At 39.3% G+C, this 72089-nt stretch overlaps 1 protein-coding gene across 3 annotated transcripts; it reads left to right on the top strand.

The window, feature by feature from the left end:
- Positions 1-15340: 15340 nt before the first annotated feature.
- LOC131248892 (probable ubiquitin-conjugating enzyme E2 16) lies at positions 15341-67699 on the top strand. Of its 3 annotated transcripts, none has more exons than XR_009172529.1 (7): positions 15341-15464; positions 15589-15692; positions 15783-15885; positions 16103-16166; positions 65814-65902; positions 66372-66642; positions 67424-67699. XR_009172529.1 is itself a non-coding variant. In XM_058249396.1 (6 exons), the coding sequence occupies exons 1-6, from the start codon at positions 15435-15437 to the stop codon at positions 66465-66467; spliced, it is 486 nt and encodes a 161-aa protein (XP_058105379.1). In that variant the 5' UTR covers positions 15341-15434; the 3' UTR covers positions 66468-66685. The 3 variants fall into 3 exon arrangements, 1 of the variants encoding a protein (XP_058105379.1); XR_009172528.1 differs by lacking the exon at positions 67424-67699 and adding an exon at positions 67203-67366; XM_058249396.1 differs by lacking the exon at positions 67424-67699 and having other exon boundaries at positions 66372-66685.
- Positions 67700-72089: the final 4390 nt, after the last annotated feature.

Raw genomic sequence — 72089 nt, 5'->3', positions numbered from 1 at the left:
TCATCGAAATTTAAATTTTGATGTTATCGAAAGAGCTTCGATGTCATCGAAGATAACTTGATTTTTCTTGAAAGTTCGCTGGGCCAATTATGCTCAATTGTTATGTCATTGAAGCTAGCTTTGATGTCATCGAAACTTAAGTTTTGATGTCATCGATGGGGCTTTGATTACTTTGAAAACTTGTTGGAGTGATTTGAGCCATTTATGATGGCATCAAAATAGGTTCAATGTCATCAAGATTTTTTAGGAAATGTGAGTTTGATTGCTGGACTATTGCGGCTTTTTCTCGATGTCATCAAGCTGTCTTCGATGACATTGAAGACAGTTCGATGTCACTCCGATGACATCGAAAGTAGCTGATTTTTTATACCCTCTTTCAATTTAATAAGCTACTAACTTAACCTTTTACCATACTTAAGAAGGTATATTTCTAGAAGTTTTTTGTCAAGAATGGTCTATGTTTTAGAGGTTTTTAGTGAGGGTTTTTGCTAGGTTTGTGAGGCTTAGTTTTACCTTAGCTTTGCACTTTGAAGCTTCTAATTTGTTGAGTCTTCGGTCTTATATTTTCATTGGGGCTCACTTGACTCTATGACTCAGGCGTCATGCTAATTGACAAATAAGGGCACTTTTAGTTGCCTCCTCATGTCTAAACGTATTGAAAATCTAAAGAAATGATAAGGCAACAAAATGGGATGAGTTTGGGGATTTTAAATCTAATTTTGAAAAATCCCATAATGATGGAGAGCCTAAATCAATGCGCACCTTAATGGCCTCTAACACCTCTACTCTCCCCATAACTAAAAACATGGAAGAAGTATCTGACCATAATATGTCAGATGAAGAAAAAACATCCTCCTCCCATAGGGAAGATGTAACGTCTCGGAAAAATCCGTAAAAAGACCCGAGTACCACCTCAAGCAGAAATCACTAAGGACCGAATCCTTTAGAAATTAGACAAAAATTAATTAAGTACTAAACTAAATAATCAGTGGAATTAGCTCGAACCACTTTCTATATGAACTGCAAGACCCAAAACCATTAGGATTGTTAACCCAACATTACCTAGAAACTTAGGATCAGTCTCAAAACCCAGTTACTCTCGGGAGCACATTGAAACTCCGTATTGGATCTAGACCGCGCGTCGAAAGTCCGATGACTGCGAAACTATAAGGTTATGACCATCTTACTGGGCTTGACAACCATCGCGGGAATCGAGTCTAAATAGTATCCAGAAATGCACAACTTGAACCTAGAGCGAAGTGTGTGAGAAACGCGAATATCTTTAGAAAATGAACTCAAACTTAAGTGACTTGGGCCGTTCGATTGTAGGCCAAATTTAAGATTTCAGACCGTCAGATTCTTACCCAACTACACCCTTGGATCAGGGAAATTTTCCTACACATGTTAGTATACTTGAGGCCCTGATCGAGTGATGATGACCGTTGAACTGAAACTGGTCCTTCACGGTTGATCCACTAATCCGATCGGACCGAAATCTTAACCTGATATAGATCCATTGTCAGGAAACTTTCTCTGGACCGTATGCAGGTAATGGACCTCCAGATAAGCTCTGTTGGCCCGAAACAGATGCTTTGTGGCTATTACCTAAGTATACCATGGCCCTGGGGCCAATTGAACCAGTTATGGGCCTATATAAAGCCCTAAACCCACCCCTCTCTCATTCCATACGAATTTCCTAAAACCCTAAGAGAGAGAAGAGAGTAAAGAGTGAGGAGAAGAGAGGGAGAGAGAGAGAGAGATAGTTGCTGGGATTCATTCCCACCACTCCACGTGCCGAATCATCTCTCCCGTATCGCTACACCGATGAATCCAAATCCATTTTGGGTAAGAAATCCTTAACCCTAATCTGTTTTAGGAATCCAAATAGAGGAATCGATGAAATAGCTAACCTATTTCAATGATTAGGTAGCCGTTGTGCTGTAGACAAAGACGTAGTGTACGAACCGAGTTCGTAACGAGCAAACCGATGAAAGGTGCGGACTATAAATATTTAGGTTATGGTTTTTAAGGCTTTCAATGTCAGTTAATGATTTATGACTGACTTAATTGTTGTCCTAAGTGTTTGATAAAATGTCTGAATGAGAAGTTGTTTGTTGAAATGTATTTAATAAGGGCATTGAGATAGGATTCTCAATTATCGTATCTATAGTTACAGTTTCCTTCATGTAACCTATCTCACTACTACATGATTTATGGATGAAATACCTATGTATGATAACATGTACACTATGTGTTTCTTAAGATGCTTAAATGAGATTTATATTTGAATTGATTGTCACATGCTGTTTTGACTATCACATATGAATGCCTATTGTATTTGAGTATGATTGGGAATACTATGTAGTCCAGGCAATCGGTAACAATTCCTATTTGAGTAGCTGAATTAGTCTCGCTACATTTGATGTGTTCGGTGAATCCGAGTATACAATAATTATCGACAGTGATTAGGCCACATGGAGTGCTCATACGCTCCATGTCGATTAATTCAGCGTACGCTTGTACCAGTCGAACTTGTCTAATAAACCGATTGGCCTATTGTGTGTTTATCATGTATGGATGCTACTCCTTGAATCTAAGGTACCACTTACCAATGTAAAGCCCGTTCAACCATGTTACCACGATCCGCTAAGACTCATGAGCAGGGCATGGTGGTATGAGACACTGTGGTCGAGCTGTCAGCCTACGTTGGGGTGACGAGCCTCCCCGTAGTGACCAGTGAGCAACCCAAACTCGTGAGCCGAATACGGTGGTATGGGACATTGTATTCGAGATGTCGGCCTATCCCGGCGTAGCCCGGCTACGTCCCAGTATGGGTTGGGGTGTACCGCCTAATCCGGACCCGCTTCGAAAATAACACTCCAGTTGGTAGGGCGATGGTGGAGTAACCTCGAGTATAATCCATTGAACTTGCCTATCCACTGCTTTCATTAGGGGTGATGACCTACAACTTGCCTATCGTATGTGATTAACTAGGATTGACGACCCTAGATGGATCCCTGTTGGGTTAATGATATAAAGGGAGGTACCTTAGCTTCCCAAATCTGCTATACGAATAAGCCTAATTAACTACTTGGCTAACACGACCATGCACCGCATTGCATGTGCTTTGGCGAGGAAGCACATGTTTAGGGAGTTTGTCATGCGTGACTGTGAGATGAAGTCACTGAGGGAGTGCAGGCGAGGGCATGCATCATTTTCACATATCATCCCTGCATTAATAAAAGTAGCTAGGATTGTTTGATGTATTGCTTTATCATTACTGCTTGACTGAATTGATAACATGTTAATCTTTACTTTATAGTTCCACTAAATTAGCTACTCATTTCCACCTGGGATGGTGTTTTAAAACACTAACCAGACTCTATTGTAGATGCATGGCAGAGTTTATGCAGCTAAAGTGGACTTCATGGATAAGGAGGAATTCTCCTATGTTCAGCTATCAGGCGGGTCTTCGTAGACCTTGTTCTGATTCGACGGGATTATAGGGTTGCATGGATTAGTTGGACAGTTACGCCTTGATATTTGTAAATTTTGGAACAATACATGTATATATTTAGCTTGGAATCATACTCATACTCTGGGGATTGAGAAACACTTTATATACCTATCTCAGTCTTCCGCTCGCTTAATTTGATTATCTCTAGAGTATGATATGTTATTTTAGTGTAATCCCACTCATGTATAATGCGCTAATATGGACAAAATTTAAACATCATTATCTATGTTGCATAAGTAATGCATTGGAACTCGGGAGTTGAGCTTTGCTCGACCCCCAATTTTAGGGCGTTATAGAAGAAGATGGTGAGGATAGAGATGATGAATTATAAGATGCATATGACCAAATTTATAAGAAAATCATGAAATTGATAAAAATGTTGGGGTTGGTAAAGGACAAAAAGGTTCAATTGGCTAATTGATTAAAATAGGTTGAATTTGAAAATTCCCCCCTCACTCAAGAAATTGAAAATCTTAAGCCTAACCTTGATAAGGATTTATGGATGTGCTCGGGTCTTGAATTAGAACTTGATACATTTAAATCTGAAAATTAAGACCTAAAACTTCGAGTTAACCAATTTAAATCTTATCTTGTCAATGCCAAGGTTGCCCAAAATGAGTATATAGGTAGATTGTTTTATGCTGGTAAACCTTGTGGGACAATAGAGATCTTAAAAACAATATAATTATCCATGTTACAACCTCTGTCCCGGTGGTGATCCAAAAGGACTCTAGAGGTTCAGGGAGCAAATCTAAACCCTCTCCCACGTGTCACTCTTGTGGAGACATAGGGCACCTAAGATTTAAATGTCGGATCTGAAAGTGCCCTGGTTTGTCAGATTACGTGAGTATTGAGTCAGTTTTCAAGTGAGCCCCAAGATGAAGATTATAAAATCAAGACCTTAACCAAGAAAAAGCTCGAGTGCTCCAAACAGGTAAATGAAGTCTCACTTCCCTAACCAAATCCTGGAGGTATATGACCCCATTTAACTTAATCTTACCTCCAATACATCTTAAATCATCTTTGGTAAGCTTAAGTTTTGAACACAGAATATTAGAAGAGTAAACATGAATTATACAGGTAAAATCGATTGCATCGATTTGCAATCAAAGACATTTTCAATTCTATCGAACATGGTTCGATTGCATCGAGAAATAGTCCCATTTTGTCCAGCAACAAAATAACCATCTACTGAGAAATGTCAATGGTTCGATTGTATCGAATAGAGTTCGATGATATCAAAATTCAAATTTTGATAGCATCAAACTCGATTCGATGGCATTGACTTAGGGCACTCCCTCTACACAGAAAATATTCTCTAAGTGTTTATTGATATAATCGAGTCACCTTCGATCACATCGAGAGTAAGTTCTCGATGGAATTTAAGATTGTTTAATTACATCGAAAATCAGGAACATTTTGTCTAGCAAGCCATCCAGGTATATACATCTTTTCGATTACATTAAAGACCATTCGATGTCATCGAACTTCAAAATTCGATAGCATCGAATGATGATCGATAATATCAAAAATTTGGACAAAATCTTCTAACAACCAAAAGTAATTTTTCTAAAGAGAATCCAATAGGATCGAACCAACTTTCGATTACATCGAAGTGCACGTTGATAGAATCAAAGGGTGCTCTATAAAATTGAGCAGAATTTGTTCTACACAAAATAAATATATGTGTGTAGGAAGTTGATGCAATCGAATAAGGCTCGATAATATCGAAGTTCAAATTTCGATGTAATCGAAGACTACTCGATAACATTGACAATGACAACTTTCTGCCCATTTTTTTACCATTAAGATTCTTCTTTATATATACCAAGGGTTGCTTCTTAGAAAAGAGAGCAAGAATTGAAAGAATCTTTAGAGAGTTATTGTAAGCTTTCATACTCTCATCCTCAAGGCTTCTCTTCACATAAGAATTCATCATTCAATCCATAGCACGGGCATTTACTATCATCTTCTTTACTTGGATTGAATTATAAACTCTAGCATTCATTGAGTTTCCAGTAGCACCTTTTATAGGAAAATCATTGTACCGGAACTCTTGAATGCATACTCATGGGAATCTTCTCTAAGTATTTATCTCATATCTTTTAATAGAGAAAATAGCTCCAAAAACCCTAAACCTCACAACCTTAGGGTATTGATCGAAGCATTAGAAGCGGTTGTGGTTCAAGAGAGTTAAAGACTCTTCATCAACATAGAAGATCTTCAGATTGTGCGAGAAATGAGCTTACTCACTTATTTGTAAGTATAAGGAGTCCATTGAGTCTGAAGCCTTTTCCTTGTATAGGATTGGAATTCAGAGTTTGAGTGACAAACTCGCCAAGACCTTTTCATAAGGCCTCCGACGGGAGAATACGTTGTCCTTATGTAAGATGTATTTGTCTTGTGTAGGCATGGGTTGTCTTGTGTAAGCTCCCAAAAGAGTTCTTGGGTAGAACTTATTGCCTTTGTGTAGGCATAGATTACCTTATGTAGGCTCCTAAGTGTGTCCTTGTGTAGGACTCGTCACTTTGTGTAGACCTAAGGTTGCCTTACGTAGGCTCCCTAGTTAACCTTGTGTAGGTTCATGGTAAACCTGATTTTAAAACTATTGGATAGTGAAATTCGGTACACTCTTGGAGCGAGTGCGTCCACCGGGAGTAAAGTAGACAAGTAGCTGAACTACTATATATGATTATGTTTGGGATTATTTTTTGTGTATTGATTTAACTATGCTTATGTCTATCAAATGATTATTATGATGTATGATTTAGTAAATGTCTAAGTATTGATAGGAATCACATCCCACACACTATCATATACATTATCTTTATAGGCTAATTTCTTTACATATAAATATTGTGTAAGCCTATGTATTTTGAACCCTCTATTAGCCTGAATGTCATAGAGTTACTTTGCCTTACTCATCTTGATTAAAGTTGACACTGTTTGTTGTTATAGGAAAATAATATTTGAAAAGTCCTATTCACCATTCTTTAGGACACTTGGACATACTTCCATAATTCAGTAATAGCGGTTCTATCGTAATTTCAGGATGTATAAAAATTGACAATCTACCTTAGTCCTGAACCATATAGGTAAATTCATTTGGACTAAGAAAATGACACACTCTAAGAAGAGTCCTCTTAGACAATCACTAAAAAAGGAGAAGAAGCTCACATTCCCTCAAAAAATGTACAACCATATGAAGGAGTTGATGAGACATGTTGCCCTATTGACCAAATGAACTAAGAAAATCCTTAATCAGGGCAACAACCATAAGGGTAAGAAACAAAGAAGAAAGCCCTCTACCAAGCATAGATCCCTTAGTAAAGATGTACATAGGAGAGTATAATTCAGGAAAAGAAACTTTTCTCTCGAAATTAATCCAGGTCTTGGAAAATTCATACCCATGTAGGTGATGAAGAGGGATAGGTGATACATAGAGACCTATGTGGGCTTATAGTTAAATTTGATGAATTGAGCCTCTTTTTCTTTTTCTTTTTCTTTTTTTTTTTTGTAGAAACTATAGTTAAATCTAAGGATATATAGCCTCATTTGTTTTATTAGTATAAGCTTTAAAGTTGCTTAATTTTAGCATTATATGTTTTAGCTGAGACTATCATTGGTCATTCATATTTTGATAAAAATATTTTTTGAATGATCATAATTAATATGCTGCGTATTTTAATATTTACATGCACCATATTTCTTTTTTCGTATGTGCTTATAGTAACACGTATGACTTAAAGAGTTCTTCCAGATTATATTTTTATTGGTAAATCTATATAACTAATTCTTTGTTTGTTTTGTGCATGGATTGATGAAGATAAGGGGAGCGTTTATTTGAGAGCATTGCCAGTGTTACATGTCTTGCTTGTATCGAGTTATAAATCATTTGTATTTGACATGTAATATTTTGTGCTGTTTTGGTATGTCATTGGTATGGATCATAACATTGTCTAGGTTAGGTTTTTGTCATGTAATTGACAAAAGGAAAGATTATTATTGCACTGATTTGTGCACCTTTTTTGTCAATCATGTAAGTTCATGTGTCATGTAGTCAATTAAGCCCTTGGAAGCTAAAAATCGAAGATACGAGAGGACATAGAGCATCAAGGAGCAAAGAACAGGTAAATGAGGTGCCTCGGTGAACCCTTGACTTAAAACAACCCTTAGCTTCTAGATGATCATAACATTATAGGTAAACCTTGAAAAGCTTAACTGAAACATGATAACGCTAGAAGATGTACTAAGCCGTTGTGAAAACATATGCCCAAAACAACAGTTTTTGAGTGGTCCTTGATCCCATCGAAAGGCTATCGATGAGACTCAATCCAATCGAAGGTCCACTCAATCTAATTGAAGAATGCGTCCAACAATAAAAAAGAAATAATTCTAGATTTTCTCAATAGAATAGAGGGCTCGATCCTATCGAATGACCTTCAATCCCATCGAAGATTATTTCGATCATATCAACAGAGCCATTAATTAGTCATTTTATAGTCATTACAAAATGATTTCTTATAAAAGGGCATTTGGTTCTTTGGTAAAATGATAAGTTTTTAGTGCAATAGAAGCTTAGGAGATTCCCTACTCCCCTCCCACATTCCAAGAGTCTAAAACCATGAGATCTAAGTCATCTTTCTTGTGATTTATCACTTAAAAGAGGATTACAACCTCAATAAAGAAGATGAACTTAGTCTCCACTTACACACACACACACACACACACACACACACACACACACACATATAGGGAAAAGGGACTATGCGCTCGACCTCATGATAAGCTCCCGTGAGGTCGAGCTGTGTGGGCCCCATTGTGATGCGTGTCGACCATCAACACCATGCATTTGATGGGTGCCCTTTAAATTATGGGATATCCTAAAAATCAGCCGTATACGGAACTCAGGTGGGCCATACCATCTAAAATCATGTGAAGACATGCCAAAAACATATAAAAGCACTTGGTGGGGCCCACCTAAGTTTTGAATGCTGCCGAAACTTGGTCTGAACCCTCATCCAAGTGGGACACACATAATGGATGGGCTGGATTTGCAAACCACATCTTGGTGGACCCAAAAAATGATTATGAATGTTTTAATGGTGCACGGCCCCTCCCCACTTCTGTATGTGGTGTGGCCCACACAAGTCACGGATTGACTTAATTTTTGAGACCTAGGCCCACGATGGAATGGTGCATCTGACTGATGGGGTAGATGTTCGAAACGCATCATGGTGGGGCCCACACAACTCGACCTCATGGGATGTTCACATCAGCTCGAGCGCATAGTACCTTTTCCCGTGTATATATATATATATATATATATATAAAAGACTTGAACCAATAATTAAATTCTTGTCCAAACCCTTTAAAACACCCATTTAGGTGAATCCCATAGGAAATTACAACATTCTCATATATTGTAGAAGATTCACCCAACCTCCTATCACCTTGGTCGCCTCAGCAGAGCATTACATGCAAGGTATTTGATCTTGAAGTCAAAGCATTGACATAAATGATTAAGAAAGAAAAGGGAAGATGGTTAAAAGCACGAGAGAGCATCAATCAAACAACACGAGATGGCGTATCAATGTGGCTCAATCTAACAGGTGTCATTTAGTGAGTTCACACTCTCTTTCCTTGTGTAGGACTGAGGGTAAGAGTTTGTAACCCAAACTCGATAGGTTATTATATAGGACTTAAGCTCTTGTATAGAGCCAAATTCACCTGACATGAGTATGTACGTGTTAGTCTCCGTGGGAGCCTCCAACAGGAGTAAACATAGGTCCTTAGACTAGGATAAATGTTGTTGGTTAGTTGATAGAAAACCAACTAAAGTCTTTTACGAGAGCTTTCGACGAGAGTGTATGTTAAGTCCTTGTGTATGGATTTAAGGTTAGAGGTGAACCTAATTTAAGACCTCTGATAGTAAATCAGTCTTCCCATCACTATCTTTTCAGAAGGTGACCCTGGTTCGACTAAAACAATCGTTTTTTTCCCCTCAAAATTAATGGAACCATGTTGTATAATTATGGGAGGACCAGGTTCCTCCACATCTCCTTCCATTTTGTTTGGCTATGATGGTTTAGTTTGGAAACTCAATGGCAATGTAAGAACCATGTTGCAATCCAAGACCATTAGTGGAAATGAGCCAAACTATATTACCGAATTTAGACATTTCACCCTACGTGTTTCTAAATTCTGTTGCTCATGCGGCTTCAAGTTTCATTTCCTCATCTTGTTTAGATGAGGCTTGTTCTAGTGATTTTACTTTTGCCAGCAATTATTCAATTAGAATATCATCTAAAAAATATTCGTCACTAATATATTTGATCGATCCTTCAACATCCATATCTTCATTTTTAGAATTTTGGTCATTTTTTATTAACTCAAATCCTATTGAAGTTTGATCATATTAACTGATATTTGTTCCTCTTCAAGTTTTGGAATTACCAGCCTTGATTGTATTTGTGGGAACTACATACGAGGTTCACCCATACATGCTTCACAGCCTATTGCCTTCGGCAATACCATTTTTATATATGTGTCATCCATTCTAGTACTGTTGAAAACTTTGAATGACTCAACATTTTCCAAACTCCTCTTTGACTAGGCTAAGGTTAACCATTCTTTGCTCTAAGAAGGGCCTAGGGTGATTGCTGGCATGCTTGACCCTTTGTTGGTAAAAATAATTACCCTCTTCCATGTTTCGAATGACCGATTATTCTGCATTTTGATTATGTTGAAAAAATTGCTTGTTTGGCTGAGTTAGCCTTGCACGTCACTTACATAAGTGTTGGCAATTGGAATTTATCACATTTGAATGTGCTTTGGTATGTGATTGTATGCATGGACCTCATAATCCTCTTACCAAAATCCCGTTCTTTAGCCCGCTCCTTTTTAGTTTCAACTCGATTTTTTGTTGTGGTCGAACTAACATTTTGTGGAATAATGGTGGCCATGTTGATTTCCATATTGGTAAGAAATGGATCAGTATTACTTCTTTTTCTTTATTGGAAAACTTTCCCAACCTTGGTCAATATTATCTTGAATAACATTCCTGAAAACAACACATTTATTAATCGAATGTAATTGGATTCCATGCCATTTGTTATAATTAATTTTCTTTAACTTTTTTGCTGTTGGAATCTCATGATAACAGGAACCTTGATAAATTTCATGGCTAACATAATATAAAAAACTCATCGGCCCAAGTAAAATCAAAGGTATATGTCCGTTGCACCTTTTGATTAGGTAGTGTGGTCGCCTTTATTTTAACTAATGCTGAGCAAACAAATGGTTAGTAATCGTTATTAGCCAACTCTCCACACTGTATGGTGAAAGGATGTATGCGTTCTATGGTCAATTGGTTGTATTGATCTAATCAGGATAAGGTTTATGATAAATTGGAGTAGCAATTCGGCCAAAAACCTCGCCTGCTACTACATGGACCAATTATACAATTTGATTCCGGTTATAATGTTGTTGTGCAACAACTTGAGGTGGTTTCAAATACACATTATAAGGTTAATTCTTGGGCAAAGGCTACCCCTAGGCATCCCCTTGATTTTTGACTTCAGAGACTAAGTTCCTATTTTCACATTTAGGACGCCTGAAATTCACAAGTGGAGGTGAATTTCACACGTTTTGTGTTGGAATAAGGATGGGAAAAGGTGGTGTGTTTCACCATTGAGAGATAGCCTATGGCATTAGCTGTACTGAAGGTATTGGGGCCAAATTCCCAACAGAACTAGCATTGACCTATTACTGAGGTGCGATCAGTGCTCTCCTTGCAAACATAGCCTCTAACCGATTCATGATTTCGCTATAACTAACCATCCACCTATTAAATGCTTCTGCCTGAGCCTATGATTACTTAGCCTGAACCCTTGACATTTTTCGCGGCATGCTGAATTTCCCTTTACATATCAACTATCATGACTGACAAAATTTCAAGAGGTTGAACCCGAGATGACTAAGCTCTATCTAGATTTGGCAGTATAGGCACTGAAACAAGTGATTGATTCACTTGCTCGGATACCTGTGGCACTTACACCTCTTCCTCTTAAGTAGGAGGTTTGTTAGCTACGATAGCGCTAGTAGCTGCATAAGCATTACAATTACCTCTTTGACTCATGATTTCTCATAATTATTGCATTGGCAAGTATTTTTGTAATAAAATTCTCATTGGATATTATATATATATATATATATATATATATATATATATATATTTGCACAATTGATGTAAAAAATGAAAATTTCTAATAGCCAAGTAGCTATTTGTAAGGTTCCACTGGGCGTGCCAAAAACTATTGACACTTTCGTCCAGTTTTTTTTTTTTTTAGCACGTGTGTGTGTGCGGGCACGCCAGAATCGATAAAACAGCTCGATTTAAATTGAATCAAATTTTGACTCCCAAGTGCAAAAATAAGCAGATATGTCCGATGTAAACATATATGACTAAATTCTGAGAAGATCATTTACTTATTTAATCACTCACAGAATTTTGTGATGATTAGGCAATTGTTGGAGGGTGGGGTTCTTCCTTTGAAGATTGGTTGTGCTTTGCCTTTCACAATAAATGACTTTTCATAATACCAGTACAATCAAACAAAAGAAAAAACTCACAATTTGTCGCTAGGAGCGACTGCAAAGTTGCGTCTCTTGAAAGAATTACTTGATATTAGATAATGATCAATTCAACGTATGAGCATAAACTTGGATTACAACTAAAAACTAAGAATTACCACTATTGGATTATCACTATTCTTAGGATAAATGAGATAAAGATAAATTTTGATTGTTTTTTGTTTTGTTGTTTTTTTTTTTTGTGAAAGATTTCCTCTTATATTTATAGTTTTCTACTGCACAACTTATTCTTCTAAATATTTCTATCATTACTTCTGCGGTTGTGGTAGTCGAGGAGTCATTCTTTGGATCTTTCTTCTAATACGTTTTTTCCTATTTGTTCCTATTCTCTTGACCAAACTCTGCTTTTCTTGGTCAGTACTCATTAATCGGCCACACATTGGCTACATTGCTCTTGTTGGTCATCTAGTGATGTATAGTATTAATCCTCTGTTAGTTAGGATTTCATAAAAAACACTTCAAATATCTTAAAGATCTTCTCATTCACTTCCTTTCTCTTATAAAGTGCCACATGTCGCTCTCTCATTAGCTACAACAGGGACTACTGAAAACAAAGCACAACAGAAATGTCATAATAAAATAAAGAAACTATAACCATGAGTCGCTGCACATACATGTTTAAGTAGATGGGATGAATGCCTGAAATCTTGCATTCCACAATACACGTGGAAGTGATTAGTGTCTACCCCCAGCCAGGACAGACTTGATTGCGGCTGGGGGTCTATGGGCTCAACATGATGTGTGCATTTTATCCAAGCCATATATACATTTTAACACATCATTCATGTGCTTTAAAAAAAAGGTAAATCCAAGGCTCAAGTGAGCCACAATACGGTAAGTAATAATAACAATGTTGCCCATATAACCTGTCCATAAGGTCACCAGACCGGAATGAAGGGAGAACACAAATATTAGCTTGAAAAAAGTGGCCCCAGTGCGTTTTCAATTGTAGGTATTCAATCCCTACTGCTTCTAGTGGCGTTGCCCGAACCGATTTGAGCCTTGGATTTACCTCTTTTTTGAGCTAATGTCTTAAAATAACACATTAACTACACGCATCACGGAGACTACGTGGGACGCAATCCTCGTCAACTCCACATAAGCTCTTTTGTATCTTTGAAAAAGCGGGGAATGGCTGAGCCGCCTCAGAAAAGAACAGAAGGAATGCTGCCACCTTGAAACGGCGGAAAGGGACACCTCCCAGCACGTGGGGACCATCGTTCTGTGACCCAAACTGTTGATACGAAGGGGCAGAAAATTGACGGTAGGCATCCTGAGAAGCATCATATATCAGAAGATGATTCAACCATATTTGGTTGGTAGCCTACAAACATACGGTGAAAATATGAAAATGGTCAAAGGTAAAAACAATCGATGGACTAGATTCAATCTGGAAGATCTCTGGAGCCTGACCTGTCCATGGACCACCGGCTTGATGGTCTAGATGGGCCCCACACTTCAAAATTGGAACCGGAGTATACTGTGCAAAATCTCAGGTCGAAAATCCGATAATTACATCCCACCCGAAACGGCAAAAAACGGGTGCATGCAAAATCAAGCAGGTTGGGGATGGATATTATTTGAAGGGGAGTTATTTGATACTCCAGCAGAGCGTGATAGTTTATACACACTCACTCAAAATGTACATGCCAGATGCATATAATTCCAATCAAGCCGTCCAAATTGTGGGAACACTTTAGTAGTTCATTGTAAAAAAGTTATATTGATCAGGTCGACCTAATCTTTAACTAATGGATCACTGTTTATTGATTAAGAACAGTGTGCGTATTGGTAAATGGACACATTCGTGGAAGGTTTTGATTTTATTTGTAGATGCACCACACGTGGTTTTTGAGTCCACCGTGCGTATGAAGCATCATACTTTCCAGAGTAGTGATAATATCTTTGATACTGTTGCAGCCCCCAGTGGCTTACTCGAATTTAATTATCTCTCTAAATGAAAGGGATGCTGACTGCACACGGGACACAGCACGCTTTCTATGGGTCCCACTGACATATGTGTCTTATCCATGCCGTCCATTTGGCTTACCCTTCATTTCAGGGCAATAGCCCAAAATTGAAGTATATCTAAAGCTCAAGTAAACCATACCACAGGGCCTTGCTCTTGCTCGGGTGGTAGACTACAGGAGTTTCAACTCTCGGTCAAGAGTTCGGGTACCCATAGGTGGTGAAATTCCACTAGCGTGAGTGTGTCGGGGGTTGTGTGCGCGCATGTATTGAAAAAAGAAAAAGAAAAAGTAAACCCTACCACAGGAAACCTTTTCAAGGGCTATGTCGTCAAATTTATTCATAAAGTTACAAAAAACATAGACAAAAGGAAAATACAAATATTAACATTTATTTTCCACCATATCCTATCATGTGGTCCATTTTACTTTATATATATATATTTATTAATTCCAACCTCATGCTCTAAAATGAACTGTAAACAGATAAACAATAATGATAAAACATGATAAATTATGGTGGGCCCATAGAGCTTACTCAGTACGCACTCTATATCCAACTGATAGGTAGGCTTTAACTGAATCGCTGAGACAAAAAATATCTAACTTCCGCAGTTCAGCAAAAATGTGTTCATAAACTGTAGGTCAGGATCGGTCAAAAATATGATTATGAAATGATAACCTAAGCACATATGGGTCTCAAAATTTAGAAGTTTCAATAATGTTTTGCACGTGTAATATATATCGTAGGACAAGCCTATCAAATGCAACGTTGTACCAGAGTAACAGGTAGAGAATGTGACGATTGATGAGCAGGCACTAACAAGCTTCAGACATGCCGTACAATAAGAAATAAATTAAACCATACAAATAGTGAAACTACAATGGAATTTTATATTGTAATAAGTTGATTCATATTATTTAATTGACGGTCAGTATGAAACCCAATCAATGATCCAAATTCAATAAAAAATGGTCATCAATCATAAGTCAGCGTTATTTGATCAGTATGATTTTTTGGTTTATAACCTATGTATAATGTTTCCAAAGATTTGGATGGTTTAATTTGAGTTAGCATACACTAAATATATAGTTTCCGAGTGCCCGTGTATCGATCATGATAGTCCGCCACAGTATCAAATAGTTCCCTTAGAAAATGACCCAAGGAAAGGGCAATTACGTAAATTCACAAGAAGAGAATTCTAATAAAAAACGCGGACGGTGCTTCCAATCCCAACCTCGCATTTTCATTTCCCAAATCTCTCTCTCTCTCTCTCTCTCACAGTAGAAGCAGCATGACCAGCTCCTCCGCCCCTTCTCGGAAGGTATTTTTCATCTTCTTTCTCTCTCTTCTTGCTCTCTCTCTCTCTCTCTCTCTCTCTCTCTCTCTCTCTCTCTCTCTGTCCGTCTGTCTGTCTCATTTTTTAAATCTCATCCATTTGATTGCAGGCTCTGAGCAAGATCGCCTGCAACAGACTCCAGAAAGAACTGGTGGAATGGCAGGTGAACCCTCCCTCCGGTTTCAAGCACAAGGTCACCGATAACCTCCAAAGGTTTCTCCTCTAAATCCCTCCTTCTCTCGACACTTCCCCATCCCGATAGTTTCTCCCTTCTAATTGGATTTTTATTTTTGTTATTTCAAGATGGATTATCGAAGTCATTGGCGCTCCTGGGACTCTCTACACCAACGAAACGTACCAGCTTCAAGTTGATTTCCCTGAGCATTACCCCATGGAAGCACCTCAGGTCAGAAAAAGAATCTCAGTTTTCTTTCCTTTTTTGTAGAAATTGATTTCTACAACTACCCTGATTGGTTTTGCATACGCCCATTTTCCATTTTGGGATTTGAGGTAGTACGAATGGGGTTTATGCAAATCGGTAATGGTTAAAATGCCGATTTGCATATACCCATTTTTGTTTCTTTGTTTTGAATAATTTTAATTTTTATTTGTTTTCGGAAAAGGTTATATTTCTGCAACCGGCACCTCTGCATCCTCACATTTACAGCAACGGCCACATCTGTTTAGGTAATTTCCCCTATCTGTAAGGTTTCGAGTTTGGTATTGTGGGGTTATTTACAGCCTCCTTTGGAAGCTGTTCTTGACCATTGCAACAGTATTAATGCTGTAACTGTGAAAAATGTGTTTTTGGTTGTAGTTTGTTTGATCTTTGAAATAGGGTATTGTAGAATTTTTTATTTTTTATTTTTCTTTCAATTTTGTTATTTTTATAGCCGGGGAGTTATTTGATATGCTGGTAGAGTATGTCAGCCACACGCACGCAGTTATATGTGGTATGCATGCAGCTCAAATCAAACGGCACCAACTTGTATGACCCACTGTAGATATATGTCCAGTGTTTTAAATAGTGCATAGCATATTGCGTAGCTTTCAGCCCTTTATAGCATGTAGCGGAAGCTATATGGATACTTTAAAAAAATTTAAAATTACAGGAAAAATATGATAAATAGCAAAGGCAAATACAGAAAACAGCAGGAAAATTAGAAAAAATGCTTCATTTTTTCAAAACAAGTTATTAATTATCACTTATCAAAAGCCAATTCATTTATATTTGAACCAATTGTAGTGTGGTGGCTCACATGATGCTTCAATCAACCATAGAAAACAATGGAGAACTGCAACATAGAAAACAATGGATAGCTTCAACATAAAAAAGAAACCACCACCATCATCACCCAGATGGTACATACTACACTACAGAGGACAACCGCTACACTATACACAAATGGTTTTATTACAAGCTTATTCTACATATTGCATGGTACTGGGCCCCCAACAATGAAAAAAATGGAAAATAAAATCAAAATACACCCTAAATCAATATTAAGTCAATCACAATAAAATAAAAGTTATTAGTTGAAATAAAATAGTAAAAGAAATACCTCTATTTAGCTTTAAATGAATTAAAAAAAATGCAAATCTTTAGTTCCACAGTTGTATGGACTTCTAATGGGGAATCTTGAAGTTCTTTGTTTGGGCTCCAATGCTTGTGAAACTTCAGCCGTAGGACCATCTCATAGGGCTGATCAATGTCTTAAAATTTCGTCTCTAACAGTTCCTTGGATTAGGAGAATCAAAGATAGGAAGTTCGGTGGAAAGAGGGCTTGCCATCGTGACTATTAAAGTTTTTGAAAGAGGGCTTTCAAAACTCATTTCTTTGAAAACATTCTGAATAAATGTGGCTATGTGAGTTTCACACCATTTAGAAAACTCATAAATCTTCAACTGTACATGCGTAGGCCCTTGTATAGATGGTTAAGACTGTCAGATATGGATAAATGTAGAAATATTTTTCATCAACAATAGGACCCATCATTTGGATGGTCTAGATCGCTCTGAATTATTGTCACGTGTGAGAAGGATTGATCACCACTATTTCACATCAACAACTAAACTAACATAAAAGGAGAGCTTAAAAAAAACTAGTAGTATGGTCTTGTGTATGCTACGCACACTACACGCTATGTAGCTTGTAGCGTATGCTACATTGGCAACATGCTATTTACGCATGTTACACTACGTAGTGTACGCTAGCAGCTATTTAAAACACTGGATATGTCATAATTCCAAATTGGCATTTTTGTTTGCTGAATTTGGGCCATTCACCCCTCTTAGCCGTCTGGTGGTCTGTGTGGGAAGAGAGAAATGGTAGATGTTTTATGGATACCTCAAACTCGGCGGAGTATCTAGTTCAAAGGGTGAAATATCTGATTGTAGAATGGGCTTCTAAGGTTGGATCCTTGAAGGGTTGTAATTTATCTTTTCTTGGTGAAGAATCGGTCTGCAATCTCAGCGGGTCGATTATCCCTGTTTCTGTAATCCTTTTTTCATTTATAAATAGAAATCGTTACCGTTAAAATAAAAAAAAAAATTTGGGCCATTCATTAGTTTTAATTTAAACATCCATCAGATGTCCACCAATTAGCTAGTTAGGTCATTGGTTCAGTGTAACTTTTTGGTTTCTGACCCATCTAAGGTGGAGCTCGTGGTTTTTATGGTTAAATTTGAAGTTGAAAGCATGCCAAATGTACACTGTCTGAGTTTATGTGTATGAACCATCTCATTCCACGTCATTATCAAAGTTTCTCTCTTTATGGCCAATGTGCGGTATGTCTGCCATCATAACATAATTTTGGAAGAAAATTGGAAGGCATTTCGGAAAAAAATATTAAACAACTTCAAGAAGGTCATATAATATATGATATGATGGCCTGTAGATATAGAATTTGTTATAAATATGATATTATATTGTTGCATTAGTAAGGGTTTTACCATAAAACATGGTTCACTTTGTTTATTTTCTTTTCTTTTTCTTCCATTGATATCCAAGTGGTGAGTGCTTCTTTTCAGAAGACTGAATAATTTTATGTTTGGATTGAGAACTTGGAAGAACTAGAGACATAATTTCGTGTTTCATCATGTTTATTTCAAGCGGTTGGGGAGTGTTTCCTATTTATAGGAATGTTATCACGTATGGTGGATCGTTTTTCATTATTATCGCACCTATATGATTGTTTTTCCATGTGACCATGTTAATCCGTTTATGGGGGTTCCTTGCCCAAAAATAGTGATTGGTACTTGCATGAGCAGCCAAACGCATTGTGCGGAACTTTCGCATTGGAGCATGTGTTATGGCTCTAGAAATGGTAGGTACTGGAGATATGTGAGATGTACTTGTAAAGTCGTGGAGTGAATGATTTAGTGCTGTTGCAGGCTTTACATGTTCATGCATGTAAAGTATTTGTTAGGGAGAGTTATCAGGCAATATTTCGTCTTCTTCTTCTTCTTCGTCTTACTCCTCCTCCTCCTCCTCCTCTCTCTCTCCCTCTCTTTGAATGGCAAGCCAGGCAATATTTCTCTTACATGCAGTGTTTGAGTTATCGGCGAGAAATCGATAATATCGCCGATATTATCGGTGTTGCCAGACCTGCGATACCGAAACCCCAATATTTCGTTTCTCTTCTAGATGTCGCCGATATTTTCGATATTATCGGCGATATTTTCGGATCACTGGCCAAATCAGCCAACTCCCCTATAGATTTCGATAAAATAGGCAAAACAAATGCCGTGTTTTCGGCGACATTAGGCGACGACCCTCTTATTCGGAAAAAAATATAGAAAAAGAAGAAGAAGAAGAAGAAGAAGAAGAAGCTCTCTTACCTTTTTACTCACGTGGTCAACAGCGCCGGATCTTTCAGAAGAACGAAAAACCTAAAATCCCCTTTTTCCTTCGAATGGAATAGCTTTGAAAGGAAACTGGATTCTACCTAGGCTTACGGGGATTTGATTTGGGATTTGAAAAAAAAAATCGGAATTTGGGGAGAGATTTTTGGGAGCTTTAAAATCGCCATGGTCGGGGTCGGTTTATCAAAAAAAGGGCAGTGGAATGGGTGGTGTACACACAGTAGCTGTATAGCTGCTGTAGGTACGTGGCGTGCGCAGACGAGCACTAACGCTCCTCGAGCTCCGAGTTGTACGAACGGTTCAAAGGAGATTAAAGTTACGTGGGCCCCACAGTGATGTATTTATTATATCTACACCGTTCATCTATTTTTAGAGATTATTTTAGGGCATTATCCAGAAAATGAATCATATCCAAAGATCATGTGGACCACACCACAAATAGCAGCGGAGATAATGATTTTCACTGTTAAACAATTCGTTGGGCCACCATAACGTTCTGTAGGCCCCACCATGATGTATGTATTGTATCATTACCGTCCATCTATTTTTCGAGACAATTTTAGAGTATGAGATCAAAAATGAGGTATATCCCAATCTCAAGTGGACCACATTACAGGAATAATGTAGACCATTAAAAACCTTTTGGGACCTATAAAAGTATTGGATCAAGCTAATATTTGATTTTTGCCCCCATCTAGGTTTGTATGACGTAATCATACAGATTGAATATCAAATAAATAGTACAGTGGGCCATAGGAGGATTTTAATGGTGGATATCCAATCATTATTGTTTTCATGTGGTATGGTTCATTAGAGATTTGGATCTGACTCATTCTTTATCTATTACGTTAAAATGATATTTTCCAATGGTTGGACGGTGTGGATACGAAGTTGAAAGCATGCCAAATGTACACTGTCTGAGTTTATGTGTATGAACCATCTCATTCCACGTCATTATCAAAGTTTCTCTCTTTATGGCCAATGTGCGGTATGTCTGCCATCATAACATAATTTTGGAAGAAAATTGGAAGGCATTTCGGAAAAAAATATTAAAGAACTTCCAGAAGGTCATATAATATATGATATGATGGCCTGTAGATATAGAATCTGTTATAAATATGATATTATATTGTTGCATTAGTAAGGGTTTTACCATAAAACATGGTTCACTTTGTTTATTTTCTTTTCTTTTTCTTCCATTGATATCCAAGTGGTGAGTGCTTCTTTTCAGAAGACTGAATAATTTTATGTTTGGATTGAGAACTTGGAAGAACTAGAGACATAATTTCGTGTTTCATCATGTTTATTTCAAGCGGTTGGGGAGTGTTTCCTATTTATAGGAATGTTATCACGTATGGTGGATCGTTTTTCATTATTATCGCACCCATATGATTGTTTTTCCATGTGACCATGTTAATCCGTTTATGGGGGTTCCTTGCCCAAAAATAGTGATTGGTACTTGCATGAGCAGCCAAACACATTGTGCGGAACTTTCGCATTGGAGCATGTGTTATGGCTCTAGAAATGGTAGGTACTGGAGATATGTGAGATGTACTTGTAAAGTCGTGGAGTGAATGATTTAGTGCTGTTGCAGGCTTTACATGTTCATGCATGTAAAGTATTTGTTAGGGAGAGTTATCAGGCAATATTTCGTCTTCTTCTTCTTCTTCTTCTTACTCCTCCTCCTCCTCTCTCTCTCCCTCTCTTTGAATGGCAAGCCAGGCAATATTTCTCTTACATGTGACACATAATTTAAAAATTAGGTGCTGTCTTCTAACATGCTTAGTGATTTTGCTTTTTTCTCCTTGCCGGATGTGTGAGGGGAATGTCATTGGTCTGCGGTTGTACTTCGCTACTTCAGTCAGCTGGTTTGTTTGGAAGTTCCGTGCTTTTGGGATTTCTTGTGAACACTTTAGTTTTTAGACACTCCTTTTCAGTTGACGTTTTCTTGCTTTGTTTGCGCATGTTGGGAAAAGAGTTGGAATGGGACATGTAATTGAGGTGCACTGGACTTCATATGGTATGATAAGCCATCGGTTTCTTCTCAGATACTTTCGTACTCCTTTTTGCCTAATTACTTTTGAAGCTTCCTCGTCATCATACTGAATAAGTTCATAGAACCTTTTAATGATAACATGGGGACCAATCTAGTAGCTTTAGTGATGGAAGCACTGGCACTAAAGTATAAGTGCAAATTGAAGGACTAGGCCTTGGAATGATCAAAATTTAATTTTAACATTGCTATTCCCCCCTAAAAAGAAGCTGCTCGAGCCCTAAACATGGGCTGACGAAGTTGGCCTTTTGAAATCTTAGATGGCTGGCTATTGAAAACCATGATTCACCTATTGTCAGCTGTGGTCAACCATTGGTCAGCTCAATGGAGTTGCTGATGGGATGAGGTCTGAGAATATAATCTTCCCTCTCAAAGGTTCTGGGTGCTTGAAGCCCAAAGATAAAATTTCTGGTCTGCTCCATTATTCACATTGGCACTTGGGCATACCTTGGTACTTATGTCGGTTGACCTGGAGACAACCAGCTGGCTATTCGTCTAGGAGATAACTTTAGAAGCAATTTGATGCTTGCCCCACCTGAATTGGGTGAAGAAATTTGAAGATTTTGTACTTGTCTTAATCCCTTTATGGCCAAGGGCATCTTGGTCATTCTTCTTTCCTTTTATAGTCTAGCTTCTGTTTAACAAAATTCTTTGCTTATGGCCAAGGGTATTATATAGCCAAGGGATCCAGTTCCAATCATCTTTGTGGATTGGAGATTCCTTCCTCTTTATGTAATCTAGCTTTTACTTAATGAACTTGCCTTCATACCCTTAAAAAAGGATATTTTGGTCATTTTGTAAAAAAGGTTATTAGTGAAATCCTCATTAAAAAGGATTAGCTGATCCTTTTTAAGACAAGGATTACATGTCATCTTCTAAAAAAATGAGTCAATTGTTTCCTTGTGAACTGGATTCATTAGGTAGAATATATTTATTTTTATTAAGAAAACTTGAGTCTAAGTTTTGGAAGCCGTCAATTAGAGTTTGGGAGGCTTCTTGTTAGGGAAGTCTCTTCTTAAGATTTTTTTTTTTTTCTTTTGGTTCTAAGGGCTAGGATCAAGAGTTTAGGCTTGATTTTTCTTGTTTGTTAAGCCTTTTATTAAGATTTTTTTATGTTGGTTCTAAGGGCTAGGATCAAGAGTTTAGGCTTGATTTTTCTTGTTACTTGAGTCTTTTATTAGGATTTTTTATGTTGGTTCTATGGGCTAGGATCAAGAGTTTATGCTTGATTTTTTGTTATTTCTCGTTACCAGTCATTATACTGTGATTGATCAAATATCTCTTAGAATTGGTTCCATGGTGAAAGTTGCAGCAGTCCCTGTCTTTTCTTGGGTTCTGCTATGGTGTAGATGGCTGTGATACCTCTCTGCTATCAACATCATGGATTTTTATTTGGACCCAAGTGCATTCTTGAGTATAGGATCTCGTTGAGTGGTGAGTTTACTGCAAAGTTCTCTTTGCTTGAGTGCTGCAGCTTGTCATTATTTGCTACAATTCTTATTCTAATACTTTTCCTGTGTTTACTTTGGTTGCTTCAGTTTCTAGATAGATCTACCTTGCTAGTGGTTATCGACCATGTCGGCAACTTCGTTCCGTCACATTGTCATTGTGAACACGCCTTAATCTAAAATTTATTCTTGCCATCTGGTTTTTGGGTTCCTAGTGAGGTGAAGTTCAAGCAAGACCACATAAGTCTGATAATTTCTCTTCCTAGTCATGGGAAGAATGCTAGCATACCGTAATTAAGAGTTTGGGTTCTAATTTTAAAAATGATATATGGAAAGGGGAACCAAACTTACCTATTGGAAGGATGAAAGTTTTTCGTTGATCATATACATTATGATACAACTCATACAGCTTATCATGATCATATCCATTATATGTTTTAGTTTTTTTATTTTTATTTTTTTTTTATTTTTTTTTTAATATCATGCATCGTGTCCGTTACATGTTTAAAACTTTAGGGTTCTATTAAGCCCCCCTCTTATTCAACAGCAACTTATTGAAAATTATAAATAGGCCCTTATTAGACCACATATTATGTGAAAGTTCTTTTAACTATACTCTCAACACTCCCTCAATCTGAGCATAGATATCTATCATGCCTACTTGCTATGAACATATTCTAATTTGATCTTGACTACACCCTTGGTGAGAATGTCAGCCAGCTTATTCTCATTTGTTACAAATGGTAAGTAAAAGATCTTGAGAGATAACTCCCTCACAAATGAAGTGCCTGTCAACTTTAATGTGCTTTGTACGATCATGCTGAACTTGATTTCATGCTATGCTAATGGCTGCCTTGTTATCACAAAATAGCTTCATAGGAGCATCCACCTTAATTCCCAAATCACGAACAAACTTTTCAGCCACAATAACTCTGCCACACCATTTTCCATAGCCCCATACTTTTGCTTTAGCACCAGACTTTGCCATCGCAATTTGTTTCTTGCTTCTCCAAGTGACCAAATTTCCTGTCTAAATAGGCCTTCAAATGTTTCAAGATTCTTTCAACCGCTTCTCAGTGACGAACCCATGGAGCCTGCATGAATTGACTCACCCCACTTATTGCATATGCTATATTAGGGGTGCGTTTGGTAAACTGAATAAAAAAATCTGAAATTAATTTAAGTACTAGATCCATTTTGTACTAATAGTGTTGGAATGCCTGTTTAGTAAACTGTTCTTGAACACTGAAATTTAGTACTCAATCCAAATTTTATTTGTTTGGTAAAAATGTTTGAAATTTGATAAATTTACCAAATTATCCATGTCCTAACATGATCCGAAAAAACGGATGGAATGGGAGGATTTCTCACAAACATCATAGTGGCCCTACCTAACTTCCCATGGTAGAAAGTTCCTGCTAAAGGCTTTCACTAGCAATCTGCGTCAGATTAGGGGTTATTGGTAACACTTTAGTGTGTGTTGCCTTGACCATAAGGCCCACCTTGATGTATGTGTTGTACATCCACGCTGTCCACAAGTTTTTACAGCTCATTTTATGCCATGGTCTTGAAAATGAAGCAGATCCAAATCTTAAGTGGACCAACCGACAAGGATTGAATGCCCACCACGAAAAACATTTTGTGGGCCACAAAAGTTTTGGATCAAGCTGATATTCATTTTTTTCCACAATCCTGGTCTATGTGACCTTATAAAAAATTGGATTTTTTTTTTTTCCCTTTCACACAGCCAACACACCCCACACACGCCCACGCACTCACACCTCAATGGGTGCTCGAACCCATGACCTCATGTTGAAACTCTTGTGAGTCTAAAATTGGATGTTAAATAAACATTGCGTGGTGTGCCCCACCACCGACCTTGGTGGTGTGTTGACGTCCCTTGATGTATGTGTTATATCCACATAGTCTATCCATTTGGGGAGATCCTTTTAGGTCATGAGCCCACAAACGAGGTAGATCTAAAGCTCAAGTGGACCACACCACATAAAGTAGTGGGGATAATGATTCCTACCATTGAAACCTTCCTAGAACCCATCATGATGTTTATTTGTCATCCAACCTGTTCAAGAGGTTACACAGACCTAGATGAAGGGAAAAAACAAATATCAAGTTGATCCAAAGCTTCTACGGCCTCCAAGAAGTTTTCAATGGTAGACGTTCAATCCCCAATGCTTTTTGTGGTCCACTTGAGCTTCGTATCTGCCTCATTTTTGGGCCCATGCCATAAAATGGTATTGTAAAATGGATGGATGGTGTAGATATGACACATTATGGCGAGGCCCACAAAACTTGGTGGTGTCAACACAGTGGTGTTTGGCACACCATGCAATCCGTTTTATGTAATGGATTGCCTAGTATAGAACATGGCAACAGAGGCGGGTACGGTATTGATGTGGCAAAGTTCTATACGCCCCACTATGATGTATGTGTTAGATCCACACTAGTGTTTCAAATAGTGCCCGTAGCATGGCTGTAGCACTACGTAGCGTCCTAAATAGCGCAAGTCCCTTGTAGTGTACGCTACAGGGGTCGTAGCGTACGCTACAGCTACGTAGCGCGTAGTGTACGTAGCGTAAGCTACAATGTATTTTTTTACTTTTTTATTTTTTTATTACTTTTTTCATGTTTCCTTTGTATCTAATGTTGAGGAATGTGACACTGGTATTGTACTTGATACTTTTAACCTATCTGATTTTTATTTCTTTTCATAATTGTAACTTGTGGTTTCAATTAGACACTATTAATTAAAGTGGTTTGCTTAGAAAGTTGTTGATGTGATAATTATTTGATTTGGCTTATATATGTGGATTGGCTTTTAATAAATGATAACTCATAAATCATTTGAACATGCTTATAATTGATTAAATGAATCATCGTTTAGGCATTTTTATATTTTTTTCCTTTTTTCTGCTATTTATTATATTTGTCCTATTTTTAAATCAAAAAATAGAATTATCGTGTACCTTATGCTACATGCTACGTATTTATGCTACACGCTATAGAGTGCTGAGCACCACACATCACACTAACTGATCCACACTGTCCATCCATTTTTTCAGATTATATTAGTTCATGATCCAAAAAATGAGGCAGATCCAAAGCTCAAGTGGACCACACCACAAAGAAAAGTGGGGATTGAACGTCTACAATTGAAAACTTCTTGGGGCTGCAGAAGTTTTGGATCAAGCTGATATTTGTTTCCCCCCCTTCATCCAGGTCTATGTGACCTTATGAACAAATTGGATGAAAAATAAACATCATGGTGGGCCCTAGGAAGGTTTCAATGGTGGGTGTCATTGCCCCTATAGCTTTAGGTGTGTGGTCCTCTTTAGTTTTGGATATACCTCATTTTTCGTATCATGTCCTATGTTGATATGGAACATTGGATGGATGGTCTGGATATAACAAATACATCATAGTGGAACCTACAGGACTTTGCCAAGTCAAAACGGAGTCCGTACGGAAGGGGCAAAATTGTCATTAAAAAAATAATGCAAAGCCACTTGCCACATTCCAGACGCATCACTTACCGCTTTCCGGTCATGAACCATCCCGGAATTAATTTCGTAATTAATTTCCATTAAGAACTTGTTTTAAGTGTGTTAAACAAACACCCAAAATAACGTATTAAGCTGCTGAAATCTGATTTTTCAGATTTCAGGGGCATATTAAGTGGTAAACAAACAACCCCTAGGTTTGTTGAGAGAAAGATATAGAAGTTGGCCAACCAATCTCTGATACATCTCTTTGTTTGGTAACAACCCCCCCTTCGGCTCAACATATGAATGGGATCAATAGGAGTTTCTACCAGTTAGGAATCTAGCTCAGTAGTCTTCTTAAGTAGGCCTAAGGTGTACTTTTGCTAAGATATAAACATCACCTTCTTTGTTCGAGCAATCTCTATACTTAAAAACTATTTCATATTTCCTAGATCCTTAATCTCAAAATATTTTGCCAAAAATTTCTTCAAATTTCGTATCTAATCATCTCCTATCACCACAGTATCATCCGCATAAATAATCAAAGCTGTAGTAAATGGATCCCGTTGCCTCACAAAGAGAGTATGGTCAGCATGACTCTTAGAATCAGCAATCTTCTTCACAGCCTAACCAAATCTCTCGAACCAAGCCTAGGGAGATTTTTCTAGTCCATAACTAGACTTCTTTAAGCTATAGACATTTCCTTCACTGTTGGGGAACCTGAAATCAGGTGGAGCCATATACATTTCTTCCCTCAAGTCTCCATGGAGAAACACGTTCTTCACATCTAGCTAATACAACAACTAAAAAAAATTGACCCCAAACAACAATAGAACCCATGTGGAGTTCATATCGGCTATAGGTGGAAACGTTTCCTTGTGGTCAATCTCATATGTTTGAGTGTTTCTCTTATCAACAAGCTTGACTTTATACCCTTCAATCGACCCCATCTACCTTGTGTTTAATTGTGAAGACCCATTTGCAACCCATTGGCTCCTTCTCTGTGTAAATCTATCAATTCCTGCATGCCATTTTTCATTAATGCCCTCATTTATTCATCATAGCTTCATGCCACTTTGGTTTGGAGACTGCCTCTTGGAATGTGGAAGGCAAAGAAACAGAAGAAACTGAAGACAAGAATGAATAAGAGGAAGGAGACAAGGCAATGGGAGCACTATCCTCAAAGGAAGAAGAAATAGACATAGGAAAATGATTACTTGGTTCCAAGAAATTGTAATTAGTGAGTAGGTGTGTCACAATGATCACATTTTCTAGCCTTTTGTGCATACTTGTAGTTCCTTCGCCTATGAGTGTTGTGCTGCATTAGTAGTAGTATTAGTAGATCACCTTGGACTTATTGAAACACCAATAGCCGATGTAAGGAATAGGAGTAGCACCTGACGATTGTAAGGAACAAAAAAAGGAAGGAGATAAACTGGAGAATGATCCCTCTCTTCTAGCTCACTAAGCTCCCCTTGAAGAGATGCAAGATTACAAGAAAAATAAGACGTGTACTTGAAGTAGGTGACATTCATAGTGACACAATGTTTCTCGGGCACAAGATCAAAATGTTTGTATCCCTTTTGCGTGGAGGATATCCTAAAAACACACCTACAATGGCTTTTGGATCTAACTTGGTCTGATTCAGACCCAAACATAAATAAAACACACACCCAAGGCAAAGGACTTGAATTTTTTTTTTTTTTTTTGGGGATATCATGGATGACATACGATTAGTAAGATAGGTGGCTGTAAGCAGTGCATCAGCCCAAAAACATTTGGAACGTGCATCCCTGTTTAGAGCTCCGAGTAACTTAAAGAAGATGGTGATTCTTCCGTTCTGCGACTCCATTCTGCTGAGGAGTGTACGGACAAGAGCTTTGATGAATCATTCCATACTCTTCTAAATAACCTAATTCATATTCGGAGTATTCTTGAGAATTATCTGACCGAGATATTTTTATTTTCTTATTAAACTGGGTGAATATCATCTTATTAAACCTTTGAATAATAGATGGTACTTTCATCACGAGCCTTCATGAGATACAACCAAGTGCAACGGGAGAAATCATCCACAAAGGAAATGAAAAATCGATAACCATCCATGGATACAATGGGAGTAGGTTCCCACACATAAGAATAGACAATATGAAACTGAAACAAACTTTTAATTGAACTTGGGAAAAAAAGTTTATCTACAATGCTTGGACAACTTGCAAACTTCACACTGTAGATTATGACTCAAAATTGACTTAAATAAGTTTGGAATAACAACTTCAATGATTAAAAAGACCGATGTCCTAAACAACTATGCCACAATCTAACCTAGGCATTATTATGATCCCTACTAAGACTGATACTTGACTGCAATCCAGAAATTAGAGACCATCTGCTTCATGACCACTCCCAATCATTTTCCATGTCACCAAATCTAAGAAAACTTGGTGGGTAGGAAAGAAAGTTATACAGCAGTTCAAATTTTTGGGAAGATTGTTCACAAACAATAAATTTGTAATATGAATAACAAAGGATATAGACAATTGATCATTAAGCTAGATATCACCCTTCCTAGAGATAGAGGATAAGGATTCCTTAGCAATTCTCTCTTTATCTCTTCTAGAATATAGACTACATGGAGAAAAGATGGTCGACATACTTGTCATGTCGTCAGATGCACCTGATTCAATGATTCAGGCTGAGCTGGATGAGGAGTGATAGACAAGGTTAGTAGACGCGTGTGTACCTGATTCTGTGAATCAAGTATAAGCAGATGGGCATTTCAATTGAGCAAGTAGACGACGAATGTGGTCTAATTCTATAATAGATAAACTGTCTGAGTTCAATGTGGGCTGGCCAGTAGGAGGTGCTGATGTGGAAAAGTGTTAGCACATGGGGAAGGAGAAGCAGAGGCAGCAACAAGGCTATTGGGGGCCTGTCCAAAACGATTGAACTTTGTCGGTTTATCATGAAAATCCCAACAATTCTCCCATGTACTGCAGGTCTTGCCACGATGGTCGCATCTCAACTTATTCCTCTTGTCAGGTAGTCCGGCCTTCTGATTGGATCCTTGTCCACCCTTAGAGTAACTAGAAGAGTCTGCAAGAGTTGAATGATTGCTTTTGGAAGAAATTGGAACTTGTTGCAGGGCTTTCTTTCGGCTGTCCTCACTTTGAACTAGGGAATAAACTTGGTCCAATGTAGGATCTTATCTCTTCCCTAGATCTGCACATGTGTCCACTTAGAATTCAAACCAGCTAAGAAATCAAATATTTTATTATGTTCGATATGTTTTCAATGTTTCCCCCTATCAACATCAATATCCCCAATCAGTGTTCGAAATATCGGTATCGTGTTACATATCGCATCCTTGGGATACAGACACTTTTCGGTTATCGCACGGGATATATCATTTATATCAGGTAATTTATTGCACTTTTTGATAAACATGGGGAAACATTGGGAAAATGGTTGAATTTTTCAATGAAACTTCATGGATTGTTTAAAATAAGACCTTAATATACACTTTTAAATCGTAACATCTCAAAAAAGAAGTGCACATAGTAGGTTTCCGTTGCATAGGGTCCTAAGCTATGCATTGTCTGATTGAACGATTGCAACTATATTCAAATTGAATGCATAACATTTAGAGTGTATGTGATGATCATTTCATCAAACGCTCGTAAATACTTCGAAATGAGTCTCAATTGACATCTAGTTGAATGGAAGTTTCGAAAAAAATAATATTTTAATAAATTTTAATTAAAAATGATTTTGATTAATAAAAATTGACAAGGACTTAACAAATCAGTAGATCTGCCATCGTACATGCTTGATTTCATGTTTGGAGTGTAACATTGCAAGCAATTTGGCAGAAATTGGGAAATTTTTTGAATTTTCCCAAATAGTATGTGATGATCATTTCATCAAATACTCCTAAATACTTCGAAATTCGTTTCAATTGATAGCTGATTGAAAATTTCTAAAAAAATGCAAAATATGAAGAATCAATGGATTTATAACCATTTAATACTGATTTAACATCATTTCAACAAAAAAGGGGGATCGAAATTGAAAATGCTCACCAGATAGAACATGTGGGATATATTAGCACTACTTGTGCGTTTCGTATCGCACAGGTGGGCTACAAGATTTATCATGGGATATATCCGTTGATATCATCTATATTTAAAACATTGCTTTGGGGGACTTTTGTTGGGTGCTTTGGCTTTGGCTTTGGCCTTTTTTAATATAAGTTGTATTTGGCTTTGGCCTTTTTGAATATTTATCATGGGTTACAAGTTGTATTTGTATTTTCGTATATTTGGTTGCTTTGGCTTTGGCCTTTTTTAATATAACATCATTATTAAAAAAAATGACTATCAATTTCTCTTGCTCTCACTTATTATATGAAGCATCATCAGTAGCTGGTTCCTTCACCGGGCCATTCACATACCCAAGTTTTCCTCGCCCGCCGATATACCTGTTAGCAAATTGAGATTATTCAAGGAAATTATTGCTGTCCAACTTCACAGTTGTGATCTACCCATTATGGCTGTCACTACTCACTGTAACTACCTATGGTAGACATGGGAGTCTGAGGCCCTACGATCATTGGAAGAAGCATCTGAAGCATTGGTAGTTGACATCCCACCGAAATAGCTCTTTACATTCTCCAAAGCGTTATAAAGATTTTTTCAAAAATTCTGATTTTGTTTCTGTAGTATTATTCTGGGGAATATAAGAAAAAGCTGAAAAAACGTGAATGAGGTGAGGGAGGGTGACGCAGGGATGAACGTGATGAGGTTGATCACCATCTTCCTCAAGGATAACTACTCCGAATCCACGGAGTTTCTTTGGACTCCTCACAAAGACTTCTCGAATCCACGAGAAAAGAAAGCAAGAAGAATGGAAATAAATTCTAATAAATTCGTAGTTTGATTGATGAATGACAATAACGAGTTCACAACCCTTTAAATAGGGATACCAAGCAATGGGAGAGAAATCAGAAGCAAATTATAACTAAAACTCCTAGAATTCGCAACTTACTATAAATAGTAAACTTACTATTTATAGACGGTCATGATGGCTACTAGTGCGCAAGGTTTTCGGCCAAAAATAGTAAGTGTCCTATTTGGCTTCACCAAGCTGTTCTCCTAATAATTCTAAGCTCTTTTCGCATTGGGCGCAACTCCTAAAGCCCAACGGATGAAGAGTAATAATCAAACTAAAACTTATTATTTATAGTAAAAACGGAATTAAAATAGGGAAATGACCATCGATTCGGAGGTATTTCGCAAATCCGGCTCGCGTAACTCGACGTAGCTGGGTTGGGTGGCTAAAGTATCTTGTTCAACCCCAAAATCATATATTTTACGCCCGATAACTCATTCCGGATTGCGAGATACGCCCGATCTAAGGTCTGACAGTCTGGATCACTTCTGTCGTCAACTGGTCCTTTTCTGATCCGTCTTGGCCATTAAATTGTCCGCGAACCCGCGCTACATCAGTCCCCTCCACTTCAAAAGAACTCGTCCTGCTTTGATTCATGATACTCGGTCAGGTCCGCGATGTTGAAAGTCCGTGAGATCACTATGTCATCTGGAAGATCAACAACGTAAACGTTGTCATTGATCTTACGGATGATTGGTACTGGTCAAATCTTTTTATTCTTCAATTTGTTGTATGTCCCGGTCGGAAATCTCTCTTTGCGTAGATGGACCATAACGTGGTCACCCACCTCGAACACTTTTTGTCGCCGATGCTTGTCCGCTTGTTCCCTGTACTTCTCGTTCGAGGCATGTAGCTTGGTCTGCACCTCCGCATGGATGCCCATGATCCCGTCTACCATATGTTCTGCTGTAATGCTCATGCCTGGGAGCTAGGGCAGAGGAACTAAGTCAAGTGTGTGGCGAGACACTCATTCGTAAATGATCTGGAACGGTGATTTTCTTGTCGAGCTGTTCACCATGTTGTTGAATGTAAACACTGCTTGAGATAAGGTCAAATCCCACTGCTTCGGTTTTTCTCCTGAAATACCACAAAGGAGGTTTCCCAACGTGCAATTCACAACTTCGGTCTGCCCATCAGTCTGTGGGTGGTAGGTGCTGTTGAATTGAAGTCGTGTATCGAATCGAGTCACAAAGTTCGCCAAAAATGGCTAATGAACTTCGTGTCACGATTAGAAATAATGGTCTTGGGGACCTCGTGTAGCCATACGACCTCCTTGAAGAGTAGATTCGCCACGTGTGTTGCATTGGGGGTCTTATTGCATGGGATAAAGTTCTTCATCTTGGAGAAATGATCTATCACCATGAACACCGAATCCATGCCGTGTTGTGTTCATGGGAGACCAAGCACGAAGTCCATAGATAAATCCTCTTAAGGGCTGTCAGGCACAGATAACAGGGTGTAGAGGCTCGTATTCTAAGATTGCCATTTGGAGGTCTGACAAACATGACAACGTTGTACGGCTTTTCCCACATCACGTACTAATTGCGGCTAGTAATACCGCTCTTCCACAAGAGCTCGTGTCTTGTCTCGCCCAAGGTGTCCACCGAGGCCACCTCCATGTAGCTCCTGAATAATTTGCTCCTTCAGAGAACTTTGGGGGATGCACAATCGATTCCCTTTGAAGAGGAAACCGTCATGTATATGAAGGTCATTGGGCTGATCTTCTTGGCACTTCATCCAAGAATCTTTGAAGTCCTCGTCCTCAGTATACAGCTCCTTGAGACAATCGAAGTCGACCACCTCATTGCTCATTACAATAAGTAGTGATGCACGACGGCTAAGTGCATCTCTTCCACAAGAGCTCATGTCTTGTCTCGCCCAAGGTGTCCACTGAGGCCACCTCCATGTAGCTTCTGAATAATCTGCTCCCTCAGAGAACTTTGGGAGATGCACAATCGATTCCCTTTGAAGAGGAAACCGTCATGTATATGAAGGTCATTGGGATGACCTTCTTGGCACTTCATCCAAGAATCTTTGAAGTCTTCGTCCTCGGCATACAGCTCCTTGAGACAATCGAAGTTGACCACCTCATTGCTCATTACAACAAGTAGTGATGCACGACGGCTAAGTGCATCAACTACCTTGTTCTGCTACCCTGACTTGTGCTTTTGAACGAACATGAATTCCTGTAAAAACACAACCTATCTAGCATACACACGATTCACGTTAGTCTGACTATTAATAAACTTTAATGTTTGATGGCTAGTGTGCAAAACAAACTCTCTTTGAATCAGACAATGTCATCAATGTTGCAGTGCCTGAACAACTTCGTACAATTTAAGCTTATACGTCGACCACTTCTTTCGGGCTTCACTAAGCTTATCGCTGTAGAAGGCTACTGACCTGCCTTCTTGTGATGATACTCCTCCAATTCCGACATATGAAGCGTCACACTCAACCTCAAATAATTTGTCAAAATTAGGAAGCACCAAGACCGGTGTTGTGGGCAAACGATGCTTGATCTTATGAAAGCTCTTGTTAGCTTCATTGGTCCACTGAAATGGTCCTTTTTTCATGCAATCTGTAATAGGCGCGACTATTGTGTTAAAATTTCGCACGAATGGACGATAGAAGGTCTCTAACCCATGAAAACTCTTCACCTCATGAATGTTTGTTGGGATCGGCCATTCCTTAATGGCTCGCACCTTTTCATCGTCCATATGGATGCCCGTGGACGTTACAACAAATCCTATGAACAACAGGCTATCCGTTAAAAAGCTATACTTCTTCAAGTTGAGCTACAACTTGTTAATTTGTAGGACCTGCAGCACCTGACTGAGATGTTTCCTGTGCTCCGTCTCATCCTGGCTATATATCAGTATGTCATCAAAATATACTACCACAAATCAGCTAGTGAACGGTTTTAGAACTTGATTCATCAAACGCATAAAAGTACTTGGTGCGTTCGATAGACCGAAGGGCATGACTAGCCACTCATACAACCCTTGGTCTTGAATGCTGTTTTCCACTCATCACCGGATCAGATATGAATCTAATGGTATCCGTTCCTTAGGTCTAATTTAGAGAACACCTTGGCCCCTTCTAGCATATCAAGCATGCCATCCAACCGCGGTATTGGGAACTGATATTTGATGGTATTTTTGTTGATTGCCCGGCTGTCGACACACATGCGCTAGCTTCCATCTTTTTTTGGCGTTAATAATGCTGGTGCGGTACATGGGCCCATGCTCTCTCTCAAGAGACCCTTACGGATCAATTCCTCCACTTACCCCTGAAGTATCTCACACTACTTTTGACTCATCCGATAATGAGGGCGGTTGGGTAGGCTAGCCTCAATGACGAGGTCTTTGTGATGTTGGATGTCTCTCATGGGAGGCAATCCATCGGGTAAATCTTCATGCTAGACTTCTTTGAATTCGTTTAGCAATAGTCTTAAACTTGGATGAATGTTTGAGGGTTTCGATTCCTTTCCCTTCACCACTACGGCGTATACCTCGTCGGTTTCCTTAGATTCCTTCATGAAATTCCGAATTGTTAGGAGGAAACTCCCCTCTACTTTAGAGGCTTCAGGGTGGTTCTTTGGTGCCATAGGGGCAATGATTATTTTTCGACTATCCTTGACGAATACGTAGACATTGTCTCGTCCTCGATGGGTCGCATCACGGTCCGACTGCCAGGGTCGACCGAGTAACATATGGCATGCTTCTATGTCGACCATGTCACAAAGTATTTGATCCTTATAATTTTTACCAATTAAAAATGAGACAGTGCATTATTCAGTTACCTTGGTCTTGTTTACCTTTTTTATCCAGCTAATTGAGTACGAGGAATGATGTTTTGTTGTTGGTAGCTGCAACTTGTCCACCATTACTCTTGAGAGGATTTTCTCGCTACTACCACTGTCTATGATCACATCACAAACCTTTCTGTTGACAGTGCAACGTGTACGGAATATATCGTGCCGCTGAGGATGTAATTCCTTCCGTGGGGTATACAGCAATCGCCTCACAACTAGAGATTCGTCACGATCCTGGGCCGTTAACTCATCGTCATATGCTCCTTCTTCAGTGGCTTTCTCATGTTCTTCAAAGCCAGGGTCTTCCTTTGTGGCCTCACCTTCAGTGCCCCCTTCGTTTATGGCCAAATGTGCTGTGAGATGTTGAGGACAGGTGTTTGATAAGTGGCCCGGTTGGCCACAACGGTAACAATTGTTCGACCTTTGCCGAACGTAAGGATTTGGAATCCTATTCGGGCCTACTGTTGTGGATGCTACACGTTGAGGCCTAGATGAACTGTTTTTTGTGTTACGGTTTGCTGTCGTGGGAGGTTGATGACGTTATCCTACTGGTTCTTTTCCTCGTGCCAGCACTGGATCCTACGCAGGATCCGTTATGGGGGCTTGAGTTAAAAGATACGGCGGATTCGAGACTCTTGCAAGTTGCATTTCTGCCTTACCTGTCAACTGAACCACTTTATCCACAGTCTCGACTGGGTGCATCTGAACTCGATCCTGAATTGTCGATCGTAACTCTCCTATAAATCGTGCCACCTTCTGTGACTTAGATTTCGACAGATCGTTTCGTGTTGCCAACTACTGGAATTCTTCAGTGTAATCTGTGACAGTTCGATTTCCTTGTCGGTAATTTTGGTATTGCTGGAATAATATATGCTCTTAATCACTGGGGAGGAATCGTGATTGAATAAGGCGTCTCATCTGTGGCCATGATGAGATGGGTGCCTTGTTCTAGCAGGCACGTGAGAGTTGTAATTGCTCCCACCATGTAGAAGCACTGGATTTTAATTTAAACGCTACCAATGTTACCTTTTATGATCTGACACGTCCATGCAATCAAAATATCTTTCTACTTCGGCTAGCCAATCGAGGAAATTTTCTATGCGTAATAAACCATTAAAAGTAGGAAGTTCAGCCTTACCTCGTTAGTCTCTTTCAACACGATCTAGATGATCGCTTTCATGGATTGGTCGTCGGGTAAAGCCCTCATTAAGGTCCTCATCGCTAGAACTTGAATCATCTGGTGTAGCCCTACGGTTTGCCACTGGTAGTGCTCTACGGAAATTTGGGTTGTGCCGTATAGCAACAATGGGCGGTAGAGCAACCATAGGTGGTGGAAAACTGCTTAGGGCTCGGGGCGGAAGTAGTGCATCCGTAAGACGGTCGAGGGTTGCCTGCAGCCCCTGCATGGTCAATTGACTCTCCTGGTGGAAAACTTATTCTTTCCACAAGATAACGAATTACTGGATCATCGTGCACAGGATTTTGGTCCATATCTTCGTTGTTTGCCATTGGTCCGAGGGGAATCCTCGCTTTGATACCAATTGACGCAGGGATGGACGTGATGAGGTTGATCACCTTCTTCATCAAGGATAACTACTCTGAATCCACGGAGTTTCTCTGGACTCCTCACAGAGACCTCTTGAATCCACGAGGAAAGAAAGCAAGAAGAATAGAAATAAATTCTAATAAATTCGTAATTTGATTGATGAATGAAAATAACAAGTCCACAACCCTTTAAATAGGGATACCAAGCAATGGGAGAGAACTCAGAAGCAAACTATAACTAAAACTCCTAGAATTCGCAACTTACTATAAATAGTAAACTTACTATTTATAGACGGTCGTGAATCGTGATGTCTACTAGTGCGCAAGGTTTTCGGCCAAAAATAGTTAGTGTCCTATTTGGCTTCACCAAGCTGTTCTCCTAATTATTTTAAGCTCTTTTCGTGTTGGCGCAACTCCTAAAGCCCAACAAATGAAGAGTTATAATCAAACTAAAACTTACCATTTATAGTAAAAACGGAATTAAAATAGGTAAATGACCGTCGATCCGGGGGTATTTTGCAAATCCAGCTTGCGCAACTTGGCGTAGCTGGGTTGGGTGGCTAAAGTAGCTCGTTCAGCACCAAAAGCATATATTTTACTCCCGATAACTCATTTCGGATTGCGAGATACGCCTGATCTAAGGTCTGACGGTCTGGATCACTTTTGTCGTCGACCGGGCCTTTTCTGATCCATCTTGGCCATGAAACTGTTCGCGACCCGCCCTACATCAGAGGGGGTGGCAACATAGCTTTGACAAAAAAACTTTGCGGCTCCATCGAAACTCCTCCGAATCAAGAGAGACTAGAATCAATGGCCAGAGGAACTTTGTAGGGATTAAACCTTCGCAGTCCAGATCGATAAAAAATCCTCGCCTTGAAGAACGAATCAAATTATAAAAAAATGTATTTTTTTTTTTCTTTCAGAATTTCTAGTAAAAAAGATCATCCCACCTTCAAATCTTCATCAATTTTGTTGAAACTTGGCCCAAAAATCCCAAAATTAGATTGATCCAAAGCCTATACTTGTTAAGGCCAGACCATGTGGCTGTATGATTGCTAACGTTAGTCGTATGGCCCTACGATGTCACCAACAGTTGTACGGGCCTTTGGATGTGGAAAACGAAGGTGATTCGTTGATCTGATACCAAGTAGAAAAGGGGAATACTATTCTAGAAAGAGAGTAGAAGGGGAAGAAGAAGAGAGAGAGAAGAAAAGAAGAAGAATAGAGGAGAAGACATTAGAAAAGGGGAATAAGATTCTAGGAAGAGAGGTAGAAGAAGGAGAAGAAGAAGAGAGAAAAAAGAATGGAGGAGAACGTTGGGTCTTTATTCAACTCCCTTTTATTTAAAAGTAACTTGCTGAAAATTTCAAATAGGCCCCTATTAGACCGCATATTACATAAAAGCTCTTGTAGCTATATTCTCAACAATGGGCACCCCCCATACTATCGTGTAACGGTCATTACGGCCGTTGCATAACCGTTTCAGCATGCAATTTATGCTACATTATCACACCACCTCTTCCCAAAAACCAGTGTGGGCCCTGTATATGATTTTCCCCATTACCACCTTTGGGAACTTATTCTCTACTCAGAACACTACTCTTCTTAACCCATAAGCCTATAAAGAGATGAAGCCCTTTTGTAAGCCCCTCTTCATCCAGCCCATATTTGCTTAAAATCACCTACTTCCACAAAATTGTCTTCATATGTTCAAAACTCTAGAGCCATTTCCCTGGCAATGCATTGTTCATGTACTTCAATAAACCCTCGATAGTACATTTTGTTTGTAACCATATCAACACCGCCATACTCCTAAAAGAAGGCAATCTCCCTTTCTTCACATTACCAAGAATGAGACCTTTCCAAAGTGGCTTGTTAACATGTCCATTTCACCAAGTGATCAATTTCTTTCTTCTCTACCTTTCCAAAGAAGGTTCCTTCAAATTTTTTAAACCAATTTCTTAGCTAACATCCCCAAAACCTTGAAGAGTGGTGCACCACAACAGTAGCTAAAGAAGATCTTTCAGCATTCTTAACCCATTGGATTCACATTGATAATGACCATACATTGACCCCAATTGGAAGACCAGGATACCTAATGGGCAAAGTTGATTTTGCATCTCAAAATCTTAGCCAAACACCTTTCAAGACTCCCTGCATTCATTATTCCCATCAACCACAACACCCCACGAGAGCTGACTTCTACATTGACTATAAGGCTTGAGACCGGCTCAAAGCATTGGACGATTGCCTTGAGATTGGATTCTGGTCCGCAGCATCATGGTAGCGTCTATGAATTGGAGGTGATGGATAAAGGTGACAGAACTGAAAATCCAGATATAGGCTTGTAATCTTTGGCTTTGTGAAATAGCTTGCTAAGGCCTTTCATGATATTAGTAAAAGGAAATAGAGTTGCTAGGTCACCTTTTTTGAGACTCCTCAAGCTCTAAAATAAACACGTTCCGTTAATCCAGGTCAAAAAAGATTCCATTGAAATGCGTTCTTGAATGCAAAATGCATCCATCCAAGCATGTACTTAGCAAAGAACGAGTTGACACATTTGTATGCTATACCATTGTAACTTTGCTTAGGGTTACCTACTCGGAAGAAATTGTTATTGAGTGGACACATTTGTTTGCACTCAAGATTCTATCTAGAATTTTCTGCTTCTAAATAGAAGTGCATTGAGGGCATGCTATCAGATGAAGATAAGGTTTTATGTATCGTTGTCGTTACATAGATCACACCCTTGGGATATAGAAACATTTAACTAGATTGTCAATAATATCACACATATTGGGAAATGCATTGGTGTATGAGGGAAAATTGGGGAATCATTAGAAAAAAGGTGGTATTTTTCAATGAAACTTTGGGAGATTTAAAAGACATGATTACACACTTAGGACTCAAAATATTGCAAAAAACAACTATACATAATAGGTTCCTCTTTGTAGGGGCCTCAACCATGCACTGTTGGACTCAAAATGTCACAACAAACAACTATATTTTTTATTCTTTAATTATTTGAAAATAAAATTTTCAAAAAAGGAAAGAGTGAGGCCAATCCGCAGATCGGCCAATACTCATCAGCATATAAATTGCTATTAACACCCATCCGCCTATATTTTAAAAATATACATTTTTGTATTTTTATTAATTTTATGTAATAAATTTTTTTTTTTTTTTCAAAAAAAGGAAGAGTGTGGACAATCTGTAGATCAGCCAATACTCGCCAATGTATAAATTTACCATACTTGCAATCCCATTTTAAGGGGTAAAAATGGAAAAAAAAGGGTTTCCACATTCCTCCATTTTTCATGGCTCAATTTTTTTCCCTCAAGCCCATGTTGATGCATCTCTCTCTCCCTCTCAAAAAAGAAAAAAAAAGAAAACATGTTGATGCATTTAAATCACGCATATAAATGGATTTTTATCAGAAACTATGTTAACATGTAGAAATAAAACACATTTTCTCACATTAGAGTTCTGACACGTTTATGGACTTAAGCCACAGTTTCTCCCCCAAATTCGTGATTTGGTTTAAAACAACTCAAGATGAGTTGTTAAAACACATCTAAGAAGTGATCCAGAAATGTCACAAAAATGGCCTTTTTTTTTTTCCTGATTTTTTTTTTTTTAAAATAAAAATAAAATATTCAAACCCTTTTCTCTTGAGTCATTTATACATGTGACAATATCACATGTATCGACGATATCATGCATTTATACTAAAGAGAGTGCGCCAATATCTCACGATATTTTAGATATCGCTTGATACTGCTGATGTTATCAATAATATTGGATATAACCAGTGTTCATATTATCGGTGAAAAATCGATAATATCGCCGATATTATCGGTGTCACTTTTTTCGTTTCTCTTCCTAATATCGGCGAATATTCGGTGATTTTATCGATTTTTCATGTAAAATATAGTCGTTGATCAGAAATTGCGGCCCTGTCAAGGGATAACTGTAGCCAACAACTCCTTTTTGGTGATAAAAGGGATGATAATATCGAGGGCTACGTAAATACCAAAAAAAAAATGGAAAAAAGGGGGAAAAAGAAACTTTTGGAAGTGTACCTGTAGAACAGGATCGTTGATCGAAAGTAACAGTGGGCCAATCGATCGATCAGTGTGCCGTTCTTAACTAAGTGTCTAAAAATCTCTAATTTCCATTTTGTTTTTCTTCAAATAGATCACAAATTTCAAATCAAATGATGATTTCGGCAAAGAATATGCGAAATCTTAGGAATTTTTTGAGATTTTTCGGGATTTTAGGGTTCCCTTCTGGAACCTCTTCTACGGGCTTTTTCTGGTGAGTGTTTTTTGGGAGTTTAGGGTTTTAAAACCCTTTTACAGGGAGCGGAAGCGAATTAGGTGTTACGTGTGTTGGTTTGGAGTGTGCGACCTCGGTGGCATGGATGTCACCAAGTTCCGTGAGCCCCACCATGATGTATGTGTTATATCCACACGGTCCATCCATTTGGCGAGATCATTTTAGGTCATGAGCCAAAAAATGAGACAGATCCAAAGCTTGGGTGGACCACACCACAGAAAGCAGTGGGGACAATGATTCCCATCGTCAAAAACTTCCTAGGGCCCGCAGTGATGTTTATTTGTCATCCAAGCTATGCATAAAATCATAGTCACCGATGAAGGAAAAAAACAAAAATTACATGGATCCAAAACTTCTATGGCCCTTGAGAAATTTTCAACGATAGACATTCAATTCACACTATTTACTGCGGTGTGGTCCACTTGATCATTGGATATGCTTCATCTTTGGAATCAAACCCTATAATTATATGGTAAAATGGATGGACGGAGTGGATAAAGTATATAAATCACAGTGGGCTCCACAGAGTTGACTTGGTCCACTTAGTGTAATAATTTACTCGGTGCGCAATCGACTTCCCACGTACTACTTGTTTGGGTCTCTAGGGTCGGTGGCTTGGTGCTCTGTGGGGTCCATTATGATGTGCTATATTTTATCAATGCCATCCATATATTTTGCCAGATAATTTTAGGGCATAAGCCCAAAAATGTGGCAGATTCGCATCTGAGGTGGACCACACCAAAAGAAGCAGTAGTGATTAAACACCCACCATTAAAAACTTCCTAAGGCCATTGTAATGTTTTTTTGCCATCCAACCTCTCAAGTGGTCCACTTGATCATTGGATATGCTTCATCTTGATTGAATAGAAAACACAATTATCAGCTTGATCAAAAACTTTTTGTGACACCTTAGAAGTTTTTAATGGTGGGATTCACTCGCTACAGTTTCCTTTGGTGTGGTCCACCTGAGATTTGGATCTACCTCATTTTTGGGACCACGTACTAAAATGATATGCTGAAATGGATGAATGGGGTGGATTTCTGGCATATATCATGGTGGGCCCATGGAACACTGTCCAGTAGCCACCTCATCATTGGCAACATGATAAAACACGTGTTACGGTGGGTACACAAAGTCCTTACTCTAGGACATGATTTGGCTAGTGACGTTGCCACTAGCCAGATGGCTAGTGGTTGGTGCTATGTGGGCCTAATCGTGATGTATTTATTTGATCCATGCCGTCCATCCATTTTTTAAAATCATTTTAGATCTCGATCCAAAACATTAGGCATATATAAATCGCAGGTGGACCACACCACATGAAATAGTATCGATTGAATGTCCACCATTAAAAACCTCCCAGGGTTCATTGTAATGTTTATTTGACATCCAACTAGTTGATTAGGTCATACAGACCAGTTTGATCCAAAACTTGTGGCCCTTAAGAAGTTTTTAATGGTGGGCATTCAATCAACATTGTTTCCTGTGATGTGGTCCACCTGAGATTTGGATCTACCTATTTTTTGGGCTTATACCATAAAATGATCTGGAAAACTGGATGGATGCGTCAGTATGTCAGACAAAGTGCCATATCCAAGCCATCCATCACCAAGTAGACCACTATATGGATTCCATGTTTGAAGAAAGGTTTACTTTTTTAGTTCATTAACTTTTACATTTCTTAATTATTATATGCTAGCTGCATTTGTATTATATGAACTTATTTTGGTTATGATTGGAGTGATTTCTTCTAGCAGCGCATGCTTTTTGGGCCCCATTAAATGAAAACTTATTATTTAATGCATTCTTTTTGTAATTTTTTTATTCATCAATATGCAAATATGTGTATTTAGGCATGCCCTGAAGTTTCACTTAAAAATTCCATCATTGTCCCCATGTTTCGCCATTTTTCTTCACATTTCCGGTTATCGGTGATAACAATATTATATCTTTATCTCCAGTTAGTGAAACTTGTAGCGATACCGACAACTCGAACACTGGATATAACTTTTTCAATTTTTGTTTCCCCCTAGTATCTGTATCATTGAGGTGCGATACTGATAAATATAGGCCGATATTATCAATAATATTGGCGATATTTTGAACATTGAATGAAGATAAAAACGAAGGTGGCTAGAAAGGGATTTTGAAAAGACTAGCAACAAAACTTATTGGTCTAGACCCTTGAGCTCACAAGCCCCTCGATCTTTGGAATTAGTGCGATGAAGGTAGCACTCATGCCTTTGCTATTGCGGATAGGAGCGGAAGTCATTCAGCACCACCATAATTCCACTCGTAATAACATCACAATACTCTTGGTAATGTAAAGCCATTTGCCATTGGCGTATAGTTGCATGAAGTGTGAAGCAAAACATTAACAAATTCGGTTGCGGGAGCAGGGAAGTGTCTCTTTTAAAATGTAAACAAATATAAATAACTAGGAAGCTGGAGCGGGAGCTAGATTCCTAAGTGGGGATTTGAAGCGTGAGCGTCACCTAGTTAGATGGATCCTGCAACTAAGCCTTGGCGCTATTTTCTTTCCTACCAATGATTACTTCTTGTGCTTCATATTCAAACTCCTCCATCTGATTCAACTGTTCAAGTGACACTTTTAGATCGGATCTTACCAAGTTTCCATTGAATAATGAGATCTCTAGAATTCCAGCATTTTTCCTTGTACCCCCCAACCCCCCCAAAAAAGGGAAAAAAGCTGTTTAATGGAACTTTTACCTGGCTGTGACCAAGAAGCCATTGGATTCACTTGGCGAGCCGAGAGACTTGTCAATTTGTCTAGTAAACTACTTAGAGCTCACGTAGTAACCTATGCCGGATTAATCGTATTCTGGGCGGGCTGGAGCAATGAACCTATTTGATGTGGCTCATTTTGTTGTAGAGAAACCCATGTATGAACAAGGATTGATTTTACTTCCCTATCTAGCTATTCGGTGGGGGATCAAGTGGCAACTATGTATTAGAAAAAAATACCAACTTGACTCTTAGCCTAAGTGTTATATTTGGTTATTTACTAAAATAAGCCTTTAGGGGAGAAGAATGGATTGTTTAGAAGATACAATTGGAGGACATGCATGGTTAGGTTCTATTTGTATACGTCGTGGAATTTGGTATATCTTAACCAAACCCTTTGCATGGGCTCGCTGTGCATTGGTATGGTTTGCAGAGGCTTACCTGTCTTATAAGTTAGGTGCTCTATATCTCTTTGGTTCCATTGCTTGTTGTTTTGTCGGGTTCAATAATATTGCTTATCCTAGTGAGTTTTATGGGCCCACTGGGGCTGGGCTAGCTGCATTTATTCTTCTAGTTAGAGACCAACTTTTTGGGGCTAACGTAGGATCCGCTCAAGGACCTGTTGGTTTAGGTAAATATCTAATGTGTTCCCCAACTGGAGATGCCATTTTCGGAGGAGAAACTATGCGTTTTTGGGATCTCCGCGCTCCCTGGTTGGAACCTCTAAGGGGTCCCAATGGTTTGGATTTGAGTAGGCTGAAAAAAGACATACAACCTTGGCAAGAACGACGTTCGGCGGAATATATGACTCATGCTCCTTTAGGTTCTTTAAATTCCGTGGGTGGCGTAGCTACCGAGATCAATGCAGTTAATTATGTCTCTCCTAGAAGTTGGTTAGCTACCTCTCATTTTGTTCTAGGATTCTTCCTATTCGTGGGTCATTTGTGTCTTGCAGGAAGGGCCTGTGCAGCTGCTACGGGATTTGAAAAAGGAATCGATCGTGATTTTGAACCTGTTCTTTCCATGACCCCAAAGACGAGAGATCACATGCATGACGGAGTTAATTTGATTCCACCATACATATTAGGATCAGTTCATGCTTAAAAGCACTCCTTTTTCCACTCAGTTATATCTCTGATCTATTTTATTTATTTATTTTTCAGCTCGTCTATTCCACCTAGCTGGGCCATTCCCCTTTATGACACAGGGCCAGGATAAACCAATAAAGAAGCAAATATATTCAAAGAGCAAAAGGAGAGAGGGATTTGAACCCTCTATAGTTCTTTGTTCAGAACTATACTGGTTTTCAAGAATGCTGTGATCAACCACTCGGCCAACTCTCCGAGAGACAATCTCTTGTGGACTCTTGATTTTTTCCTTCATTAATTGAAGGTTGGGGCCAATCCAAAGCATTGCCAATCCCTTCATCTTCTCCTCTGTTCAACAACCTTTTTATCTTTGTTCTTTTGCAAGACAAGTGTGGGAGAAAATTTTCCAACTTTTCGGAGTGGCATGGGTTTTGCTGAGCTCAATTGATTCATTTTTCGTATCATGGCATGGTGGGGGAGTTGGGAAAATGGGGTCTAAAATTTGGTGCTTGTGCATGCTAGCAGGCGTTTGGGTCTTATGGTTAGAGAGAAATGATCGTTGTTTTAGAAACAGCAAAGTGGCAGCGGTTGTGGTGTATGGGCGGGCTAAATGTCTTGTTATAGAGTGGGTGACGGCTTTGAAAGTCATTGTCTCTTTTCCGGATGATTGGAGGGAGTTGTAAAGTTTTGTTTTGTTTTCTTGTGTAATATTGTCAATGTTCCAAAAAAAAAATCTTTCATTTTCTTTGCAAAATTATCATCATGAGGTCTCCTCCACCTTTGTAACCTGATGCAGATTGCTGTTAGGCATAGATCTACCACCCTTCTGAATAATGTCTAACATCTCAATGTTGTGGCAATCTGTAAATTCCTTAAGTTTTGCTGAAACATTCCTTGTTCCATCTCTTGATCTTCTTCACTAATTGAAGCTTGGGGGAAAATTTCTAAACCTTTCCAATTCCCCCACCTTCTCCTGTCCAACAACCTTTCATTTTCTTTCCAAAATTATCATCATGCAGCCACATTGTTTTGAATATAAACACCTTCAAGTTCGATCCCAAGAGACAGCTTTCATAACTAAAAGAATAAAAAACATGGTCCGATCAAGGTCTTAGAAGAGGGGACTGAGGCACCTCCAAGAATTGATTTCACACTCCGTTAGTAATAATCTGTCCTATCAGCACGTCACTGGGTAATCCTGGTTATTTGACCATGTATAGGCCGAGCCACACAATTGATGATCTGTAAGCTCCAGATATCTGATTAAGCCAGAGAATCTTTCCATACAAGCATGGTTCTAAATATCGTCCAAAATTGAATCAACTTGGTAGAGTCACCTTGGTTTTGGTGGGCGATGAAATGAGTCACCAGCGGGAAATGGGATCGAAATTGCCCGTAGCAAACATGTTGGAGTGAATTCTACCAGTTCAGTCTTTCAGTCTTCAAGTGAGCTCTGGATCTGCAATGTAAAACCTTGCCTAGTAACACCCAAGCTTCTCATCAGTGAACTTGTTGATATTGAAGTCTCTGCTGATACATGTGGTAATCCTCATGATTTGCTAACCTCTTTCAATTCAGCACACATTATTTTTCTCTTCCTCTTTTTATTCCATCGAACATAGACATAACTGTAGTGGAAGCTCCCATCCTTCATTGGAAACATAGCCGATAGTTCCAGTCTCTAATCAGGCCTACCAATCTACCTTCTGAAGAGAAGAAAATACCATCTTCAGCTGCTGCTCCTATCATGGGTTCTTCATGAAGCCCTTGCTGCTATAAAACTCTTAAAGTTTCTAATTGAGAGTAACTTTTGAGGAAAGCCTTTGCATTTGCAAGTTTTCTTGCAGTCATCTTGTCATCTATCTGAATTTTGGGTTGATCCCAATGCCATTTGCAACAGTAGGGTGGGTCTTAGTTCATTTCAAAGTTAGAATGGAGGAGAAGAAACCAAAGACGGACCTGATTCTACAAAACATGATTAATTTGAATATCAAATTCAAGGATTAGGTGAACTCTACCTATATGTTTTGTCAGAGTTCATTAGTTCTGTGGTTGTGTATGCTTTGTGCACTAATTTTTAGTCAATTTAAGGACTACATGCATTTGTGATAGTGTAACCTGACAAATACTCATCCAGTTCTTGTGAAGAAGATGCCGATTTGTTTGCAAAAGAGAAAAACCCCAAGGGCATATTTGAATGCAAGGAGAACCATGGGAATCTAAGGAAATGGAAGAGGTTTTCCATTGATGTTAACTTTTGTATTGGTTGGATAGCAAAGAAAATAGTGGATTGTACAAAGTGATCATCAAGCCTTTTCCACAGTTAGGTTTCTCTAGCATAAGATACAAGGTGATCATTGTCTAATAAATGTGAGATTTTTGCTTGCGATATAAACAAGAGCTTTAAAAATGAAACCTAGATTTCGATAGTGCTCATGGAAATAATTATTGGATAATTGCTACATTTTCTTTTCTTTTTCGTTGGATCCCATCAATCTAAAGATGCTGTAAAAGGCAATAGGTTTGTGGGTATTTGTGTTCTTGTTGTGAGCAATCTGAAATGTTATGTTATTGGAAAGCGTTCAATATTGATAGAGTATGAAGGGCATATTTTGGAAGGATCTCCAAATGATGTGCCATTTTTCTCGATCAAGGATTGGTTTCGGAACAAGTGTAGTTGCAACGTGGAAATCTCAAGGGCCCATTGTAAGTCAGTTCACCAACATGTACCAACAAAGTTGGAGGTGAATGTGGAAAAAAGACAGAAGTATGATGATGAAAAGTAGGATTGCTTTGAAGTAGAACTTGAGTGCAGTATTGTTTCGGAAGTGGGAGATTGATGTTGTTAGGTTTCTTCACCCAAGACTCGATAAGAACAAAATTTTATTGAGAGAAAGGCGAAAGCTAGAATAAACGAAGTAGAAAAGAAACTATACATCCACCCAAGAGCTTTTATAACTCAGCCCAGTTGGTCGGAAACCGAACTACGACCTTCGTAACTGCTGCCCATTCTATTACATGAAATTTCGCCGTGTTAAACACATCCTCAACTGAGCTTGAGCGATTTTTGAAAGTTCTGTTATTCCTTTCTAGCCATGGGAACCATATAACCATAAACCTGCCAACAAAGCAAGTCGTCACACTTTCCGGCCCGCATACCCAATCACACCTTTGTTCCACATAAAGAAGAATTGACCAATGGAGCTTGGCAAAACCCACATTATTCCAAAAAGGTTAAAGAACTTATGCCACACTTGTCTTGCAAAGCTGCAATGAATGAATATGTTCCACTGATTCCTCATCCTGAAAGCACATCACGCAAACATTTGGCAGAATCATATTCTTCTTCCTAAGATTGTCAACCATTAGAACCTTGCTGCACCTTACTAGCCAAGCAAAAGTTGCCACCTTTGAGGGCGCACCGTAACGCCAAACTAAAGCAGACGGGCTTATCCCACTAGTTGTATCACCTCCCTCCAAAAACTTATAAAAGGATCTAACCGAAAATCTTTCGGAATTATCTTTTAGCCAAATCGAGTCCAACTCGGAAAGCGTTAGATCCTTTTAGCCAAACATTCCACACCGAGTCCAAGCAGGGCCATCAATCCGACTAGCTCCTCGATCTCATCATCAACTAAATTCCTTTTGCAAGGCGGAGTCCAAATACAGACCTCCCCTAGGAAAGAGAAGCAACTAGCTTCTACCATCCCCTCCCATTGCAAGGCTAGCTAACTTTGGAAATCCCTCCCTCAATATTTGATTCCCCACCCAAATGTTTTCCCAAAACTTGATTTTCCGCCTATTCCCTAAAGAAAAACCAACTCCTTCCCACACCTTATTCCTAATTTGAGCTATCGCTTCGCATACTGAAGAAGACCTATATTGCGAAGTAGGCCAAGTTCACCACCCCTCCATCAACCCCATACTTCCTACACACCACTTCCCTCTAAAAGGCTTCCTCTTCTACCCTGAACTTCCACGTCCATTTAACTAACAATGCTTTGTTAATTGTAGTCAGACTTCTCAAACCAACGCCACCTTGGTTCCAAGGCTTGCAAACTTCCTCCCACTTCATAAGGTGAAACTTGTGCTTGTCATCCGCTCCCTTCTAAAGGAAATCTCTTCTAATTTTCTCCAATCTCTCCAACACCGATTTCGGGCATTTGACTAGTAAATTTGACATCGCCGCCTTTATGATTGTGATCCTTCCCCCTAAAGATGGAGATTTCGTCCGCCATTGCGAAAGCTTCTTAACAAATCGCTCGATCACCTTATCCCATACACACTTAGGGGGCTTGCCTATGCACAAGGGGAGCCCAAGATAAGTGGTTGGGAAAGATCCTGGCTTGCACTCGAACAAACTTGCAAACATGGCCACTTCTTCCTTGGATAATCCCACGCCCAATAGTTCGCTCTTACCTACATTAATTTTAAGCCCTGACAGCACTTCGAAGCATACAATAATCAAGTGCAAATTCTCCACCAACTCTTCATCGACCATGCAAAGCACAAGCGTGTCATCCACATATTGAAGGTGAGTTAACTGAAAATTGGAATTATCGATAGCAAAACCTCTAACCAGCTTTTCCTTCGCCCCTTAATCAACCATCTTGCTCAAAGCTTCCATCATAACTACAAATGGATAAGGGGATAATGGATCACCTTGTTGCACACTCTAGAAGAGGAGAAATAACCGTTTGACGAGCTGTTCACCAAGATCGAGAACTTTGTTAAGGCAACACACACACGGACCCAAGCCCACTATCTCTCTCCATAGCCCAACTGATGTAGCATACAATCGAAAAAGTCCCAATCGACATGATCATATGCCTTTTGAACGTCCAAACTTGCAAACCACCCCTCTCCTCTCTCCCATGATAAGCATTTATACTTTCATGAGCTACCAACACTATTTGCAGTATGCCTGCCTACTATAAATGCTCCCTGAGACTTTTGATATAACTCCCCCAATTGCTTCTTTGAATCTCATAGCTAGAATCTTCACCAAAATTTTATATGGCCCACCAAGGAGAGTAAATACGTTTGTAGTACGATAAGCTTTCTGCACCCTCCTTCGTGATCAGAGCTATAAATGTAGCCCCAACTTTGAAGCTAAAGTACCTGAAACATAAAATTCGTTAATATAAGCAATCACGTCCTTTTTTACCACCTCCCAAAAACTTTTGATAAAAAAAAAGGAAAACCATCCGGATCGGGCGCTCCCCCTAACTCTGAAATAGCGTTTTTGATTTCTTCCTCCGAGAATGCTTTTTCTAGATTTTTTACCGCCTCCAAAGGAATCAAATCAAATTGGAGATCATCTAACTTCGGTCGTTTCCACCCTTCCGTTTTTACTAAATTAATTTTATTTACTCGAGCTTTGGCGCTAGCCATGTCGTGGAAAAACATAGTATTTTTGTCACCTTCTTTCAGCCATAGCGCCCTTGACTGCTGCTTCCACTTGATCTCGTCTTCTCTCAGCCATAACACCCTTGACTGTTGCCTCCACTTCATCTCGTCCCCTCTCAGCCAAGCATAGTACTTAGCCGAGTGAACTTCCCTCCATGCTCTGTCTTCCTCTGATAGCTTTCCATTCTCTTCATTTATATCTAGTTTTTGGATTGTATACAAAATGTTTGACGTTTCCTCATCTCGACAGCTAATGACTTTCTTTTCCACACATTGATCCTGCTTTTTAAAACTTTCAGCTTCTGAAGTAGATTAAAACCTGCTCCCCCCGGTCCGGGAAGAAGGTCCACCATTCTTTGATTAAGTCTAGGTAACCCTCCACCTAACCATGAAAACTCAAATCTTAATGGCCTTGGGCCCCAATCCTCCTCATCTGACTCTAACAAAATTGGACCATGATCGGATAAGGGTCTCGGTAAGCCCCTTGGAAGCACCATTGGAAACTTGTCAAGCAATTTCGACAAGAGAAGAAACCTATCTAACTTAGATTGGATTGCGTCAGCCTGCCCATTTGAACATGTAAATCTAACCACACTCATCGATAAGTCGATCAACTCGTTTTTTGATATCCAATCCGAGAAATTTCGCATACTTCAATTAATCTTGCCCTCGTTAGACTTTTCGTATGGGAATCTAGCCACATTAAAATCCCCTCCCGCACACCACGGATATGCCCACTTCCTACGAAAGTCATCTAGATCCTCCGAAAACACGTGCCTAAGATTGGGCTTATTTGGGCCATAGATCGCCGACAACGACCATTTAAAACCAGAAGAGATCTCTTTGATCAACAACGATGAAGAGAATTGACCCTTGAAGCAATCCTCAATACACCATATCTGTGTATTCCAAATTACTAAAATCCTCCATGACGACCCAACTGCATCTATCGCTTCCCATGCCTTATTATGGCCACCGCACAACGAATCCACAACTTTCTATCAACCCCTTGTAGTTTCGTCTCTTGAAAAGCAACAAGTTGCACTTTATATTTTTTGCAGACATCCCTGATTTGAAGCCTTTTTTGAAGACACCCTAAGCCGTGCACATTCCAACTAACAATCTTCGTGGACACCAGACTAACCCAACTTCCCTGACAGAGAGTCCTATTGTAAAAGGCCTTTGTTGAGACCCTTTCCCACTTCTAGACCTTCGGTATCTGTTTCTGATCGCAATTGCATCTGATTTTGTCGACCTCGGTCTTTCACCCACTTGAACAAAGCCACAGTCTTGAGGGTCATCCCCAAAAGTCACTCCCACCATTCTAGCTCTCTTTAGCCACACCTTTTTCACCCTTCTCATTCCTTGGGCCATAGTCACTTTCTTCCTTTTACATTTCCCCCAACTATTACCACTAACCGACCTTCCGTCTGTTATCTTTAGCATCAAAACTCCCTTTTACTCTCCCTCCTTTTCTATGATAACTGCTAGCAGGCTAACTACTTGCACTTTGTCTGAAAAAACATCCGAGGAGGGCTTCTGCTGTTGTCTGTTGAGAACCCCATTATCACAGGTGCCTTCCCAATTGCCTTCAACTTGAACCACCGCGAGCTCTGGCATGAGTTCTTCCTGGCCTTCAAGCACTGTCTACGAGAGTTCAACCGAGGAAGGTGGGAAAGCTTGTTGAGTTACCTATCTAATGAAGCCAAGATCATATAGTTCCGATTACTCAGTTTGGCCAAAATATTGGCATGGTAGGGTGTTATGTTGGTTGTTGAGTTTATGGGAAATTTATTCTAAACTTGTATAGGGCTTGTTCTTGTTACATAAGTTTTTTTTTTTTTTTTTGAGGGTTCAGATGTTTAGTTAGGATTTTTCTTTATTGTTGAATAGATTTTTTTTTTTCCTTTCTAGAAACTTGGTTTTAGTTTGGGTAGTAAAGAGCTATAACTTCAGTTACCTCACGCAACCCTCCATCCAGGCTTGGGACTGGCAATGAGAGCGCAAAACTTCCACAGGCGTCATGTAGTCTATTACATAGGTCGATTAAAATCAACAAGTTGGGTAGGTAACTTGTTCTATTTCAAAATGTTATTTTATGAATTTGAAGTCAGTTTGCAATTCTCTTCCAGTGTCTTAACCTTTTTAAAGGATTTTTAGTGTCTTAACTTGAAGGTAGGAGTTTCCACAAGTGAAAGGGAAACACGTGTATAAACAATGTATTAATGAATTGATGTGATAATAACTTTTCTTCTTTTAAGGGAGATTTCTCTCTATGCTCAATATCTTTTGTTCTACTTGAATCTTACATGCCCATTCTTCTTCCTCTATTCGTCTATTGAATCACTACATCCTATTCCCCAAAGAGGCCAGATGCTTTAAGTCATGTTCTTTTCTAATATCACGTGGTTGTCGAGAAAGGCCTTAATTCAAGGTCATGAATTGTTTCTAGAAATGACTTTCAGGCATTCAGTGGTTCTAAGTTGGTCGGTTACTGTCTCATAGATTAGTATGGAGTGGGGACACATTATTCTCTAGAATGATGTTACAGATTAGTATGGAGTGGGGACACATTATTCTTTAGAATGATGTAAGTCTAATGCAGGGGCATTTTCACATCGGGCTCGAGTGGGGTTGCCTATGGGATGCAGGGGCACACTCGGGGTGGGCGGCCCGTGTGAGGTGGTACCCATGAGATGTGGGGCCCACGAGGCGGGTTTGGTTGAGGTCCTAACCCATGGGATGTGGGGCCTGGGCTATGAGATAAAGGGATTAATTCGCCATGCTCTCTCAGTTCGAGCTTTTAGAGCAAATCTCTCACAGGCAATTTTAAGGATCTTGAAATCAGTCATGTTCTTGGAGGGAAAATTAGTCAGGCTGATGCCCTTGCAAATGTGGATGCACCCATCCCTTCAAGAGTTTCAACACTAGGTCATGATTTTGAGTACCCATTTGCGGTGTGTGTGTGTGGGTCGGTTTGAGTGTGTAAAAAAAAAAGGATTCGCCTTTATGTATTGGAGCATGATTCTCTTCAAGCAGAGGATGACATGGTTGCTGTTATGAGGATAAGTTCAATGACTGAGGTCACCCATGATTACTTACCTTTATTAGTGACGACTCTATTGGCACACATACTTGAAGGTTAGTACACAAGCTCCTCACTTTGTAACTTGGATAATACACTAAAGAGATCCTTCAATGGATCAACCTTAGGTGTTTTTTGAAGCGGAAGCAGAGAAAGTCCTCGCATGAAGCTCATGAAAGAGTTTTGGAGCCCATCAATAAGATTCAAAAACTCCATTTACAAGTACATTAGCTCTTATTGTCTCACCATGGTGCACGTTGCCAGGAATTTGCACGAACCATGTTCCAGTTACCTTGGAGCCCACCAATAAGATTCCAGAACTCCGTTTACACGTACATTAACCCTTATTGTCTCACCATAGTGCATGATGCCAGGAATTCGCATGAATCATGTTCCAGTTACCTTGCAGCCATTTGTCCCAACGGTGGCCTCTTCTGCATTTTCTGATTGGGAATTAATAGAGTTGGCAGAATAACCTGTTTCGAAGTTGCACCATGTTTTCATACAGGTTGGCATTGATTATTTTTCTGAGTAGGCTGAAGCTATACCCCTCAAACTCAAATGAGGTTAAAGGATCTATGTTCGTGGATTTCATCTACAAGCATACTGTATACCAATTTGGATACCTGAGAGGTCATCACCTATAAGGTTGCTCCTTTCGAGAACAAGATCATGCATTGGTCTTGTTTTGAATTCTATATAAACCATACTTCTAAGTCATCACTCTAGCAGTTGATGGTTTGGAGGAGGGTTTTAACAAATACTATTATGATGCAAGCTTCATTGGAGTTCTATCAAGCGCGATTATCATGTGAGCTGCATGCTGTTTTTGTCCATTCATGAAACTTCATGAAGTGTGCATGCCACAGTCGTAACTCTCTGCAAGCTCTCGAAGAAGTCTCCAAGAGCAAGAGGGACTGGTATAATTGTTTGCTAGATGCTTTGTGGGACTATATATGATCCATTCGAAATCCACTCAAGCCACCCCCGTATTGTAGTTTATGTGGACGACATGGTTTTGCCCCAGGAAATTCAATTACCATCAATGAGGATGGCTGTTCTGCATCTCATTAACTAGGAGAATTCAGAGAGGGATCTTAGGACCCTTTTGGACACACCCTTGAAAGGGACATTTGAGGCATAAACCCCCTTTTGACCCAAACTAGGGTTTTTAATGTGTGTTTTGATGTACTTTGCAAACACCCATTTCACCATCCACTCAACAAAGTAGGTGTTGCACTGCCGACACAATGAAAACCAATCTGATTGGTTTTCGCTGAGTCAACTGAAAAGTAGTCTTGAAACCCCCTATTGTGGAAATCCCCTTTTCACAAGACCGTCCAAACGGGCCCTTGCTTGGTTGAAAGAGCGCAACCCTTGTGTTTAGTGATGCAGGACATGAAATTCAAATATGATGTGCAAGAATTCAGGCTTAGATTATACTAATGTAGAACAATCACATAATAATTCCACATCCCACATAAAAGTCAAACATTCAAGTAAAGGGGAATCTGCATAGGTCTAGGCCTACACAGGCTAGGACTGGATTAGTAAAATTAAGGACCAAATGATGCTCAAAGGGAAATAGTAATCATCCACACATGCATAGCAATCAGCCCCTAATCCAAGGGATTCCCTAATTTCAATTCAAGGAACCCTAGGGCGAAAAAAGGGGCAAATCAATTAGGGATAGTGCAATCTAGGGTTCGGGTTATGAAAACAGGTATGGAAAGAGAAAATAAAGAGGAAACCTGAACCTGTGATAGTCCGCGCGTGCGGACAGCGGGCCTGGGCCAGGCGCACGTGCGCAAGAGCCTGGCCGCACGTGTGAGCATGGCCCGATTTCCTGAACTGACTTCTTGGGTCTGGTCGGCCAGGGGAGGACTCCAAAACCCTTGATTTTCAGCTCGATTCAAGATGCTGTCTGTGCGTGGTGCTCCGCCGAAGTTTCAGCCCTCCTGTAGGGCCAGATTCTGAAACTCTGCTGTGGGAGAAGAATTGCTGCAAGAGATGGCTGATTCGAAGTGCAGATGATGGGGTGAGATGGGAAGAAGGGATGGTAAAAGATGGGGAATAGAGATGGCGATGGATGGGGGCGAATCGAGATAGATGTGGCTTCGCACCACGGTACTTAGCCCTTCGATGAAGGGAGGGCTTCACACCCAATTGGATTTCCACAACTCGAGAGCTCAGAGGAGCAGGAAAATGCAGAAGTTTTATTAAACTTCAATAAATTAAAAGAACTACAAGGGATGCCTATTTATAGGGAAAACCCTACACCCCAAAACTCATGCCATGTGCGCTACCTATTACTTAGCAATGAAGTAAACTAAAATAAAAACCAATCAAAGAAATCTAAAGCGTTCATGATGTTCTAAATAATATAAATAAGCAAAACTTAAGGTATGAACGTAATCTGACTAGTGGGCCCTGATCATGAGATCCTATGATAGGCTTTACTTGATTATCGGGCCCACTCTAATGAACCAAAACTCTGTCTTCTAACTAGGAGGCCTTCCTTGGATGTCATCAAGCCAGATCGACGGTGGGGCCCTCCCTCTCTTTCCGTAGAGGGGGGGAGGGGTGCGCGTGATGTCCCCATCAATTCTCCCTGGCTGTAAGATTTCGCCACTAGTGAAATAAAACTCCTGAACCTCTCCAGGATGTCAGGATCAAGTCTTTAAAGCTCTTTCTCAGTGAGCCACGTGCTGTCTGAAGCTGGGCGTGACTTCCCTTTAACCAGATACTTCTGAAACTCGCCGTCCGACGTTGAAACTATATGATGATCCAGGATATTCTCTATTTCTTCTCTGGGTGTGTGAAGGCTAGGTACGAGAGGTAGAGGCTGGGAAGAAAAGTCGGGAAGAGTAGGTATGGGAGGTAGAGGCTGAGAAAATGGGTCGTTAAGGGTAGGTATGAGAGGTAGAGGTTAGGAAGATGGGTCGGGAGGGGGCCATGGATCAAGGGAAAGGTCTGGGGAATCAGGATGGTTAGGCGAAAGGCTGGACAATGCATCAATGGTCCTTTGAAATGCAACTAGATCCTCCACATTGAATGTAGAATTAATTCCCATGGAGGGTGGAAGATTTGCCATATATGCATTGAGACCGTTTCGTTTTATAATTTTGAAGGGTCCAGCGCTACGTGCGTGTAACTTAGGAACGGCCCTCGGAGGATACTGCTCTGGCCTAATGTAGACCATCACAGTCCCTTAAATTGAATTCCTTGAAATATTTATACTGGTTTGCAGAAAATTTGTAATGTTCATTACTAGTAGTGATCTTCTGCCTAATTTCTTGATGCCATGAATGAATGTGATGCACAAAAGACTCTGCAAGCTCTGACGGCCTATGGGATAGTGACATAGGGATAAGATCAATAGGTTTATCAGGTTTATAACCAGTAACGACTTCATAAGGACTGAGACTTGTGGATTTATCGACAGAACTATTAAACGCGAACTCGTCAGTAGATATTACGGTGTCCCATGTTTTGGTGTGCTTTATATCCCTCCTAGGGAGAGACTCATTCGGTAGGTCATCAGGAAAGACATCACGAAACTCATCCTCTACCGGAATGGCCTCAGTGGGTAACCTACGCTATCCTCTGAGGCACTTTCTCTAGCCACAAGGCTGTACATGTTGTACCACTCAGAAGAGTGGTCTTGATGTACCTCATGGGGTTGGTGCACGGGTGCATACCCATGACTGATTCTTTGGCCACCTTCATTCATTGGTCTATCCTCCTGGCCACCTGCCTGAGATTAGACATCTACCCCAATGGTGGGGTTTGTCCTGGCGGAGGCCTTTAGTTGGGTAATACGCACATCAAATTGATCAAAGTGTTGGTCTATATGTTGTTCCAAGCGCTTACCCAAAGACTCGATCTGCTGGGATAGTTTGTTTAGTGACTCTTGCAATCGTTCCATGTTTCGTGTAGGGTGCAAACCAACCACGACCCGTACGTGAGGGCATACGACACTACTAACTCCACCTAAGACTTTCTATGGCGACTATATGCAACGAGATAGGACTAAATGATGCTATGAGACTCTATATGAGGGAAACTACGCATTGTTACTAAAATTCAGCAATATAGTTGTCAAAATATAAGAAAGTTTTTTATTTTTATTTTTATTAAGAAACAACCTAGTTTCTAAAAACGAAAAAGGAAAGTTTCTAAAAACAAATTAGGAAAGTTTTTAAAAAAAGCAACCTAGTTTCTAAAAACGAAAAAAAGGAAAGTTTCTAAAAACAAATTAGGAAAGTTTCTAAAAGAAAAATAACAACCCAGTTTCTAAAAAGAAGAAAAAGGAAAGTTTCTAAAAATAGGAAGTCTAAAAAAGAAAAAGGAAAGTAAACTAGTTTAGAAAAAGGAAAGGAAATTAGTTTCTAAAAACAAATTAAGAAAGTTTCTAAAAAATTAGTTTCTAAAAACAGAAAAAGGAAAGTTTCTAAACCTAGAAATAGAAAGCTAAGTTAATTTCTAAAATAATTCAAATAAGGGGATAACAGAAAATTTCAGCAGATTATGTCAGGGTTTATGGACCTCTAAACAACCATATATGATGAGAATTGATGCGTAATGGACATAAACAACTAAACCCTAAACATGTAATGCATTCCCCAATAAGAACCCTAAACTCTGATACCAAATTTTATGTAGGACATGAAATTCAAATATGATGTGCAAGAATTCAGGCGTAGATTATACTAATGTAGAACAATCACATAATAATTCACATCCCACATAAAAGTCAAACATTCAAGTAAAGGGGAATCTGCACGTGCCTAGGCCTACACAGGCTAGGACTGGATCGGTAAAATTAAGGACCAAACGATGCTCAAAGGGAAACAGTAATCATCCACACATGCATAGCAATCAACCCCTAATCCAAGGGATTTCCTAATTTCAATTCAAGGAACCCTGGGGCGAAAAAAGGGGCAAATCAATTAGGGATAATGTAATGTAGGGTTAGGGTTATGAAAACAGGTATGGAAAGGGAAAATAAAGAGGAAACGTGAACCCGTGATAGTCCTGCGTGCGGACAGCGGGCTTGGGCCGGGCACACGTGCGCAAGAGCTTGGCCGCATATGCGAGCGTGGCCCGATTTCCTGAACCGACTTCTTAGGTCTGGTCGGTCAGGGGAGGACTCCAAAACACTTGATTTTCAGGTCGATCCGAGATGCGGTCTGTGCGTGGTTCTCCATCAAAGTTTCAACCCTCCTGCAAGGTCAGATTCTGAAATTCTACTATGGGAGAAGAATTGCTGCAAGAGATGGCTGATTCGAAGTGTAGATGATGGGGTGAGATGAGAAGAAGGGATGATAAAAGATGGGGAATAGAGATGGCGATAGATGGGGGCGAATCGGGATAGATTTGGCTTTGCACCATGGTACTTGGGCCTTCGATGAAGGGAGGGCTTCACACCCAATTGGATTTTCACAACTCGAGAGCTCAGAGGAGTAGGAAAACACAATTTTTATTAAACTTCAATGAATCAAAAGAACTACAAGGGATGCCTATTTATAGGAAAAACTCTATACCCAAAAAATCGCGCCATGTGCGTAACCTATTACTTGGCAATGAAGTAAACTAAAATAAAAACCAATCAAAGAAATCTAAAGCATTTATGATGTTCTAAATAATATAAATAAGCAAAACCTAAAGTATGAACGTAATCCGACTAGTGGGCCCCGATCATGAGATCCCATGATGGGCTTTACTTGATTATCAGGCCCACTCTAATGAACCAAAACTCCGTCTTCTAACTAGGAGGCCCTCCCTGGACGTTGCCATCGAGCCAGATCGACGGTAGGGCCCTCCCTCTCTTTCCGTACGTGCGTAGGGGGCGGCGTGCGTGCGCGTGATGTCCCCATCATTTAGTTGCCACCATAGAGTTTGGAACCCTGAATAGACTGCCGTTGATAAGCCAGAGGAAGGCGAGGATGATGTTTGAGGCTTTGGGCGAACAAGCTTGACAAATGGTCGAGTTTTCTCAGGGAAAAATTACTGCAGCATATGTTCAAAAGATCTTTTAAACAAGGAGACTGTCTTCATTGTTAGAAGATCTCTGGGGCCAGTTTGCTAAGCATCAAGCTTGTGTCCTAGGTAGGTATTTTGGGCATGTCTTGAATAGGCATGTTTGGACACATTTGTCTTAGAGAGGCTATTTTTTTTTTAAAATTTTATTATTATTATTATTATTATTTTTGTCCTAGTTGCTCTTTGTCAAACACCTTGGAATAGCATATGTGACACATATGGAGTAGCTTGGATATGTACAGTGGCCATGGTTTTGAAAATCAGTTATAATACGACTATATCATAACAATATTTGCCAGTATCGGCACTAACAAGGGGTCCATATAGGCCAATGCAGCCATAAAGGCCTCCTTGCTAATTTTCCCTCAAATTTTCTTTTGTTTTCGTTATTAGATAAGTTATCAGTTTTTGTTTTTTGGCACAAAAAAGAAAAAGAAAAAAAAAGATCCAGGTGATCCCTCCCAACTCCTCCCCAATACTGATATTTTAAACCTTGAAGGTGGCATATGTGGCATGTTGGGCACTCGAAAATGTAATGTGGCACACCTAGAGCGTGGAGAATGTACATGTGGCACAAGTGGAGCGATTGAAGTTTGAATGTGGGACGTGGGGTGCTTGAACCTCGATGGTGGCTGAAAGTGGGGCACTTGAAGGTTGATTGTGGCTCAAGTGGTGTGCTTAAAACCCCCATTATTGATATTTGAAAACTTTGATGGTGGCACATATGGGGAACCTGAAGATGTACGATAGCACGTGTGGCATGTGATGAATGTAAACGTTGGCACATTGACACATGCAACACTAGTGGGGCACTTGAGAGTTGAATGTGGCTCATGTGGGGTGCTTGAAGATGGCCAGCGACATTTATAGTTACTAGAAGACGCCACTATCTCGCTGACAAATGTGAAGACACCTGTGTATTTGTTTTTCTTGAACTCTATGGTATCCTTGTGTTGTCAAACTAAAGGATAATGCCTTAATGGTCACATATTCTTGACTACCATGTTAACTACCAAGTCAGTAGGGATCTCACATAGATTTCATGTGAAGTTTGAGATCTTAGTGGCACAAAGTGTGAGGGGGAGTAGGTGACTGTTCAGGTGCAGGAACATGAAACAACGTATTTCAAATTATTATCAAGTGCAAATGCCTGGGAGTTGGATTGGGAACATGAGTCTAGCGCAGGAGCGACCATGTGGACTGGGAACATGAGTCTAGCGTAGGAGCGACACCATGTGGATTGGGAACATGAGTCTAGAGCAGGAGCGACACCATGATTTAGAAGGTTTCTTTAGTTGAATTTGAGGCTATATGGCAAGTGCCTTTTGGTGTAGAAATAGATCTTAGTAATGGTACAAATATTTTGATTACAGTTCAATTGTTATAGATTTCTACCTTCAACATTATTATCAAAACCCTATAACGTGTCCTCTGCATGAGGTAACACTGCTTGTTTTGTTTTATATAGAAAGTCCTATTTGCAAGAGGTTAAATTAGAGGTTCTTAGCAAATATCCCTCCTTTTTACAAGAGACAAAAATTGTATAGGATACTTTGTAACTTCATTGATTTGGAGTTGCAAGTCTTGGGGAAGGAGGATTCCTTATCCTTACCTTTGTCCAAGCATTCAGCTTTCCATTTTTCTTAAGGATCTAAGCAGGTGAGGGAATTAGAGTTGGGCATTGAGTTGAGTCGGACCGAGTTAGGGTTGACCTGACTCGATCCGGTTTTGAAATAGGTCTGACCCAAACTCGACTCGACTCGGTACCGAGTCCAGCATGCCCGAACGGATCCAAGTTCGGGTCTGGCCTGGACTAATCCGGACCGAGTTCGACCCGATCAAAAGTACCGAGTCGGTTCAAGTTGGCACTGATTCGGATTGAGAGATGAGGGAGGGAGTGGAGAGGAGAGAGAGAGAGGAGGGTGGTGATGGTGGTGGGTGACTGTCGGGTTTGAAACAGGAGGGATGGAAGGAGTGGAGAGAGAGAGAGAGAGAAGAGGAGGGTGGTGATGGTGGTGGGTGGTTGCCGGGCTTGGAAGAGGAGGATGAGGGAGGGAGAGAGAGAGTTTGGGATCGGGTTGGGTTTAGGGTCGGCTACAGCGTATAGGGTTAGAGATACTTAAAAATTAGGTTTTATACACACACACACACACACACACACACACACACACACACTCGAATCCGAGTCGAGTCGGTTTCGGATTGAGTTGAGTCTGACCAGATTGAGTTTCGGGTTGAGTCGGGTCGAGTTACTGGGTAACTCAAACTCGACTCGGTTTGAGTTTGGATTGGGTGAAGCCTACTCGATTCGGACCGACTCACCCATTTGGTTCGAGTCGAGTCAGGTCTGAACGAGTCAGATGAGTCGAGTCGTCCCGTGCCCAACTCTAGAGGGAATAAACAATTCCAATTTGAACATCTTTCCTTTAGAACACCGGGGTCTGGAACTCTCCGTGGGCGAAACAAAAAGTATTGATTGGTCTATGGTTCCCATAGATTTGAATATCCGTATATAGTAGTGGTGGATATGGCTGTATCATATCCTTTCGGCATAGTACAGTACTCAATACAGGTTCGTATTGGCCCATGTTAAAAAATTGGACCATTTCGATCTGATACAACCTGATAGTGATACAGCCAGTATCAGCACCTATACATCGTACTCGTATTGGTCAAGACTGATATGGGCATAAAAAGACAATTGGCTGTCAATTTTCAGCTTTTGCCTCCCTTTTTTCCTTTCTTGTTTTGAATTTCTTTTTCTCAGGGGTTGTTCTATATCCATTTCGACAGATCTACACTTATTTCAAAGATCAAAACAATTATTTTGGGCACAAATAGAAGGATCGAGTGCCAAGTTCTTGATTTGGTGAAAATAAAAAAATTTGCAAAAAATCTATTGTTTTGTTTATTCATATTGTAATCATGTCGAATTAGCATGATAGCCTAAAATCAACAAATCGTGCTTGATTTGGGGATTTTATTTATTTATTTATTTTCGTTGGTATTTTTTGAAAATTTCAGAAAGTTTTTTTTTTTTGTTTTTTTCTATTACTTTTTTTCTAATATTCTTTTAATGATATGCATGAAGACAAGATCTACAAATTTCACACATGCATTACTTAAATAATTTTTTACAATAATTTATTTATTTTATTTTTGGGCCATATTTGGTCATTTTAGAAGTTTTTATTATTTTTCCAAAATTAGTTTAGGGAAATGAATTGAATGATAGAACAAGGTATTTTAATTTTTAATTTTTTTTTTGAACATGAATCTGCCATTTGCAGCTGGATTTTAAATTTATTTATTTATTTTTATATATTTTCAGGCCCTTTGTGGCTTTTTTAAGGCATTTTCGAATTTTTTCTTTTTCCAAAATTTCTTTGGGAGAATAATAAATTTATGTTATTTAAACATATATATCCAAGTTCTTTGAACATAGATCTGCATTTTATTTGCTATAATTTTATTTTTAATGTATTTTTGCCCTTTTTGTTCAATTCTCAAAAATTTTAAATTTTATCTTCAAAATTTGCTTGGGAAAATGAAAAATTATTGTTGTTCGATAATAGATCTGCCATCTATGACTTGTAATTTATTTTTATTTTTTAAAAAAATGTATTTTTGATCATTTAAAAAAAAAATGTATTGTTTTTTTTTTTTTTTCAAAAACAATTTGGGGAAATGGACACATGGATGAAATAGTAGATGAATATATTCATTTTCACCTCTTTTTTCAATTTTGTATAAATTTTTATTTTTATTTTTATTTTTATTAAAGTTGGATGAATACATTTATTTGCCTCCACAAATCTTTTGGTATTGACAAGGTAAAACACCTGGACATATAATAGTGTATATGTTATATGTGTTTTACTATTATGCTTTGCATAATTTCATAGTCCACTAGTTGATAGATAATTGTATTAATAACATATCATGTCAATTTATGACATACATGCCTTTTTTCTTATATTTTCTCTATTTTTCTGGCTAAAAGAAATCTGTTCAATACGGTCCAATATGGTGCCGATATTGATACACAATGCCATATTGTATCGGTTTTGGTTGGGCTGATACGCCCGTCGATTCCGATTTCCACTAGTTGATAGATAATTGTATTAATAACATATCATGTCAATTTATGACATACATGCCTTTTTTCGTATATTTTCTGTATTTTTCTGGCTAAAAGAAATCTGTTCAATACGGTCCGATATGGGGCCGATATTGATACACAATGCCATATTGTATTGGTTTTGGTTGGGCTGATATGCCCGTCGATACCGATTTTCAGAACCATGATGATATCCAATATGCAAATGCACAAATAAGACAATGAAGATAGCTCCCCCCCACCCCCCTCCCACTTTTTTCTTCTTTGGAATCCTGGATAGGGTGTGGTGTAACAATATTCGTGAAGAAATATTTGACCGATTCTATTCACTTTTAGTTTCCTTAAAACTAGGTAATTTTATTGTTTACAAATTTTATAGTACACATATTATAACAAGAATGGTAGCGAATTGACACTTTCAGAATCTAATACAATAGGATTTTAGTAAAACAATTTCTACAGGTTTCCTAGAGTATCAAGTACCTTTATTTAGTGTGGTACCTGTATTGAGTATGGTGTCGCGTCTGACATGATACAATGAGCATATTCAAGTATCTGGGTATCATTGTGACTTGTACTAGCTTAGGCTGATTAAAGTATTCTCCTTTTGAGCCTTGAGATGCAGTGCATGTCCATTGCATGAGTCGACAAATAGGGGAGATATTCTATGAAAAGTGAGATGCTGTTTGGCCCCCTTATATAGATAGATATTGGAATATTTCTCATTCATTCTTATGTAGTTGTGATCGTATCTATGTCGAGTTCTATTTATTCCTTTGAGGTTCATCCAGCTTCCATTTGACTGGGAAGTTGTCATTTTTTTGGTGAAAGATATATTTGTTGAACTGGCGTGATGCAATGTGCACGGAAGTAAAATGAAAGTGTCCTGTTTCAATCATAATGACCAGGAAATTGTGTTTATTTGTATCCATTTCCTGTGAATTGTAGCTGATGCATTTCATCTTCATAGATAATTTATTATATGGCGGTTGTTGGTTATGCATTACAACTGTGATTTTTGCCGTCTCCATGTGGCCATTCAGCCTAGTGGATGATCATTAGGACTGTTGATCCATTGGACTCAAGTGGATGGCCTTATGTGGAAAAGAAATCACTTAATTGAAAATAAAATAAAATCAGTGGTTAGTACTATGCATATGTACAAATGGGAAAAAAAATCTGATCAACCTTCCATATTCATCATAGAAAAGTGCACCTTTTAGACACTGATTGTTTGAGCAGTGTGATTTTCATCATGGTGATGTGCGCATAATGGTTCTGGTGTCTGCCATGAATGCATTATACTTCTTAAATAAATGGTGGAAATATGTTTCCTATTTTCAGGAAATCAAAATCTTGAAAGAGGGAAGTCAATTTACAGTTATCTGAAGATAGTTTGATCAGGACATAAACCATTTCCTATTTCATGTAATTTTTTGGGTTATGCCATTTAGTTAAGCCTATTTTGTAGGACAATCTATTTTAGAAGATGCTTATGAGGTTCAAAACACTCTAGAAACATGAGGCCCCTTAAAGCGCATGGAAAGATGAGGTTTTACTGGCACGCAATTTATTGCGAGTAGATGATATCTTGTGCATGCATTCCTGTAGGCACTCCTCTCCTTCAAGAGGATTCTTTGGAAGGGGTGGTACATACCTACCATTCGACCTTTTCTTTATCTCCCCTTGAATCATATGCTTGTGACAATGAGGACTCAATTTTCTCGATTCCAGTTACTAGCTCTAGTCTCCGGTCGGAAAACAACTTTAACGAAAGACATGTAGGTGCACTATGGCGATGATTGCAATTTTCCAAGAGTTTTCCAGGTTGATGCTAAAATATTATATTCTTGTGTTTGTTGGGGGAGTTTTTGTTGAATATTTCAATATAGCGCTGCTTGTGGTTTGGATAAAAAAATCATTAAATGCTAAATTGGGAGAAGACATCACGGAATACCATGGTATTCTCTGACAAAAAATGAAGAAGATATCACGGAATGCCACGGTATTCTCTGACAAAAAAAAAGAAGGCCCCGGCCTTTGCAAGAAACCAGGATTACTAGCAAGTAGCAACAATATATTTGATAATTATATGACATTTAACTGTTATCAAGTGTGTGAAAAAAGAAAAAAGAAAAATGTAGGCGCTTTTATTTTCTGTATCATGAATGTTACTGTCCTGTTAATGAGTCTCTTTTCTGAGAATGAGGAGCCACCACCCACTCAGCTTCCCACTTGTAGTAATTATGGGTTCAAGTTTCAACATATCAATCCAACATCTAAACTCCCATTCCACAAGTTTGAATTTTGTTTCTCTATCTACCAGATATTCTGTACGATTCGTGGTCCCCAGCCATGACTGTGAGTTCCATCTGTATCAGCATTCTCTCCATGTTGTCAAGCTCGACTGTGAAGGTTCTAATCCAATGCCTCTCTTCATTACAATGCTCCATTGCTAGTTTCCCATCAATCTATAATACAGAGAGAGGGTGTTCACTTATACCTCAATGGACGGCTCTATTACTTGTTTCCAACTAACATGCACACACGTTCATATGAATCTCTCAGATGATAACTGTTCATCTGGGGCCATGTAGCAATGCATCACATGTATGACATCTAAACCGCCCAAAAGTTGGGCCCCACTATAGTTGTTGGCTCAACCAATGAGTGCATCAGCCTGACTTTTGTGGTAGGTGATCTTCATGGTGGGATCCACCTTTTGGTGGCTTGCTGTTGTATGTGTGTGATATCATGGGGGGATGGTACCGTCCATTGAGGTTTATGTAATCCTTATTCTAAAAATGTGTGTGTGTGTGTGTGTGTGTGTGTGTGTGTGTTGTGAATTTGCGTCACTTTAAATGTTTTGGAATTTCGCATGCAGCAACGCCCTGCAGACAATGACCGTTACGTGAAGAACTGTAGGAACGGTAGATCTCCGAAGGAAACCAGATGGTGGTTCCATGACGATAAAGTGTAGAAAACATGATACATCTAGAATAGATCCGATGTAGGCATTCCAATGCCCGTACATGGAGTTCAGATTCGGACCAAGTGTTCATAAGCTGCTGCTGTAAATTTGCATGCCTGGTATTTGTAAAGGAAGAGTAGTCTGTGTTTAAGCGAAATATGAGGATCCACTGATGTGATACTTGGTAAGATATCTAATGCACTTAAAACCAATGATACCTTCTATTCCGATGGAACTTTCTTACCCTTCATGCAGGCCATCTGCTGCTGCAACTTAAAAATGACTTCTTTTTCCTCTTCACTTTGCACACATCTCTCCAATTGTAGCATGTTATTTACCACATTCATTATCCTAGGCTTGCAAATTCCACATGCATGTACAGGATATCCTATCTACATGTTGCTATACGTGCCAATTTGTGATGTGTTTGGAGCATCTGAAGAGTGGGTCACTGTGCAGATAATATCTTGTCAGGTGACCCAATTTATGAATTCCACGTGCTGTTCATTTGTTTTGTACAGCGGCCCCCAGATTTGAGTGCATTGGCCTCATCATTGGGCCGGGATATCTGCATAGTGTAATTACCTTTTTTTTTTTTGTTAGCTTGTTAGTACACCCCACTGTCAGTTCACAGTTAGCCACCCCCACTAGGGAATTGATACCAAGACCTCAGTGTTGAATGAGGTATCCTTCACTCAGCCTGCATGGTGTAATTACCTGATTGATGGCTTGGTTCTCGGACAGGTTCGCCACGTTGGCACTTCTGGTGGTGTGTGTAGAGGAAATGGGCTGCAGATTCCTGTGGACTGTAGAATGAATGAGCCTCATGTTATATAAAACATCACAATGCAAAATGTCATAGCATGCTTATCTTTAATTGTTAGTTGTAGCATTCCTGTGTTGCCATATTGAATGTACTTTTAATGCTTTTGTTACATGGTATGCCTGGAATTATGAGCTGAAAGGTGGAGGACGACGACAATGGTTGATGATGATGGTGTCACTGACGGTGATGATTTCTTTCAATTTGTAAGGTTTGGATGAAAGACAGGCTCAGATGTGTTATTTTGGTATCGTTGATGGTAGGGGGTCTGAAGTAGGAAGATATTGTAGCAGTCATAGCAGCGTAGAGGCTCAATGCCTATTAATTTACAGGGTGGTCATTGAGCCAGGCTTAAGTCCAAAAGGCTTGGACACATGCTGAGGATTATGTCATATATGGCTCGGGAAATTAATTGATACTCTGACAGTATGATGTTCCATGCTCATGCAGGCATACACTGTATGCATGATGTTGCTCCAGCTTCGATTATCCACTGTAGATAGGTCACAAAAGTGGATGATTCTAACCCGTGAATCAGTCTAGGAGTACTGAAACATGGACCGCGGTTGTGGGAACTGAAAACCCGATAAGATGGTCGAAAATCATGGATGAACTCCTATGATGAGATTTGCTGGAATGCATACTCTCCTATTTCAATATGATAAGTCAGGACTTTATCCATTGGTTGAAGTCTTTTCTAATGACCCAAAGCGTTTATGATGTTTTCCATGGCTCATATGATGCTATATGTAGGTAGGTCCAGTTATTAGATACATCTATAAGCTAAAGGGCAGCATTAAGCAATCTGCCGGGCAAGTATCTGTTATGCTGGTATCTCCTAGTTATAAAGTTCACTGGCTTGAGTTGAAACTCAGCTGAGTCAGCAACATAGTGGAGGGACCCGAGTAAGTAATCTGCAATCAACATATCCATGATTGTGGTTCCTAGTTAAGAACTTGGTGGCTTGAGAAACTTGGGAGTAAATGAGATTTCGAGCTGGGTCAGTAGGGAACTCGCTTGTTATTGTTAGTGTGACACGGTCTTGAATTCGCAAGACTCACCAAGCAATGTCATTCACTCAGTCGATTTAATACAACTTGGTTTACAACTTGGTTTGAGTCACGGGGTTTGATGAAATTGTTAACGGTAATGAGTTTTAAACTCATGACGATCATGTCGCCCCCAATTGTAAATCTGAAGCCAGGTTAGGCAAAACTGCTCCAGTTGACGAGGATCCGACTGGGCGCGGTTGGCCGTAAGTGCTGATTTCTCAATTTGATGAGAGATTGTTCTCCCAAGAGACATGGCTACTCTTGCTTTCAATGACCGAAATGCCAGAAAGAGCCACCATGAAACCATTTTTGATTGTCCGCTACATTCAAATGGGTCTGAGGTAGAATCATATCGGATTTTTTTTAATTTTTTTTAATTTTTTTCTAATTTTAAATTTTTTGGTACGAATTCCCCAAACAGGGGTTAGGTCGGAATGGGCTGGAGCTCGGAGTGGCCACCGTGATGCATGGGTTTTATCCACATCGTTCATCCATTTTTTCGTGGCATTTAATGGATTAGGACCGAAAGTTTGGCAGTTCCAGGACACAGGTGGACCACACAATGGGGATTAAACTCTTACCATTGAAAACTTCTTGGGGGCCACGAAAGTTTTGGATTGAGCTGATATTTGTGTTTTCCCTTCATCCAGGTTTACCTAACTTTATGAATAGGTTGGACGGTAAATAAACATCACGGTGGGCCCTAGGGAAGTTTCAACGGTGGACATCATTATCACAGCTGCTTCCTGTGCTTCCTGTGGTGTAGTCCACTCGAGCCTCGGATCTTCCTAAATTTTGGTCCTATTCCATAAAATGCCACTGAAAAATAGATGGACAGTGTGAATAAAATCCATACATCACAGTGGCCACTCAGAGCTCCTGCCCGTTCCCAGCTGGAGATGGGCGGGGTAGGACACAATCCGCGTTCGTCGCCCCCATACCACCCACCGTGCCTTTGTTTATTTATGTGGTTTTACTATCACTAACCATTTCAAATCTGTTTAATCTAACTATTGCATGTTACAATAATCTCTTAGCATGTTTAGATTAAAAAAATTACAATCACGCCAAGTGCTATATCTACAGGCGTGCGCACCAGAGCCGTTCGCTAGGCGGACCCGATGTGTGAACATGTGGATGATGAGGAAGGGAAGATAAGTGATGATCTCTCTCTCCCTCTACAGCTAATGCGCAGTTATGGTGTTCTTCTTTCTTACAGACTTTGGTGTGCCAACTATATTTAAAGTCTATAATCTTTCTTATCTATTCATTCAAATTGACCAAATCCTTCTACCAACCATAACTATCCACCCTTAATCCAATATCCATGTAAATTAATAGATGAAATACGAGATCTTAACCATTGGATATTCCTCAAGTGTGAATAAAACCTTTTTAATTGTTTTCAATGAGTGAAAACGTTTATTAAAAACATTTTAAGTATCAGCCTAGCTAAGAATAACTTAATAGCCTGGTCAACAAGATCTAGGCTATAAAAGTGTTAAAAGTGTTCCTAGGCAATTAGCGGATCTTTTATTGAATCATTTAGATCTTAACTGTATCTTAATGCATACATTCTACTACATCTACCTATGAATCACTAAATTCACCTCGTGAAGTGGGCCAAATCACATTCACTAAGAGCTTGAACTCTCATATATGCTCCGGTCTAAGAATTAATCACACTAGGTACACACATAGGTATGATGGTTCTCTCAAAATAGAGACTTGAAAGAACCTCCAATGTAGGTATCCAAGAGGGTCTAATAACAAGATCCTATATTCGTGAATACTAACTCCTTCGTGGAGCAGGGCAAAGGCACCTAATTGTTATGGAGCCTGAACTTCCCTCCTGACTTGTCATTAGTCCCTTCGTACACGATGACCACATAAGAACCATCAAGTTTTTGTAAAACCCGCAAATCTATCTGGCAGTGGTCGCCATGATCCTCTCTTTTAACCCATGGATGCATGAACAATTAAGGTAACCTAACATAGTAACGATGACATTAACAAGATGTCCATATAGGACTATGGTCATCATGATCAACTGTTAAGATAAACTTTTGCTATTCAATGCACACAACATTAACAAACTCTCACTTGCCTCAAGGTAATCATATTGTTTGATTTGTGAATCTTGTTTGTCAATCATGTAAGTCATTGTATCAGGGAGTCAGTTGAGCCCTTAGAAAATGAAAACCGAAGGCATAGGAAGACATAAATATCAAGGAGTAAAAAACATGTAAATAAGGTGCCTTGGTGACCTTAACCTTTAACTCAAAACAATCATTGAACCTCTATATGATCATAACCTTAATAGGTATACCTTGTTGATTATCCCTAAGTTTTAGGAGCCTTAAGTGAACATGCTTAGATTGACTTTAAAGGTCTCGAATTGCTAGAACACTAACTGCACAATTTCAGCAACCTTCGGTCCAACTGAACCCACCTTCAATCCGACCAAAATTGCCTAAAACAGGTTAGCGTACTGCGTCAAAAATTAGGTATTTCGTTTACAACCGAATGCCACAATTGATTTGACTAAAGACAATACTCGGTGAGACCAAAAGTGCTAAAGTTTGTCAAACGACTTTTCCCGTTTAATTCAGTGTGATCGAAGGAAAATTCGGTTCGACCAAAGATTAGATGTTATAGATCTGTTGGAGCCTTTTTCCTATAAATCTAACAACCAGATCTTTGTGGATATGATGGTTTTGGGTGAGAAAAAGATCGTAGGATGTCTTAATACTTTCGAATCCTACTAAGCTCTCACCTATTGAGATCCATGCCCTCTTCCAAGTGGTTCATCATTTTATGAGCATTCAAATGCTCCATTTGTGAAAGAACTTGATATCTCACATTCTCTAGAGGTTAGACTAAAGCCAATAAATATATCCTTCATCTAAACAACTTTTAAAATAGCCATCTATGTGAATCCCTACTAGGAACTCAATCCCATCATTAGGGTTAGGAGATTCACTAAACTCTCATTGCCTTGGTCACCTTAAAAGAGTATTGCATGCAAGGTGATTGATCTTGGAACTGAAATCTCGACAATACATTAACATCAACAATCAGGGGAGCAAAATGGGAGCTTATTAAAGCATGGAAGAACATCGATCAAGCAACTCAAGAAGGCACGTCAAATGGGCTCAATTCGACAAGTAAGTGTCATGTATGAGTTCATATTCTCTTTACTTGTGTAGGATTAAGGGTAAGAGTTTATGACCCAAATTTGATAGGTTCTCGTGTAAGACCTAAGTTCTTGTATAGGACCGAATTCACTGGACACGGGTGTATACATGTTAGTCTTCATGTGAGCCTCCGACAGGAGTAAACATAAGTCATTGGACTAGGATTGGGTTCGTAGCTAGCCTATAGAAAACTACATAAGTCTTCGAGGAAGCTAATTCTTGTGTATAATTATAAATATTAGAGATGAACCGAATTAAAAACCTCCGAGAGTGAAATCTGGTATACTCATGGGTTGAGTGCATTCGTCGGGAGTGGAGTAGGGAAACTGAACTACTATAAATGCTTGTGTTTTGGATTGTCTTTTAGTACTTTCTTACTTATACTTATGTGATTGATTGATGAGTTATATGTATGCATGATTAGATAAATATTGGGAGTTGATAGTTAGCACATCCGATACATACATATGTACACCAGCATGTATAAACTAGCTGCTTCAATAACATATCATTTGTATTTTATGTGATTGGATCCTCTATTGGCTTAGAAGCCTTAGAG

This window comes from Magnolia sinica, chromosome 6 (genome assembly GCF_029962835.1).
Source record: "Magnolia sinica isolate HGM2019 chromosome 6, MsV1, whole genome shotgun sequence".
NCBI lineage: Eukaryota > Viridiplantae > Streptophyta > Magnoliopsida > Magnoliales > Magnoliaceae > Magnolia > Magnolia sinica.
Note: the sequence above shows the minus strand (reverse complement) of the source record. Positions and strands in the feature narration are given on the sequence as shown.

What these genes read in the sequence shown, in the direction of transcription:
- LOC131248892 (XM_058249396.1), top strand. Translation starts at nt 15,435, where the DNA reads ATGACCAGCTCCTCCGCCCCTTCTCGGAAG. An exon ending in GTCACCGATAACCTCCAAAG is followed by an intron (nt 15,693 to 15,782) that starts GTTTCTCCTCTA and finishes TGTTATTTCAAG; the next exon opens with ATGGATTATCGAAGTCATTG. An exon ending in ACCCCATGGAAGCACCTCAG is followed by an intron (nt 15,886 to 16,102) that starts GTCAGAAAAAGA and finishes TTTTCGGAAAAG; the next exon opens with GTTATATTTCTGCAACCGGC.